A 69425-nucleotide genomic window follows, 5' to 3' on the forward strand; every position below is an offset into this window, starting at 1 on the left:
TGCTAACTTAGACCCAGTTGGGTCTAAATTAGCAAAGTGCACCTTTTCAGTTGGACCAAAATACTCATTCTTTTTAATTAATTAACCAAATTACCATCAATGGACGCGGATCCAGTGTCGCGCGCGTACCGCAGGACCATGGTTACAGGCCGTTGATTTCCATCAGACAGCCAAGATCTGATCTCATCAAGACTGTCTGATCAATCAGACATCCCAGATCATCCGAATCCATCAGATTCCAGCGCGTGCACCACACTGGATTACACCCTGGAGAGAAGAATCTACTTTTTAAAAGCAGGACACGTGTCGCTGTCTGATTGGCTGGGCGTGATTTTTTTCCATTTAATACTTTGAACTCAATTATTTCGTTGTAAATTAATTTTTTTTTTTATACCAAAATTCATAATTTTTTTTCCTCTACAAATAGAGACTTGGTTCGTTTGATTTGGACACAGAAAAAAAAACCCAATTTTTCACTACCTTAATCTCATTTTTCACTATTTTACATCAACTCACTGAAACCATTCTACCAGGAAAATGGTTTCAGATTACAACTCTCTAAAACCATTGTACCAGATAAATGGTTTCAGAAGCAAACACAATTAATAAATTACTCACTGAAACCATTCTACCAGTAAAATAGTTTCAGAGTACAACTATGTGCAACCATTCTACAAGCTAAATGGTTTCAGAAGCAAATAACTAATAATCAACTTACTGAAACCATTCTACCAGCAAAATGGTTTCAGATTACAACTCTCTGAAACCATTGTACCAGATAAATGGTTTCAGAAGCAAACACAATTAATAAATTACTCATTGAAACCATTCTACCAGTAAAATGGTTTCAGAATACAACTATGTGCAACCATTCTACCAGTAAAATGGTTTCAGAAGCAAACATTAGTTTTTAATTACCGTTTTATCTCATTTAATTAACTAAAAATAGTTTCAGGTCTCCAAAAATTTCATAAAATATACCAAAAGTTCCAGAATATTATCTACTATTTTCCTGGTATAATGGTTTCAGTGAGTTGGTTGAGTGGTGCGTGTTAAATTACAACACACAAGTAACGTATTTAGTAGACAAAAAATGAGATTAAGGTAGTGAAAAATTGCATTTTTTTTTCGGTGTCCAAATCAAACGAACCAAGTCTCTATTTGTAGAAAAAAAAAATTATGAATTTTGGTATAAAAAAAAATAAAAAATTAATTTACAACGAAATAATTGAGTTCAAAGTATTAAATGAACAAAAATCACGTCCAGCCAACCATTGTGTGACACGTGTCCTACTTTTAAAAAGCAAATTTTTCTCTCTCCAGGGTGTAATCCAGTGTGGCGCACGCGCTAGAATCTGATGGATCAGGATGATCTGGGCTGTCAGATTGATCAGACAGTCTTGATGAGATCAGATCTTGGCTGTCTGATGGAAATCAACGGTCTGTAACCATGGTCCTTCGGTACGCGCGCGACACTGGATCCGCGTCTATTAATGGGTATTTTGGTTAATTAATTAAAAAGAATGGGTATTTTGGTCCAATTGAAAAGGTGCACCTTGCTAACTTAGACCTAACTAGGGTCTAAGTTAGAAAACCCCCTATATATATATATATATACATATGCCGTTATGCTTATACCTAATAGAAAGTTTGAGCAATCTAAATAATTTCTTATGCTTATACATTATTGCATATGTGGCTAATCTCACGAGCCGAGCATTAGATAAACAGTGTGACTTATAAAGCGGATTAAAAATGGCACTAAGTGACAATATGTCAATGCTTTTTATAGCTAGGTAGTTGATCAAATTATGCACTCACATAACTTAACCTCCGCATTTTGCTAACTACTATAACCAATTTTTTCTTTGAAGCTCATAAAACTACCACAACTTGTTATCTCTATATCCAAGTTGTTAAGATTGTATATTGTTCTTTTCTATAATCAAGGAAAGAACACTTAAAATTTTAGGAAATGATTCAAGGCAGTCAGTCTGAGTGTAGTTAGGCTGCTGTCAACTGGTCTGAACTGTTTGGTCAAAATCAAACGGTTCATCTTAATGCGGTTTTAGTTTTTTAAATATAAATATTTAAATTTTAAAATCTAAATCATTCAATTTTAATCGGACGGTTGTAATCTATCTGACTGTATGTAGCTACAGTCATTGATTGTACTGATCCATATCCAAAACTTTATGTCAGATGGAAAATTATCAAGGCACTAATCTTAGAGGCGCAGTGGTGAAAAAACAAAATTAAAATTTAATCACAACATGTGAGACATAGGCATTGTGGTGGTTATAAGTTCCTCTCATAGTTGCTCATTTGTGTTGTTGAATACAACCCTGTCTGCTAATTATTAATCCCTCATTGAGTATCATATTTGAACTCTATTATTAAATATGTATATACATTAGAAATGAGAAAAACCGTTTTAGTCGTTGAAATTGAAATTCGTGTCATATTAATTTTTGAATGTATTAAAATTGTAAATACATCTCCAATATCTCGTTTGATAGTAATTTTAAAGTTTAAATTGACCGACAAAGAATACATTTGAGAACTAAATTGACTATCTAAAAATATATTCAAGGACTAAAATAACTAATAAAAGAGAAGTTTATGGATCTGTTTGCAATTTGATACATTCAAAGACTAGTGTGATAGCGAATTACACAATCGATGACTAAAAATAGTGCTTTTCCCATTAAAAATGTAATGATGAACACTCTTGTATCCAACATACATTGTTATGTATCAATACCCCGGGAGAGGGATCCTCTCCGGTCACTTTTTTCTTAAGTGAAATCATCACCTTCCATTTAATTGTGAATAGTAACTCACATAATAAAATATATTAAATCAATGGTGGATCATGGCACTGCATTCTCTCATGTGTTTTTTTCATGGGAGACAATCCATTCCCCATACACAAAATTTAATGTTATTATTAGAATCGAGAGTTGGACCTAACTCAACCATACAAAATCGATTTGTATAATAATGATTGTCTCTACTTTATAAACATATATTCAGGTTATCTCGTAAGCGATGTGGAATTTCTCTCGACAATTATGTCATATTTTTACATTAATTTATATTTAAAAAATATGTTTTAAACTAATCTTGTATATGAATTACTTGTGGATACCAAAAAATTTACCATGATATATTATGCAAAAATTAGTGAGTTTGTATCTGCATTTGTATTTTGTTCACTGTTTGAGTGGCCTCAAATTTGTAGATGGAACAATCTAGTGCTTTAAAGTTAAGAAATAACAAATTAATACTTTAAATTAAGGAAAGTAAATCAATTTAGGTCATCCACCAGAATATCTCTTTTGTAAGGATTGACAGAAATATTGATTTTAATAGTCTCTTGATGCATCAGGACAAACACAAAACGTTTAAAATTGAAATGTTAAATTCAAACCAAGATATTGGCTCAAGTGGTTAATGAGCTTCTCTTAGGATGAATTATTTGGAAGAACTCGATTTCGCTTTCCGATGAAAACAATTTTTAGTTATTTCAGAAATGTCCCTCGAATCAGATTAAACTGATGGTAAAAGAAAAAAAAATCTTATACGACTGAAGTTCATAATTCTAATAGATTCTAAAATAATATTTATTAATTTTTAGACCTATCAAAATGTTCAACACAAACCTGATTAAACTTTTGTCCCCATATAAACTCCTCAATCAACCAAATAATCACCATTAATTAGTACTATATGGGGCCTCAAAATCTCTTTATATATATCAACTATGTAGTCACAATACTTTCATAAGCACCAACTCTGCCTCTAATTTTCTATATTCTCTCTGTCTCACCCTGCATTTTAAGCGGAGTCACTATGGTTTCTACAACTACAATGCCATCATCACTCTCATTTTTGGTCCACATGGTTCCTCTCTTTTCTCTTTTACTCTCATTCATGATTTGCAGTAGTAGTAATGCTCAAGGTTTACCTTCACCAGGGTACTACCTTAGTTCCAAAGTAAGCACTATTAACTTTGATCAAGGATTTAGAAACCTTTGGGGACCTCAGCATGAAAAACTAGACCAAGGATCAGTATCAATCTGGCTTGACTCTAACTCAGGTATATGAAATTTCAGCTCCCAAATTCACTTAAATTAAGTGTCATACATAGCCATTATTGACTGAAAAAAATGATTCTTGAAATTAAGTGTCACATGTGCACATAGATTTTTTTTAGTTTTAACACTCTAGTTCTTAGGCGATGGGCTCCAGTAATTCAGAGTTCGGTCACGAGGTAAGTAAAGTCTGATTAAGAATTGTTCCCACAAAAAAATCGAACTAGGATTCTTCCGAACAATTCGTTCTAAAGGGAACTCATTAACCACTTGTGTCTAACATCTATATCAGTGTATTATAGAATTTTATTACAATATTAAGCTCTTTGTACTATCAATACTCCCCTGAATTTTAGATGTGCCAAATATGATTGCGCGTAGAGAATGTATAGGCCTACCTACCATATGCTTAAATTCCACTTTTTAATTAGAAAGTGACGGGAGCGGGGATCGAACTCTAGACCACTTAGTCATAGAAGCTCTATACCATGTTAAATAACTGATTATCCCAAAAGTCAATGGTTTTATATTATTTATAACAATCCTGCATCTAATTCGAGGAAATAGTCTTTGCAGCTGCACTGAACTTTTTGGGGTGTTTTTTTGAAATATAGGAAGTGGATTCAAGTCGCATCACTCTTATAAATCTGGATACTTTGGTGTTGCGGTTAAGCTTCAACCGGGTTATACCGCAGGAGTCATTACATCTTTCTATGTGAGAATTACCTTTAAATTGAATTAATGTTGAAAATTGACTATATATAACTGTTTTTCCTATATCTTGAATTAATGTTGAATATTGACTATATATAACATTGTTAGTGTTGATATTAATTTTTCATTTGGGAATTGTAGCTTTCAAACAATCAAGACTACCCAGGAAATCATGATGAAATAGACATTGAATTCCTAGGTACAACACAAGATAAGCCATATGTGTTGCAAACAAATGTGTACATCAAAGGAAGTGGAGATGGGAAGATTATAGGAAGAGAGATGAAATTTCATCTTTGGTTTGATCCAACTCAAGATTTTCACAACTATGCCATCTTGTGGAAACCCAGTGAGATCATGTAATATTTTCATGCCCTATATCACAATGTTTTAAAAACTAGACCGATCAGAAATGGTTCAATTGATTCAATTATATACGTTAAGATAACGATATTTTAATAAGACTACAATTAGAATATTGATAAGTTTATAGTGTATAAGTGAGACAAATTTTACATCATACACAAACTTGTTTTAACCGGTTTAACTGGTTCAACTGATCGGCTCGGTCTGATTTTTTAAAACTTTGTTAAACCAGGATCCTCACAAGTAGTTTATCCTCAAATCTTTATTTGTTTGTTAATATTCATATGCTTAATAAGAATCAACAAATCAACAACCATATTTAGCCCAATTAGTCAATTCACTATTTGGTTAAAATATTTTATTGCAAAAGTGTTCATTTTCTCATACTCTACTACTATTAGGTGTAAAGAAATGGGGTCCTAGAAAATATTCTTATTGAAAAGATCATTTCTATTTCTATACAATAGTGACATGTGGTCCCTTTTATAATATATAGTATACTCATAGTAGTAATTAACATTATAATATATGATTTATCTTATAATTAATATAGAAAACAATTTGCAGTTTTTTAGTGGATGATGTTCCAATAAGAAGGTATCCTAGGAAGAGTGATTCAACATTCCCTTCAAGACCAATGTATGTGTACGGTTCAATATGGGATGCATCTCCATGGGCTACAGAGAATGGAAAATACAAAGCAGATTATAATTATCAACCCTTCATTGGTAAATACAAAAATTTCAAATTACAATGTTGTACCATTGATTCCACCTCCTCCTCGTGTCGGCCACCTTCTGTTTCGCCTTCCGGATATGGCGGCAAGCTCAGCCCTCAACAAAATACTGCAATGCAATGGGTCCAAAATAATTACTTGGTATATAATTATTGTCACGATCCTCAGAGAGACCATACACTTACTCCAGAATGCTGAAATTTGGTTAAGTTCGGTTCGATTCAATTTGGTTAATGTTTTAAAGTTACATTGTACACTTGAATTTAAATGCATAAACAAAACATATTGTAGTAATTCATGGAGTGGATTTTGAGATGGTCCCACATGCTAGTGAAAAGTCACTAATTACATGAGTAGTGAGCATCCAACCCCTACAAGAAAAAGAAATGATTGGGATGTTTGTGTGTAATACTATTATAACTTTAGTACTATTGCTGATGAAATGAAAAATCTATTTGGATGCTCTTTTCTAAGACTACTAACAATGGTTTCAACACCAAAAAATATTCAACACCCACTTTTTCACTCCACATCATTTTCTCTTTCTTCCACCTAATCATTCAACACACATTCAACTTTTACCCTCTCCAATAGTTTTTATATTCAACACCATACCCCACCACTTTCTCTACCCCACCACTTTCTATTTCATATTCTTATTTAAATTTTAATTTTTGTTTTTATGATTAAATAACATTATAATTATCGATTAAAATTAAAATAATACACTTAACAAAATTTATTTAAATATTTTTTTTTATTTTCTTAATTTAAAATGCAATACATCATACAAATAACGTAATTAATACGATACAAATTAACTTAAAATGCAATCGGCATGTAACCATTAAACGGGGGTGTTTGAGATGGATTTCTCAGCATAGTTCCATAATATGGATGAAAGTTTGGAACAAAGGATGATTGATTGAAATTTGGTGTTAAACCAAAATTAGGTGTGTTTTGAGGATGTTGATTGAAAAATTGATTTAAATTTTGATAATTGTTGGGATTTTGATAATTGTTGGGGTTTTGATAATTGTTGGAGTTTTGATAATTGTTGGGATTTTGAGAATTGTTGGGATAATTAGAAGAATTGTTGGGATTCATTTCACTAAAAAAAGATTAAAACTTTAAAAGAAAGACTAATTAGAAAGTTAATAATAGATTAAGATAGTGAAAAATTTGGTTTTTTTTTCTGTGTCCAAATGAAATGAACCAAGTCTCTATTTGTAGAGAAAAAAAAATCACGAATTTTGGTATAAAAATTAAAAATTAAAAAATTAATTTTCAATGAAATAATTGAGTTCAAAGGATAAAAATCATAAAAATCCACCGGACCAATCAGCAGCAGTCACGTGGCCTGCTTTATCCAAACAAAGTTTCTCTCTCTGCGTCCAATGCTTCTTCACGCGGTTTGTTGGCGCATGTGCCACACGCGCCTGTCTGGGCAAATGGAAGCGCGCCAGCTGTCCCCCCGTGTCAGTTTCAACTGAGTTGAATATATTCATCTCCTCTTTCATCCGGCTCAGATTCAACATGGCTGCTCCAATGGTTTCAACACACATTATGCAGTTGAATATACATTCAACACCACCATTGCACATAGTCTAATAATGGTTAAGGTGTTATTATAAAATGAGAAAAGATTGTTCCCTTGAAAGTAAGCCGTTTAAAGGAACCTTCTGATTGGACTTTTTGTTGATGAATTGGATCTCATAAATTGTCGGTAACAATTCTGTGTTACATGATTTTCTATACAAATGTTTTACTGTATTAGCACATCACAATAAATTGTGTGTGATTTTACAAGTACTTATAATAAAAGTCAAATGTTATGATGACTACGTAAAAACTATATATTTACACTGACAGTATATGTGCATTAAATTTGAGTTAGAGATGTGCTCTTATCTTGGACTTAGTTATATTTTCACAATTTGCTAAATAGAGTTATGGCAATGAGTTTCTATCCTATTGAAATTTGTTTGGGATTTTTAAATTGAAAATAGGAGAAGCAGGACATTGACATTCCAATTGATAGAGGCAAATAGATGGTAGCTAGGCACTAGGCAAAGATGCTTCATTATACTCTATAGGTCCACAAAATGCATTTTTTCCGGCCATGAAGTGTATTTGATATTATTTCAAACTATTGCATAATATGCGTCAAAAAAAAACCTATTGCATAATAGTAATTTGCATGGTTTACAACAAAGTCCTAGATGAAAGCTATGAAATAATGTGAACTCGTTTTATTCTCCTTAAATCATAGATTGGTATAGACAATATCATACATTGAATTTCTACTTGATCTTGTGATTGACATGAAACTTCACCTGTCTTGTCGGGGTGCTTGTCTAGTTGTGACATTGTCAAATGCAAATGTCCCGTGAATGAATTTAGGATCCGGATGCACACGTAGGGGGAGAGCTATGCATACAATCATCCAATCATCCCTCACTTCTATTTACTCTAATTGGAAATTGGATTGGGTGCATTATTTGTGAGCGGCTGCGCATCGTGAATAAGATTAGACAATTCATATTTTGAGAGATGGTCTTCATCTTGTAGATTGTTTGACTGCATCAGAAACTTTTTTATATGCAAATCAGAAACTTATTCGACAGTAGTGAGTTACAAATAATAAATTTGGCGATTTACTCATATTTAAATGCATTCAAGTTAAAAAAGTTCAATTCTACTAAAAAAACATCTAAAATAGAATGGATCAAACAGTCACCTCTAAAAATTGTATTACTACTTTTTCTATTCCACAATGAATGACTCTATTAACGGTTTCATATACATTATGTCAATGTATAAATTTTGACCGTCAATATCTTTAATAGTATATAATAGTAAAAATTATTTAAAAAACTTTTTTTAAAAAAATTCATCAAAATAAATTGAACATCATTTTATGAATAAATAATGTACATAATCAAATCGGTTCGGGCAAACCCAAATTTTAAAGGTTACAACTTATGAACAAAAAAAAGAAATCTCTTTTTGTCATTTTACCGATTACTTGTGCGCCCTATGCATTTCATTTTTTAAACTTAAGTAGAAGACGTTATAAAAATGAGAATTTCTGAAAAATGTCGTCCGTTACTTAAATAGTGGATGTTGTAAAAGGTATGATGTTTTTGGGGTGCCCGCTACTAAGTACTCCTTCCATCCCAAATTGAGTGACACGGTTGATTGTTTCACGCATGTCAATTTTGATGATTAATATTTTTAATTATATTATAGTAAAAATTATAAAAATTTGATATTTTAAAAATATTAATCGAGACGAATCCAAAAACATCTTATATGTTAATATTTATTTTTATATATTAATAGAAAAATATGATCAAAATAACACATGTGAATGGTGCAATATATTCTAACTGCGTCACTCAATTTGGGACGCAGGAGTAGACAGACCGGGATATTTTGATAAATTCATCTGAAAAAAATAGTTTATCAACCATTGAACAGAGCAACAAACTTTTGCAATCGACAGTTACTAACCACTCTCTTCTTGATTCCGAACAAACAATGAGCTTCCGTCTCTTAACCAAAGCATGGCGTCAACAGACCCAATCCATAAACCGCACCGCGTTTTCTTCCATACTTTCCCGCTCTTTTTCTCGCCAATCTCAACGGTTCGTAATTCCTCAAACATTCAATTCCTAAATTATTTTATCACTGCTTCCAATTTCAATAATCGATCTAACACTATTAAACAGACCTTCATTCGCCATTGCTTTCGACATCGACGGCGTCATTCTCCTCGGTAATACTCCCGTCGGCGGTTCTCCGGCTGCACTGAGAAAATTATATGACGCCGAAGGTAAACAAGAAGAAAAAAAAAACTATCAGTATCAATTTTTGCTATTTTTTTATTTACGATCACTGACTCATGAGTTTTTTTATCTGTTTATTTTGTTAGGTAGATTGAAAATTCCTTACGTTTTTCTCACCAATGGTGAGTTTTTACTCTTATTGTTATTATGATATGAAATGTTGCTTTCCGTGCAATTAGGTTTAGATGGATATGAGTAATTATGAAATTTTTTCTATTTGGATGAATGTGGTTTAGTTCAATTGATGATTCATCTGCATAGCTAGCATTAGCTGAAAAAATTGTTTTGAAATGATACAGGTGGTGGCATTCCAGAAGCTAAAAGAGCTTCTGAACTGAGTGAACTGTTGGGTTTAAATGTCTCACCTTCACAGGTATGTGTTGGAAGATTTTTGCTTTATCTACTTAGGGTCTGTTTGGTTTGGATTGACTTATTTGAGTTTATTTTATCTCCTGGCATTTTTGTGAACTGTTTAGCAGAGCAGGTTATGACATTTTTCATAAGCTTTTTTCAGCTTATTTTTATAAATTCAACAAGACAGTTTATAAAAATAGCTTATTAGCATATACAAAAAAAAAAAATTAATTTGATTTTATCTAATGCTATAAAAATAGCTTATGTAAGCTTATCCATAAGCTGTAAATTAGTTGTTTAACCAAACAGGGCCTTATTAATAAAGAACGCATTGATGAAAACATGAAATTATCTTAAAGATATAAACAACATCCGATATTCATTTAGTATTACTACTAATTAGAAGGATTGGTAGGACTTAGAGCATCTTCAATGGGGATTCTATAGTGGTTATAGTCTCATACTCTTATGAAACGGCTCATTGGAACAATCTGAACTGAAGTGGTAATCTGAACTGAAGTTTGCAAACATTTTAGTATGGCATTATACACAAACAATTAATTTATTGTGGTATAGTGAGTTACTTAAATATTGCTTCAATTTAACTATTGAAACAAAATATGGTTGAATTGTTTATGTATGGTGCTTGAGTGTGACATAGTGTAGCCATATATGGTAACGGTTATGCAATCCAAAGTAAGTTTTTTAAAATTTTGTCATTGAAGATGCTCTTAAGAAGATTTAAAATTATAGATTTTTGAAATGTGTACCTGTCATATCTGGTTCTGTTTTCTGTCTGTTGCTGCCTGCCTGTCTTTCTCAAAAGTCACAACCAGAGACTACTTTTTCACATTGTCCTAAATTCATTTTAAGAAATTGATGAGGTTCTTCCCTTAATGGAACATGTTCATTATGCAGGTTTTGCAGGGCCATTCACCATTTAGACAATTGGCCAATAGGTATATGTGTGCTTCTTATCTGATCTGAAACTAGCAAGGGTAATATGCACATGTCCGTTCCATTGCATTGTATTTATCATGTATAAGTTTATTTTACAGATTTCAGGATAAACTAGTTGTTGCTGTGGGAAAAGGGGAGCCAGCTTCAGTGATGTCTGAATATGGTTTTAAGTAAGGTTTTAACTTTTAAGATAATTGGCTTGTCTGGTATTTTATTATTTTTTATTGAACAATTAATTTAATGCCATCTTTAATGTCTTCTTATTTCGTTCTTCTTGTTTTTTGTGTTCAGAAATGTTATCTCAATTGATGAATATGCATCGTGCTTTGAAAACATTGATCCATTGGCACCTTACAAGAAATGGACAACCAAGCTGGATGCTACCAAGAATCCAAAGTTTGATCAGAGTGGGCCACGAGTTGATGTCTTCTCCGAAAGGGTTCAAGCAGCATTCATAGTTAGTGATCCTGTTGATTGGAGCAGGGACATACAGGTAACAGATTATAATGATCTTATGACTATTATGTATCAACCGACTTTCCGTCTTCTTTCCTGCATAGGTTTTTGAGGGATATATTATGCAGGATTGAAAGTTCTATGGCTTTTTGTATACATGGTTGTCAAATTGTCATAAAATCATATCAGTTTACGACACTAGGTATTAGACTAAAGCCAATTTGGTTACATTGTTTGTGTGTAAACTCCTATAGAATTATGAGTTTGAGGACAATTGAACAAGTCTACAAATAATGGTTACTTTTCACTAGTTATGCCCAACATATAAATTGTTTAGTGTTTTTATAAAATCCAAAAGGCAGCAGCTGAATGAGAAGGCTCCATAGTGTGCAAAATATTAGCCTCTGGATGTAGCATTTGACTCCATGGATGCATCTATTGAGATTGTGCACATGTGTTGTGAATGGTAATGCTAAGTCTTTAAGCAGAAATTAATGGAGGAAAATGAAATTCAAATAAATGAATGTATCATTTTTCTCTAAGAATTAACATTACCATTCACAGCACCCTTTGGGATGTTTGATAGAGAAAAATGAACCTCTGTTAGACTATTTCTATGTTTAGGTTTTTGTATACTAGACATTATATTTCTATGTTTGGGTTTTTGTATATTAGACACTGTCACTTAACATGGAAATTAAAGGGAAAAAACAGAGAAGAAGAGACACGGAAAAGGAAATGGCACAATATTCTACAAGGATCCAAAATGGAGGACTGAAACATGCAAGTTAGTTTGACGGTTGAGACTTTCAAGCTGCTACCCACTTCACTCGATTTAGTTTAATCATATTTGAATTCTAACCTGGCTTCTGTTTCGTAGAACTGAAAAAATATTAAAAACATTATCTGCTTTGGGTTTTCTAGAAGTTTTTAGATTTTTGTTTTATGAATCAAATCATTGCATTGGATCAAAGAACTGACCAAGACTTCTTATTCAGGTTCTCTGTGACATCTTGAAAACAGGAGGGCTTCCTGGAAGAAATGTTGGAATGCAACCACATTTATATTTTGCAAATGATGACCTTGAGTACCAGGTTGGTCGATGTTTTCTACAGATAAGCCTTTTGATATAGATTATATGGATCCCTTTTAAAAAATTATACTATACTCACTGACAAGGTTCCACAAAAGGTAGACTAAATTTCCTTCTGAGCGTCTGGGCATGGGAGCTTTCAGGATTGCATTAGAATCCATTTTCAATCGGTAAGAATGAATATTATCTTGTTAATGGGTGCTCTCTACTTTAGTTCCTTTAAATTGAATACTATATATCAGAAAATACATAGGAGAATGTTAACATGTGCATATATGGCACATATTAAGGTAGTAAAAATAGAAATTATGCCTTAGAATTTGTGCATTTTAACTTTTCAAGCATTAAATGTCTTGTATCATTAAATGTTAAATTTCTATATTAAGATACCTTATCATGTGCCCTATATGCACATGTTAACAAGACCCAAATACATATTACGCAATGATAGACTATGTGGGTGGGAATATTGTTCTATTTACTTGGATTTTGACAAATTCAATATTATATAGTATACAGTATATATATAGTATTATAGATTAGCTTGCCTCAACATATATTATATATTATACGACTATTGTCCTCACAACATATATATGAGTATTGCCTCTATAAATCAAAATTTCTAGATCCGTCACCACATATATGTGTAAACATTAGAAATTGTTTTATCATATTCAAAAGTGCAGATAAATTATTTAGTAGCATGATGATGCTGCTGATTTAATTCTTTTTTTTTTTTTTTGGTATAAGATTTAATTCATATTTAGGATTCCAAGAACATGCATTTATAAACAAACACTGTATCTGCAGCTCTCACCCTCATTCCTTGGAGTACACATGTTTTGGCAAACCACATCCATCTGTATTCAACAATGCAGAAATTGTGTTACAGCAACTTGTACCACAACACTATGAAGATTTCAATGATATAGATCATAAAAACGCTCAACGTTTTCAAACACTTTACATGATTGGAGATAATCCTGCAGTTGACATCAGAGGTGCACGACAGGTATATCTGTTGGAGTTGGAATTCACAAGTACTATGGTAGGATCAATTTTTTGCTGACAAATTTTACTAACGAAAATGTTGCATTTCAGACTGGCCATCCTTGGTTTTCTATTCTTACGAGAACTGGTGTTTTCAAGGGGAAGGAAAATCATGAAAAATTTCCAGCAGATCTGGTAAATCCTTTTGTCACACTGTAGACAATTTTTGTAGATACATGTACCTTTTTTACTCTCTATTAGTTATAAGAAAGAAATCTTTGGAATGTGTCATTGGTAGTTGGAGATGTAAGATATAGAAATGCTTTTTTTTTCTTCCACTGTTAGTGCCACAAATGGGAAGTGGGAACTAGTGGTTGTCTGATCAAAACATAAATGGATTAGCGATCTTTGATAAACAATATTCTTATTCTATCATTTTTTGTTTTATTTTAGGTCTTGTCATTATTTAACTTTTGAAAAAAGGATAGAGGACCCATGATTATGACACTATTGACCTGTTTAAAGGATATGTGGCCATGGTTATAACACAGCTTTAGTTGACTTGTACAAAGCTAATTTTGTTTGAAATTTGTGGGAAGTTGTAATCAAGACACCACCATATATTGTGCCGTGTTACGATTTAATTTTTGAGACTAAATGTTTACGGTGTTTGCCTCTGGGTGATTATAATTCAACTTTTCTTCTGCAGGTTGTTAACACTGTGGAAGAAGCTGTTGACTTCATCTTGGCAAAGGAATGTGCTGATTCTTTGTAGAGAAGATATTCCATAGTTAAAAATGTAATTTTGTGATAAGCAAAAACATGTAATAATTTATGGCTTAATCCAGCCAGAATCCATTCATTTGACACACGTATAGTTGATTATTCCCCATTCACTCGTGTTTGCTTTGCTTATAGCTTTTATTAGGCAGCTTAATTTAGCTACACAAGCTGTAATTTTATTTCGACTGAGAAAAAGATCAAATGAAATTGTGTAAGTAACGTCGGTTTACAAAAAATAAAACTCTATTTTATAAGAAAAAACAGAGAAAAAACTTGTAAAAAATAAAAACTTAGAAAGAGGATATTCTTCACAAAAATTGTCAAAAAATAGCATGTATAGCTTTTATTTGGTGTAATGTAAGACATGCATCATTGACAGAAGTTATTTCGAATAGTACAATTGAATGTTGATTACCTTTCTCTCAAATACATTTCTAATTGTTTTGAGAAGTTATTTCGAATAATTTATACCTATTTTACAGTATTCGTTTACCATACACGAGATTCCTACAATATGTGTACTAAATGGCGAGATAGAAATGCCAGATATAATACAAAACTCCTTCCTCGCATAAAGGAATGTCAAGTTATCAACCACAAGCCTTAAACCCAATCCCACGTTTCAATTTAGAATTTGATCACTTGCTTTGGTTGGCTCCCAAGTTTTCCTAGAGCTTTGTCCAATGCTGTGTTGAAATCGGTAAAGGGAGTCAATTCCATCCTGCAAAAAAAGGGTGGCAAGTTATAATTTTATGAGCAACTGGTTGTTCGGAATGAATATATTTTTTATCCTATGATAGGAATCAGGCATACTTGTATTTTAACTTCCCTTCATGTACAAGACCCAAAAGCCTGTCTATCATTTCCCTGCCCTCTTGAGCTTTATCTGTGCTCAACCAATTCTGCAACCAGAAACCTCTCAAGGAAAGTTCCTGCAAATATGTGATTTCAAACTATGGTTACAAATAATAAACCAGAGCAATGATACTTCTAGTAAAAATATAAGTACATGTTATTGAAGGGATATGCCACAAATAAGTCATGATATTTGTTTTGGATGTCCAAAAGTGCCCAATTTCGGCCAACAAGGGGTGGCCATAGTGGCTAGTAGCTTGACTCTTTAACCATATGCAAGGTTCGAATCCTGGTGATGGAAATAGAACTATATTTGTTGGGAGAGGAGTTGCCCTTTCCCCTTAACTGGTACTCTACATACTCAGGATTAGTTTTGCTGTTACCAACTAGGACGATACCCTAAATCCACTCCCGCATTAAAAAAAGAGCCCAGTTTTGTTCCTCAGCACAAACCAGCTGCACTGAACTTGATCCACTGTGAAGACAGGGCTGAGTAAAGCAACATGCTTCAGACTCAAAAGTTACACATCTCATACAACAATTTCATAATCCTCGCTAGTTCCTGCCCATAAGCTTTCTGCATTTCACGGCAGTTGAAAAACTTGGCCTCAAGCAATAGAGTTGTGACTCCCAAACACCCAAACTTAAAATATACATGGGCCTCCTGGACCTCGGGTACTAATTTTTTATATACCCTTACAAGTTCTAGCTGATTGGATTATTGTAGTGCCTTTGCAAATACTCATTTGTGTCCCCACCATACTCGGCCTCCCAAGTTCAGCACTTTCACAGAGGATATAATAGATCAATTTTAAGGGAGTTGTAATCAATTATCTTAACAACTTAGTAACTTGAAACCTATTTAATCTTTAATTACTTCCAAGTTTCAACTAATAGTACAGTATTTGAAGATGCAAACTCCTCAGTAGGATAGCCACAAAATTTACTGCCAATTCTAACCTGATTTGACTTAATATACCCGTGATGGATTATCTCCATGCTTCATGTAAATCATTGTTAAAACCAAGATAAATTGCGATTTTAATTAAAAAAAACAGTGCTACATAGTATAGACTAAAGAAATCAATTATGAGAGGGAAGAAAAAAATCACAAGTTACAGCCTAACCTTAAATATGAAGGCTGAAGTTGATACAGTGACAGGTTTTTTAGACATTCCACCATATGTCACCATAGTTCCTCCCTGTCTGCAAGACACAAACATATTTAAATGTTCATAATAATGATATTTAGTAACAGAGAGAAGTTTCCATTATTAAGGTCTTTATGGAATATCTCATGTCATACCTTAAAAATTTGAGAACCAGAGAAGCAGAATTGCCACCAACGCAGTTAAATCCCAGTGCAGGTTCAGGTATACCTCCCTACCATGTCAATTGATCATTCAATTTTAGTATAGGAGATATGACAACCCTTAAAACAATCTTTTCGTTTGTCATGTTTGATAGCATCTCAGGAACACAACTAGACAAATGTAAAATTTCAAACAATAATGACAGAAACATATCCATATCACTTCCGATATGCTTAAACAAGGATGATAACAAACATTCATCTGAAAATTCGACATTCATCTCATAGCATAAGTCATAACAAGAACAATAAATCCAAGGTGTACCAGGAGACTCTTGACATTCTTCACTTCCAATTCACTTTCCGTGAAAACTTCATCAGCGCCCAAATCCTTAAGTCTTTCTTTTACTTCGTCAACCCCAGGCCTGCAGCAGCAAAAGGATTAGCAGTGGAAAAAGTAAGTTTCATGACAAACATCTTCAGCCCAATGGTATAGAAAATGGGAACAAGAGAAATGCAAAGAACCTTAAAAAGAGCACCTGTCCCGTATAATATTAATGTTGTGAATGCCACGAGATTTTGCAAGCTGAATGACACACTGGCCAACCATGCTGGTAGCACCATTTTGCACAATAGCATCTCCTGTTAAAAATTTACATACATAACATAAGCTTAAACAAATCAACTCGTGAACCAACTAAAGAAACAAGTATTGCAGCTAAAGGGACAGTGCCTGAGTTCAAAGTAACGCAGTCTTCGAGCATGAGAAGAGCAGTGAGAGGATTAACAGTAATTGTAGCAGCATATTCCATAGGCACACCCTTGTTTACTTTGTGCCACACATTCTGATCCTTCACGATGTACGTCTGCCACGTTCCTGTAAAACAAAATCAAATTTTCTTTTTTCTTTTTAATCTATAAATGACAAGTGAAACACTAATTTGGTCTAATTTAGTTCCTAAAATTGGACGACTATTATCAATATCAGTATTCTAAAATGATACATGGAATTACAAAATATTCTCAATCACAATTTCATGTTCACAATTTAGCCTTAAAACTAAAGAAATTTCAAAATGGTCCCTAGATTTAAAAATTCTCAATCACATTATGTTTTGCAAGACATTTTCAAGCACTAAATTGACTAATTGCATTGACTAATTCAAAAAATACTAATGTCTAATATGTTCCATGATTTTGTTTTTAAGTACTATTTTGAAATATATTGATAATTTCATTGACTAAATTAAAGGTATTTAGTGCACAACATCACATGCACAATATATATGCAGGGTCGTGAGTTCGATGCCCCAGACATTTCACTTATTCACCTTAAGCCACTACACTAATAGAAGAAAAACATAAAATAAAATAAATGTATTTATCAATAAATAATACAGTGAATTTGATTTTGTAAAGTAATAATAATTAATGAAAATAAGAAATTTTAGAAGGTACCAAAAGAAGGTGGAGAAGGAATAACCCAATCACCGGGAGAGAAAGCAGTTACGGCGGCGCCAACAGAGTGAACCTCTCCAACACCTTCATAACCACCAACAGCTGGTGGTTCTGGTCTGACGGGATATACACCTTGTATCCTATTGATATCGGAAGGGTTTATTGGAGCTGCCAGCATCTTGACGCATACGTCATTCTCTTTCACTTTCACACCTGGAATGTCCACCAATTTCGTCACCGCGTCGGGTTGGCCGTGTGACTCGTATATGATTGCTTTTGACGGCGGTGACACGGCGGAGGAGAATGCTTGTGTGATTTTGAGTCTACTATGAAATGAGGTTAAGTTGTTGAAATTTAAGTTGAAGAGTAATGGAGGGGTTTTGTGATTCAGTGATCGCAACATTTTGATTACTCTGTTTCTCTGATTTTGAGCTTATGTTCCTTTCTTCCTATTCTCTCTGTTTCTGCTTGTGCGCTATGACTCACTCTACTGTACCACTCTCACATCAACAACAGACGACGTCGTTTCAAAGGATTTTTTTTTTCTCAAATATCAATATCTCTCAAATTTGGTCGCTAAAAATATATGGTTCCTAAATTTTATTTTACTTTTTTTTTTCAAGGAAAATTTGAGACCAGGCAATGATGTCGTAGTCTAAAGTTGAGAAGATCTTATAGCTCTTATTGGTGCAACGTGTTATCATCATCGGAGCAAAATATGTATGTGTTGCATAAGTATTACATGGTTATTGTAGAAACCTTTTGTTAATGATGGACCTGTTTGTTATAAAATTATTTTAAAATAGATTCTTATAGTGTTAAATAATTTCGTGTAATAAAGTTTTACAAAGAAATTTTTTATAAAAGCTTCAAATGAAAATTTTGTTTGAATAGTTATTCTTAAAATGTTATTTTAGGTATTTGATCATTTTATTGAAACTTTTTTTCGATATCAAAATTTCAAAAAAATCATTTAATTTTGAAGCTATTTCAAATAGATTTTCATAAAAATCATTTTTGAAATACAACTTTTTGAAAAAATTGTGATTTTGACTATGTTTTGATCTTCAATAATGTGTGTTTATGTTATATAATGTCAAATTAGTGTTTCAATTTAGAAAAAACTAATATAAAAAAACTTGTAATATTTTGAAAAACGATTTTAAAAAATCTATTTTAAAAAATACAAAGAAAAAATTCATTTTTAAAAATCTAAAACAAACAGGTTATATGTATGATACCCAAAGTGGTATCACCATTAAAGATGCTCTAATGGATCTCTCTAATTATTGTTGATTTAATGTTTATGATTCTTTTTTCCATAGACAAAATAACAAACGGTACTTTTTTTTGTTATTGTTGGTTTAATGTTTATGATTCTTTTTTTCATAGACAAAGTAACAAACGGTACTTAAAACATATAATTGAAAGATTCCGAGCAAAAATATTTATCCTAACAATATTCACATTGTCCATTTGAATTATATCTTATCTTTTAAAAGAAAGTTATATGAATATGATAAAATAAGCTTATAATTAAAACATAAAATAGTAGATATAGGTGATGAAAACATACAACACTTATTGAATTGAATTTTGGCGTTGCTGCTGGTGCTGGATGGTAGGCAACATATCTAGATTTGTTTTTCCTTTTTTGGATTGGAAATACACTAATCTAATTTAAAGCTGCATGTCGGTGGGCACCAAATTTGGTTGAAGCATATAGTGGGAAAGTTAATAAGACGTGTGATCACCTACTTCAACTTTCAAGACAACACTATCACACCTACTTGCTCAATGCTGATGAGCCTAAGCTTCAACTCAAACTTCCTTTCTTGTTCTTGCTAGTACATACTATATGACCCTATATAAAGTTTATTAATGAGTGAACAAAGTCTTCTATAGGCACAAATTCAAATAACATTCGTTAGGCACACTCACATGAAACATATAAAAATAGAGAGAAAATTGTTAAAAATATATACATCGATGTGAATGTGACAATTTTATTTAACTTTTAATTTTTTAGATTTATGTGAGTGTGCCTAAAATTTGTGTCCAAGTACATGTGTCTATAGAAGACTTTCTCCATACATATCTTATCTTATTTAGATTGCATATGTGTTAATATACCACTGAGGTGGATAAATTTGATAGGTTCATAATACTGTTTATTATAAAAAATTATATAAAAATTATTTGTGAATTTATAGAAATTGTACATTGTACATATCTAATTTATTTAGTACAAAATCCTAACATCTAAACAAAAATAAAAGGAAAGTCAAACCCTAGCCTGTAAAGAAAAAGTGGTAACCTATTTTCATATAGAGTTTGATTTAGTACTTATTTAGATCAACTATCATGTAGTCATGTATGAAAAAAACTTGAGAGGATTATGTATATGATTTCATCACTAAAATGCATTGGGAGCTCGGTGTATTTTTATAGTGAAATCATTCCCATAACTTTTTCAAAATATTTTTACACATAAGAGAATTTAAATTTGAGGTACGACAAAAGCATAATTAAGTGATTATTCCATAAGTTATTATTCCAAAGTAAACTAAAAAAAGTCGGATATCTTGAAAATACGAAGGTGAAAATTGTGATGTCCAATATACAGTGCCGGCTACTAGCATGTGCGGGGTGTGCTACGTAGCCGGGCCTCAGTTTTATCGGGGCCTCAACAAAAATTTATAAGAACTCAATATTTTTTTAACCTGTCTTTGTTAAAAAATAATTTCAAAGGCCCAACTAAAATGGCTAAGCTTCCGGAAAAAACATAAAGTGAACAAAAAAAATACAATATGAAGATTTGTTTCGATGAATTTACTTCAAAAACTGCTATAGAAGTTAAGTGTTGCGTTTACGTAGTTAATATGAATATTTTGTATGTTAGTTATAAGGATGACAATTTTTTTATGTCATTAATGTTATTTACAATTTAAATAAAAATTATTTTTTTTAAATTTTTGGCATTTTTTTATTAAGGCTTCTATTCTTAATATTCAGAGTCGGGCCTCCAAATTGTCGGGACCGGCCCTGCCAATATACCTTATATATTAGCAAATACAGTACATCATTTATTAAATCTGGTCCTTTTGATGGACAATGGACCTGTTTTAAATCAAACATGGTTTCCCTAACCTCTAACTTTTAGTTGGTCCAACACTGTGAGTTAATCCATGCTCTTCAGAAATGTGGAATCATTAGTTTTCACTTTTTATTTCTGATCAAGTAAGTTTTAAAAATAAATTTAGGGTGATGAGATTATACTCTAATTTAGGGTTATATGATATTATATGATTTCGTTAGTTGTGGATTCTTGTGGTACTTGATAGCGTGGATCCCATGATTCACATATCAAGCATTGTCCTCTTCCTAGTGTCTCATTCTCCCGCCCCAAAGTACGTTACTCAATTTCATTGACATTTTTTTAATGGCTTATTGACTTTCTATTAAATAATTTGGTGTCCTAACAAGCGTGCAAAGTACTGGTATAGCTACTTGTTAGGAGAATGTTAACTTGTGCCCTTAAGACATATGTTAAGAAAGTAAAAATAGAAATTATTAAATGGTAATTTATGTATTTTGACTTTTAAAGCATTAAATTTCTTGTAATTTCTATTTTAATATATCTTAACATGTGCCCTAAGGGCACATGTTAACAAGACCCTACTTATTAAAACAACATATTTCTATTTTTAAATTTGTCTCCTCCTTATTGTCCGTAGAGGGTTTCAAATTCAATGACACTCTCTTTAAAGATTATATTTTGAAAAATATTTTGAAAAAATTAAATATTAATACGAACGTAAGAGAAATTAAATTTGAGACCCTCATTAATCTTATATTTAAAAAATATTTTGAAAATAAATATAATCTTATATTTAAAACAAAAATAATATAATTTTAAAACATGATTATTTTTTATTTTTTTGACAATAACATGATTATTTTCTTGTACACAAAAATGAATATTTTCTTTGGAGAACACATGAGAAACCAAGAAAAACTGGTACATTGAATGTTCTCATTAATTAATTAATAATGTTTAAAAATAAAAATAAAAAACAGTATTCTGTTTTGAAGAGTAAAAAGTCATATCCATAGTAATTTTGCATTTATGATTTACGTTTCCCAGTCAAAAATGGCAAACAGTGCATGCATTGGTGACACGAATTCACGATATCTAACCCAAACTTTTACCTAACCATTTAATTTTTCTTAATGACAATTGCACCCTTCCCTCCCTCTCACCGCGTTCAATTCAACCAACACAATAAATAAATAATCACACTCCACTGTTTTCATACTCGTTATGTTTGGATTGGTGATAAAGGATGGAATGAAGTGGTAACTAACAAAATTTCATTGTTTGGATTTGCAAAAAATGAATGGAGTGAAATGGAACACAAGGGAATTCATTCCATCTCATACCATCCAATCTTCTAATTTTGTTTCCCCTCCAAATTGGGGTGTACGCAATGGAATGAATATTTATAAAATATATTCAAACAATGGAATGATATCTTTACTCCATTCCGCTCCGTTCCACTTCATTCCATTATGTTTTATTCCGCTTCATTCCATTTTGTACCACCAATTCAAACATAGTCTTAGTCTTTACTATTTTAAAAATTCTTCAAATTTTTACGCATAATGATTTTTTTTTTTTACCAAAGATAACTTAAAAACATGGACATAATATTAATTTGTACATAAAATTAAGGCACTTTGGATGATTAAAAATACATTTATTTGTCTCTTAGAAACTTGCTCTTATTGCGGCCAGCAACCTATGAATTTTTTGAATGTTTCTTTGAGCTAACAAGATTTAAAATGAACAGATTATTAATTTACATAAAAACATTATTTTTTTTGTATTTTTTCTTTCTATATAGTATTATCAAGACAATGCAACAGGTGAACTATCTTCCTCGTTTCGCTCCCTTAGTTTTGTTTTTTTTTTTTAAAAAAAAAACAAACTTTTTTTTTTGTTTCTATAATCACACGTAATTTAGAATGTAATTAAGGAGAACAGCATTTCCTTTTTTTTTTTTTGATACATGCATTTCCTATATCTATCTTTGTCCTTACATATAAAACATTATTAAGAAATTTTCTTCTTCGTTTTATAGGATTCTCTTTAAATCTTTTAAGCACATTCATCATTTATTTACCAACATGCTCTTAAATATTTTTCCCCCTTTTTTCTACTGTTTATAATAAACACTCTGTTTGGTAAAAATAGTGGATAACTCATAAGCTAGCTTTTAACTTATAGCGAATAAGTTAGCTGATTGAATTTGTAGTGTTACAAAAAATTAGACTAAGGCGCTATGTTTGGTAATACCAATAAGCTATTTATAGCTTTTAGCTTATAAGCTAATTCAACCGTAATTTATCAAATACAACAAATTCAATCTGTTAGTTTATTCGCTATAAGCTAAAAGCTAGCTTATAAACTCATCCGCTGCGAGTTCATCTGCTATAAGCTAGCTTATCAGTTATCCGCTATTTTTTACTCTTTTCGTCCCAAAATATAAAAGCTATTTTGACTAATGCACGTATGTCAATGCACAATTTTGATCACTAATATCTTTAATTCTCTATTAGTAAAAATTATAAAAAACCGGATATTTTGAAAATACTCATCAAAACAAATCAAACAAGATCTTATATGCTAATATTTATATCTATATATTATAAAAAAAAAATATGGTCAAAGCAAGATAAATAAATAATATCATTTAGTCAAAATAACTATTATAAAATGGGACGAAAGAAGTACTATTAAAGATAGAGGTAGTATAAAAAATGAATATAGACTAGTAGAACAAAATACTACTACTATAGTAACAGTGATTGAGTGTTGCCAAGCTCACGTGTAACCTTCCTTTTGAAATGGGTCATACTGTTCCAATCACCAAGCTGGAACGCGTAGATCACCGTTAAAATAAGAGCCACGTGTGTAACAACGGGCCCCGTACAATGCATCATCGTTTTTGTCTCCATTTTCTTTCTTCTAGACGTTGACATTCTCTTTTTCATTTAACTAACGTTTTTTTCAATCGAACGGTGAGAAAGACGCGTGTGTTCTTGATTGGTGCGTCACCGATGCATGGTTTCCAAAGACAAAGATCTGTTTTGCGAAACAGCTTCTTCACCAGTCACCACTTCTATTCAAAACTTGCCACATCACTATATCATCATTATTAAATCCGGTGAGTTTAACATTGGATTCACAAGAGGATGTAGCATGGATGTTTTGCAAGAGATGAACGAAGCTAAGCATAGAGGCTTTGAACGAGTTCAATTTGAAAGTGACTTTTAAGTGTTGGTTGAGGCAATTTGTAGCCTAGAGAGACGGAAGCGGCAAATCGCTTCTACCGAGTTCCACAACAGTTAGCTTAGTAGCTTAACTCTTTATATTGGTGTGACGCTGCTGGATGGTTCTAATCAATAGAACGGGAAGAGGAGTCAGACGAGGCAACTCAGAGTTTCTTTTCAATCGTTGATGATATTATTATTGTTATGTTATCTTGTGCAAACTTTGAAGTTAAGTTTATTATGAGACAAATGAATTTGATTGCTCATACGCTAGCAATTCTTGAACTAGTTTCCATAAATTTGAGATTATTTCTTCATGTATTGAACTTTTGGTAATTAATAAAATGCATTAGGTTTGTTTTGATAATTTTTTTTATTAATTTAACAATAAAATAAAGGGTCTTGTTATAAGTCCAAAAATTATATTAAAAAAAAAGTAATACTTTTTTTGGATACAAAAAAGTAATATTTTAATTTTTGCAAAGTTAAATGTACGAATTTCTATTAATATTGCCTTACGAGACATGTTAGCTTTCTCCTAAAATAAAATTGTTTATCAAAATGTTCTTACTAATAATAATTAATAAAAAAATATTTTTGAGAAAGGTAAATGCTTCTTAAGTAAATAATATAGTTAAAAAATAAAGTAATAAGATCTTATTCCATTCTTCTCATATTATAAGAACGCTTAACAAAAATCAGATATTAAGAAAAGTTGTGATATTTAAGCTGAATTGCAAAATGATGGTTGATGATGTAGGAAATACACAATCAAAAACAAAATATTTCTGTGTATGATTCACTAGACGTTAAAGCAAACGGAAGGGCTCGTGCACTTACAAGATCATCTCTCTCCCATGCTCTTTGCGCTACTTTTATGCTATTTAGAGTTGTATGCCTTTAGGTTGCATGCGTAAAAAAAATTGTTTGAAATGTGTGTCGGTATTATATACTACCCTTTTTAATAAATGTATTTAATGTTGATTTTTCATTCCAATTCTAATTGGTGTTATTAATAAGTAATATTCGAAAAAAGAATCGCGTTTAAAAATTTGTAATAAGTTTTATGTTTAACGACAATTTTTTTTTATCTATACTATATATCTATATACATGAGTTTTGATGTGGACTTTTCATAATACCAACAATACCCTTGATTTTTTTAGTAGCAAAAAAAATATTTTATTAACAAATTAATCATAACATAAGACACATCTTTTTTTTAGCAGATTTTTTTTTGGACATAAGTTAGACATAAGCAGACGCGGAACGCGCTTGCTTGACCTGCTAATAATAATAATAATAATCTATACGATAATAAAGGGAAAACTTGAAATTTGATGTAGCCTCTTTTGTTATTTCCAATACCATATATAAAGAAAATATATGAATTTTGGTGTAAACTTTTAATAATACCAACAATACCTTGATGTTTTTAGTAGCAACAAAAAATTTTTATTAACAAACTCATCGTAACATAAGACATATATTTTTTTCAGCAACTTTTTTTTTACATAAGTTAGACACAGCAGACGCGGAACGCGCTTGACTGGACCGCTATTAATTATAAAAGAGTTTTATAATGAATATGAAAGATATATGAATAACAATATTATCTCGGTTACTATTATAAACAAATTTGACTTTTTTTGATATATTGAAAAAGTAATATATTTTAAACGAAAAAAAAAGTAATGTATTTTGTTAACAATATGGTCTATATTCATCGTTTTTTCAATGTACCAAAAAACTAAATTTATTTACGTATTATATTTTACCCAAAGGAGATACTCCTTCTTATTTTTTTTTACATAACTACATACTCCTATAAATTAGAACAAATGATTTTTGTAAAAAAATAAAATAAAAAATCTAGAAGGGAAAGTTATTATTAGAGTGAAACACCAAAACTGAACTAACCAAACAGTTCATAAACGAAAATATTTTCCAAAATTACACAACTACCCTCAACTAATTAACGTGTCTTATTTTAATTGGTTAAAACACAAAACACACTCACATAGTCAACAATACAATTCATCTACACCTTGGACAAACCCAGAGACAGAATATATTAAAGCAACCAAATAACCAAAACTGCAACAACATAGGAACACTTCTGTCTTTCTCTTTCTATTTCTATTTTTTCAATTTCATTTTCTCTTTACTTTCTCTCTCTCTCAAACAATCAAAACAATTAAACAAACACGGTTCTGTAACAGACACAGTTTCTCTTTATTTTATTTTATTTTGAGGGTCTCTTTTTTGTGGGACTCTCTCTGGGTTTTGAGACAACAACATCATCGAAGAACAAAAACAACATGAGTTGTTTTCGTTGTGTAGGAAAATCACGCGAAAAGATCGAAAGCAAGAACAATTCTAGCTATATAGAGAAGAAGCAGAGTACTATCAGTTCAGCTGGTAAATTTTTTTTTTTCTTTCAATCAATGGATCTTCGTTCATTATTAGTTTTTCATGCATTTTATTTTCTGGGTAATCTTTACTTTTTGAAAAAAATGAATTTTTTTTATGTGGGTGTGTCTTAGATTGATCAAAGATTGCTTTTTTATTTGGTGGGGTTTGTTCTCCATTATGTAAATTGTTGAGTGTTGAAGCTTTATATTCTGTTCTTGATTTATATTGGAATTAATGTTATTGTTATTGAAATTTTGAAGCTTAAATTTTGATTATTTATTTATATTCCATTTCTGGGTTTTTTTTTTTTTTTTTTTTAATTTTTTTTTTTATAAATATTATTGGTTGTTTGCATGGTTGGAATGGCTCCATCAAATCAAAGTGGGGCTTGTCATTTTGAGATTTTATCAGCTTTTGAATTTTGATGATTTTATGGTTTTTTTTTTGTCTTGTTGGATTGATTGATATATGAGCCATTTTGTTTGAATTCTATCCCTCACGTGTTCTTTGTTTTGTATGGATTTTTTTGTTTGTTTTTGTAGATAAGGTCAAAATTGATATGCATTTGAATTTGAGTGTGAATGATAAAAGTGAAGATGATTCGAAACACGATCAACTTTCGTTGGACGTGAAGAATTTGAATTTGAATGACGAGGTTTCAACTGATGGAAAAGTTGCAAAGACATTTACTTTTGATGAGCTTGCAGCTGCAACAGGAAATTTTAGGGTTGATACCTTTGTTGGTGAAGGAGGGTTTGGCAAGGTTTATAAGGGATACATTGAGAAAATTAATCAGGTTCGTTAAATCATAGAACTCTTGTAATGCCATAATAAACCATTGAAGGTTTCATGTTAATTTGCACATTTTAATGTTTGTTGAGGCATTTTATTTGTTTGTGTAGGTTGTTGCAATAAAGCAACTTGACCCGAACGGGCTTCAAGGAATAAGGGAATTCGTTGTTGAAGTGTTAACACTTAGTTTGGCAGACCACGAAAACCTTGTCAAGTTATTAGGGTTTTGTGCCGAGGGAGAGCAGAGGCTACTGGTTTATGAGTACATGCCATTGGGATCTTTGGAGAATCATTTGCATGGTATGTTATATCGTTATCTTAATTTCCTAGTTTGTTGTTTCTCTTTATATAAAATAGAGTGCAAGTTTGGATTGGCGATGAAGTTAGCGAAATCATGGCGGCATTTTGATTCTGCTAAAAGCTCAAATATGTAATTTTGCTAAAACCGCACTATCATACCGTGATTCTATCAAATTTGCTGTCAATCTGAACATGCACAAATATATTGGTAGAAAGTATTCTTTGTTGTCATAGCTTATGTTTTTTTATCTTGTTTGTTATGTTAGACCTTTCGCCCAGGAAAAAACGGCTGGATTGGAATACAAGAATGAAAATAGCTGCTGGTGCAGCTAGAGGTTTGGAGTATTTGCATACCAAAATGAAGCCACCTGTCATATACCGCGACCTCAAATGCTCCAACATTTTGTTAGGCGATGATTATCATCCCAAGTTATCTGATTTTGGCTTGGCGAAAGTAGGTCCAATTGGTGATAAGACTCATGTTTCGACAAGAGTTATGGGCACATATGGGTACTGTGCTCCAGATTACGCAATGACGGGTCAATTGACATTCAAGTCTGACATTTACAGCTTTGGTGTTGTTCTTTTGGAGCTCATCACAGGCAGGAAGGCCATCGATCATAGGAAACCTCATAAAGAACAAAATCTTGTCGCATGGGTATGTCAGTTATCTTTTACCTTAGTCTATTGCTGAAAATCACATCTTTTGTTTATACTTGTTCTTTACAAGGATAGTTGATCTTGCATGTTGTAAAAAGTATTGAAATTGTTAAGCTAGAAGTTTTGTGAAGCTATCCTATACTTTATCTGCACGTGCAAATTTTCCATCGGCTAAAATAGAAATTAAGTAATTATCCATTAGTCTCTATACCGTTATTAAAGACATTAATTCATCGAGTGTCCTACATATCCCTTTTAGCATTGAACACATTATGTTTCAATATATAGTTTGATGACGATGATGATGATGAAGCGAAGCGTATATTTTGAAGGTTGCTGATTCATTGTCACATTGTTATTTTGTTTGAAAAAACTGATCTTTTTCAGCGGTAAAATCCTTACCTTATGCATGTATATTTGTTTGCAGGCAAGGCCTTTATTCAGAGACCGAAGAAGATTCTCAGAGATGGTTGATCCATTGCTTGAAGGTCAATATCCAGTAAGAGGTTTGTACCAATCTCTTGCTATTGCTGCTATGTGTGTGCAAGAACAGCCTAATATGCGACCGGTTACATCTGATGTGGTCACGGCTCTAAATTACCTTGCTTCACAAAAATATGATCCTCAAATTCATCCGATACAAAGATCTAGAAAACGTTCATCTTCCCCAGGAAAGAGTGAAGGTCATAGACGTGTTACTAGTAATGACTCGGAGACGTCAGACAGATCGAAAGATTAGAAAAAGTGGAGTAGTGTTCCGAGCCATTTACATTGAAATGTGCCTAGTTATCAGATTTTGTTTCATAGGAGATATCAGGTTCCTCTGAAAATCTCAACTATTGCACAAAGAAAATTTGTTCTTTTTAGTTCCCCCCATCCTCTTTGTACATTTGAGATTACTCTTTTGCATTAAAGATGCTTCTCATTAGGATATTCTTGTTTTGTCTCATTTCTTAGTTTTTAGCTTCTGCCATAAGAAATTACTTTCTGATCTTGATATAAACTGGAGTTCATTAGCCATCGATACGTATATAGACTCCATCCTAACTTTAAACGAATCGATGTTATTGCGAGTTGTTGCAATGTTGTCAAATAGCGGCTATAATGCTATAGTTTAGCGCAATTTGAATAGCTTGCCATTAAATTGGCATTGTTCCACAATTAGCTATTTAGAATATGAAGTATTGTAATAGTGGCGCTATATTGTTGTAGCATAGCAAAATTTGAACAAACCGCTATTTTTCACGATCTGCATTCGACAATATCAAGCTGTCAATTACAAATATTCCTTGTGGTGGTTGAAATCATGGGATAGGATAGAAATGAATATGAACCGTAAATAATCACTTAAAAAAGAAATGAATGTTCTTGTAGTGTATGATTTGCTTCTAAATGTGATGTGTGTTTCATTCTTTTTTTTCTTCTTCACATTGTTGTTGGTTACCTATTGTTGGAACTTGGAAGTGATGTGTTTCATTGTCTTATTTGTACTCTAATATAATTTCGTTGTTTATTTTATAAAATTATGGTAAAGTGGCAAAAAAATGAAAATAGTTTTTTTTTTTGGCTTTCACCACCAGTTTAATCTGGTCCGGGGGACCGTTCTGACATCAAGTGGTTCCAGCCCCCTCCCGATCGCAGTTACGGGGAATCGAGAAAATAGTTTTATATGGACATAAAAAATCATTTATAATATTAGTTATTATGTAATAATGTGAATATATTGCAACTTAACTCCAACTTTTTTCTCTCTCAAATAATAAGAAGTAGGGAAAAAAATGCGGAGATTGGTTAAGTGCTTGAGGGGTTCAAATCTAGAAGTGAACTTTGCTTAGGAGTGAAGGTATTTAATTTAATTAAATACAATATAAAAAGGTCACATGTTTTAAATTAAAAAAAGATTAATTATTTGCAAATTATCTTTTTTACAATACTTGGTATCCGACTCAAAGATCGATTAATTCAAGAGACACCCGATTAAAAAATATCTGAGAGACACCAATCTCACCATCTGTTGGTGGGGGTACATTTAAAGCTAGAGCCTCACTCTGTGACTCAGTATCTGACTCAAGGATCGATTAATCGGAGAGACACCAATTCCACCATAAACTAGTCGGGGTCCAACAACAAACAAGACATTCTTTCTCCAATTATATCCAATTAAAAACACCAAAATAATTTGAATTTGAAGCCTTGAGAAGAAAACATTCCAAAGTTCCAAGCCATTGTGAACCATTAATTAGTGTTGTCACATTGGGAAACAATAATGAAGACATGTTTCATTACATACATTCCAAGTCATCATCTACCATACAAATTTCCAAGTAGTATGTTTTGTTTAATTTACATAAATGAGAAAACCAAACAAAACATTAGCATGTGATATTCTTCTAGGGTGTTTCTCATGCAACTATATTGAAAATATATCTTGAAACTTCATTTCTAAATTGATAAGAAACAAGAACAAAAAGTGATGGTCCAAGAAGAGAAAGAATATGCACCATATATGTGAATGTGATCACAGCTACAATTCAGTAACTTCACCCTCTTGACAAGTGCCTACTGATAAGAATAGAGTTGTGGGCTTACGAGATGGCAAAACTCTACAACAATCTCTCCTTGGTGACTGCAAAATAAGTCAAAAAAATCACTTAATAAAATCATCCATTTCAATCAAGGATATCTTATAACATGTTAAGCTAATTTTTTTGTTGCAAAAGTGAGTTTTCATAATGATGGAATGAATATATTTTTTGTGTTTGGCTTGGCTATGTGTCTTAGTAAGTACTTTATAACATAATCAAGTGATTTTGATAAACAACTTATAGCATTTTCTGAAGTTATCATGAAGAATTTACAAAATTAATTTGAAAACAACTTATAGGCATGTCATAAGTTGTTTCCATAAACTATTCCAAACAGTCACACAAGTACTTATGTCCGTAAATAAGCTTACATAAATCAATCCAAACACCTCCTTAGTGCATTTTAGTTAAAGTCGATTTGTCTGAATAGCTACGAAGCACGGACACAGATATTGACATGTTGACGCCAATAATAATTTGAGAAAATGATATAATTAAATATAATCAGAAGTGTCGGGGTCGGACACCCGATAACTGAGACACGCCTAATCCGAAAAATGTCCGTGCTTCATAGCTGAATAGTATTAAAGTTTCATCCGAAGGTAGAACAATCCATAGTCATACTTTTATGTATCGAACTCTAAATTAATAACAGTCATACACTTTTATGTATCAAACTCTAAATTAATAACGTCTCTTTCTCTTAAGAATCAAGAGTAAAAATGAACATGAAAAATATGAGCAACCGTACCTTTTTCCAGCGCAAAGGATCGCGACTTTTTGTGACAACAATGGAAGTAATTTTCTCCGGCGAATTCATTTTCCAACGGCAAAAAGGATTCTTAAATTTGTCGCGAGTATAAACACCAACAATTTTTTTACTAGCTGAATCATAATGAGTTTTACTCATGTAGTAAACAAAAGGCTTTTGACAAGGATGTTTAGCAACAGGTCTTGTGTTGAATGCATAAGCAGTATAATCAGCTCTTCTATACCAATTCAAAAAAGTTCTTGATGGCATCTCTAATTCTCTAGGAGACAAAACTCCTCTCAGAATTTGAACCATGAATCCCCATGAAACTGAAATTGACCAATACCTGGTTTTGTCATAGCATATTGATTGTTGCATTATGCTTGCTGAATCTTGGTTTATAGATTCCATCAAGTGTTTAAGAGATTGTACTCTTGACATTCTTGGGAATATTGGTTGTACTACATCAAGGTGGTGTAGGGATACTAGTGGTGCCACTGGATGTGCTCCTAGAAGGCCTAATAGATCTCCATATACATCATACTGCATAAGAAAATTCAAGATAATTAAAACTACAAAGTAATCTCAATCTCAATAAGTATAATAATGATTCAATTGTTTATACTATTGAAATGTGGTTCTACTAGACCTAATGAGTTGATCAAAGAATCAATTAAACTTTGACAAATTGTATGTGTTAGAATAGTAACTTTGGTTTAAAAGTAATCATATATGAAAATCACAAACAAAGAATACACGAGATTTGATCACCGCATTCAACTAATTAAGCCTACGTCTCCAACTGCTGAGCGGCTAAAGTACATTTCTATTAATCATAAGGTTTACAAATACATCATGTGTTTAAATATTACCGTCCAGTTTACAAGATTACCTCTGAACTTAACTTCACGACCTCCCTACTTATCATTAAATTATGATCCATATGCAACACATGCACGTGCATATGATAGAGCTGTCAAATAGACTGACCTGATTTACTCTGGGCTTGCTTTTTACGGTTCAACCTCATACTAAAATGTGGGCTAATGGGTTGGCCCATCGTGCCTGACCTATTTTGACAGCTCTATTTATCATATTATGAAATGATATTCAATCTATGGCATATATTTTATTCACATTGTCCATCAAAAAATACCATAACAAACAAAATCTCTAATAATTTACCTGGTGAAATCCAGCTTCTCTTGTGAGTGGCACTCCTAACTCAGCCATACAAGCTTGAATCCTATCATCACTACCATACAAAGCAGGGTACCTCTGAATACAACGATCTTGCATCTTAGCTAACTCCAAAGCCAATGGATAACTTATAGCAAATCCACCACCACCATATGCCATAGCATATGAAAAATGAATATTCTGAACATGACTTTCAGAAGAACTACCAACATAATAAAAATGTCTATGATCATACTTTGAAAGAATTCTAACAACATTATCAACAACAAAAACAGTATCATCATCTCCCATAACAAACCATCTCACATCTTTCATTCCAAGTTTCAATGTTTCTGTCACAACTCTTGATATCCTCAATGCTGATCTTTGTCCTTGTCGATTCGTATATCGAAATCTAGAAGTATCACCCGAGATTCGTATCTCAGGTAACCCTTCGTTCGCTCGAGTACTAACTCGTTGATCTAACCAAACAACACCTCTAGTTTGTTTTGGTCTCCACCATATTTTAATGTATTCTTTTCTTGTATTCCATAAATTTGATGAAGCAGCTATCCCAAAACAAATATGTTTCAGCTCAGTTTCTTCTCTTTGAGCCATTTGTTGAGGCGTTAACCTAACAACAATAGGTAATTTGTTTTCTTGTTCTTGTTCTTCACCTTCTCCTTCTGGTTCCGGTTCTTCTTCTTGTTCTTGATCTTGCTCTTGTTCGGTTTCATCTTCGGTTTGTTCTTTATTTTCTATTGGTAAAACTTTGTGTTCAATGTTTCTATCAGAAGTTGAAGAAATATTGTAACTAGTAATGTGAACATGTTCTTGTGGTGTGTCATCTAAAGTTGTTGTTGTTGGTTGACAATCTTGTTGATCATTGAAAAGAAGAATGTTGGAAGAATAAAGAACATATAAAACAATTGTGATTAAGACTAACCAAGTTGTTATGCTTCTTGAGCCTGTATGGATCATGCGTTGATTAGAAGGATAGTGCATTTGTGTTTTTGTTTTGTTTTGTTAATTAAAGATGAAATTTTTTGTTTGTTTTTTTGGTATTCAAATTTGGTTTAAGATTAATTGTTGCATTACACTAATTTGTGTTCTTGGTGGTGGAAATGATTGTTGTTGTAGCTGAGAATTGTTCGGATCACAGAAACATAGATTAGAGAGTGTGTTAATGTTAATTACTATTTTGTTTGGTGTATGTGAGTGAAGTTTGTTATGGTAATTAGCGAAGTTGAATGCGGTTTAAATGGATGTTATGTTGACAATTATTGTCTCACTAGAGGACGTAATATCAATGATTTTGCTATATTTTATTTAGGCTTAATTAATTAGCTTCTCATATTACTTTTTTTTTTCACGATCAGATCCGGCTTAATTGATCGCCTAATCTGATTCGGGATCAGTTATAGTATCAAGTGATTTTAGCCCCTTTCCGATCGCAGTTGCGGATAATCGAACCATAGTCCTCCCTACCAAATTCAGCGTCAATCATTATCGAACTAACTAACTAACGATTGATGCATCTCATATTACTTTAGGAATGACTGATTATTCCTCTAAATCGATACGAGTATTTTCAGCGTGCTTTTGTAAAAAATCACCAATTCTAAAATTACCCTAAGATGAACACACATTTAACTATGGAGATAGTAGGGCTATTGAAAAAATATATTTTGTTTGTAATGTAATATGGATTAATTCTAAGTCATCTTCAACATAACAATTTCATGCTCCGCAGTCACGACTTTAGGATTCTCTCCATCCTAAATTTGGTTCATTCATGTGTCTTTTTTTTTTTTGAGAGGATGTCAGGAGATTTTCATTGTTCAAGCATTGTCCACCGCAGATCACTCCTCGCCCTCTTCAAGTATTTGGGACATTGGTTTAATCAGATGAAAGTGTTTTTCAAAATTTTCTAACTAGTTTGAGAATGTAATTTTATCTGAATTTAGTTCCAATATATAAAATGTAACTATCAATTTTGTCCCCACAAAATATGAGAGTACCATTTTAGTTATGCATAGCCTATGTCTGGCCAATCATTCCTCTCACATCTTGCATTCACGCCTTCGTTTGACTGCTACTGGGGGATGAAGTTCTAGATACGTTAGTCTTAGCGGATTGTTGGCTCCACATGTTATCTCCTTCTACGTCATGATGTTATCGTCGCCATATTCAAAATATAACTTAGTCATCTCTGTCTCACTGCGGATAGAGTTCAACAAACTTGAGAATTTTATGATTGAAAAATACTTTTAAGTATTAAATTTCAAGAATATTGTAGTTTCTAACATGGATCATCTCTACAACAAGTGGTCTATCGTGAGACATTATTTAAAAAATATTTAAAATTTCAACAATAATATACATTGTTGTTTAAAAATATTAATGATCATCTTTATTTTTACTATTGCAATAATTACTTAGTTGATATTTGTTCAAGTAAAACGATAAACTTAGAGATTTTCTTTTGTCATCCTACCTACTTCTTGCACGTCATACACATTTCTATTTTTATCCTTCCACTACTTAAGTAAAGGATGCTATAAAAATGAAATTTTTTGGAGAAATTTTGTAAATGTCATCCGCTACTTAAGTAGCAGAAGTTATAAAAAAAAATTAGTATGTCTTTGGGGGTATCCGCTACCTAAATAACGGATAAATGTATTTTGGTAAATTCGTAGAGCGCGCGAGAAAATGGATAGGTGCAAAAGAAATTCTCATAAACTTAAACTTCTTATTGGGGCTAAAAGTAGAACTAAAGAACGGTCCGACCCGATCTACCCAAAAACGACCCGACTTGCGCCGGTTTAAGCACACGCATAACTATATAACGAACATATATCTCTTCCTATAACTGTTCGTGTGAATCGATAAATTAGGGATGCAGATTAACTGCATCCATCTCTCCCTATCTCTCTCTACAAGTGTTTTTTTAAAAATAATTTTTGGGACAAAACAATCAAAGGGTGAATAATGAATGGAAAATAAATCCAATAGTCGGTGGGGCTTTGACTGCACTGACTGCACCCGTTTTATGAATGCACTGAATCCTGGTCCATAAATTAGGGACAAATGACTAAGGATCGAAAAAATTGAAATTTCTATACTCTATAAATCACATGAATTCTATGTGCAAATTGTCCAAAATACAATAACATCTCTTGTCCAATCAAACATGTACAATTCAAAATTTTATCCAATACTTTAAAATAAATAACCTGTTACGTAGTATAAAAACAAATAATAAACAAACAACCCTTTATGTATTAAATTTATGAAGATGGATGTGTTTCTTAAAAACCGTACAAATCTTCAGCGGAATAATGTTCGATAATCTAAATTCCGACTACGAAATAAGTAAAATCCGACCAAAAATTATTTTAATCAGAAATTGAACTCCTTAGGATCTAATTTCTTCTCTCGATTCCTTTTCTCCTCTGTGCCAACTCACGCTGCCGCCACCGGCAGCAAAAGTTGTGCCGTCTCCACCACCACGTCACCAATTATTATCATCCTTTTGTGGGCTTAAACTCCTTATTGGGCCCAGAAGTAGAATTTTAAGCTGCCCCGCTCCGAACCGGCCCAAAAAAGATCCGACTTGAACCGGTTTACCCATAACCATAAAACGAATACAACATAGAACAAAGAAACCCTTACTCTTCTAAAACCCTTTCTTCTTCAACCACTTTTCTTCATTCTCTCAACAATGTCACCAAGTTTCATCTTCGATCCTCCCAGTGACGAAGAAATCGAAGAATTATCCGAACACGAATCAGACGAAGAAGAATCAGAACAAGAATCACAATCAGAATCAGAAGGACGAGAATCAGAATCAGAATCAGAAGATGAACGCATAGAGGAATCGCGAGTTTCCAAGAAGAATACAGTGTCTCCATGGGACTTCACAAAATACTCTGAATCAGTTGTTGAAGAACACGCTCGCAGAAGTACAACTTCAGTAGACGATAAAATCTATGCCGTCAGAAAACGTTCAGCGCCGGTTGTTCCTTTGCCTGACTCTGACGATGATAGTGGCTCTGACGCCGAAGCCGATAAACATGTAATCATAGGTTTTTTGTTTTTGTTATTCATAATGGTTAAAGTGTTCATTGCTTCAATTTGGTCATGCTTGAATTAACTTATAGCACTAGCGAAAATGTTTGGGAGAGCTTATGATATCAGCTTATGACATATCTATAAGCTCCCTATGATAGGTTATGAAATTAGCTTATAGGGTATGAAATTAGCTTATAGCTTATCAGCTTATGATAGGTTATGAAATTAGCTTATAGCTTATCAGCTTATAACACTTAATTTAGCTGTTATCCAAATAGGGCCATATTGTTTACATGTTTCGGAAGTTGCTTTTTGAATCATGGTAGAAGTTAAAAAAATAATATATTGGGTTTGGTTAGGATGATTATAGAAGAAGTGCACATTTTATCTTATTTTTAGAAGTTGTTTTCCGATTGGTGGTAGAAAGTTGTGCTTATTTGTTTCGAAAATTGATATATATATATATTTTTTTTTGTGGGATTGGGTTTGTTTAGGAAGATTATAGATCAGAAGAAGAAGATGAAGACGAGGGTAATGCTGGCGACAAAAAGTCCTTTTTTGCTCCTTCTGATGGAACATCTTTCAGTGCTGATTCGTTCTTGCAACTCAATTTGTCTCGTCCTTTACTCAGGGCTTGTGAGGCCTTGACTTTTACTAAACCAACACCAATTCAGGTTTTTTCTTTGCTTTGTTTTTTTATTTTTATTTTGATTAGATTTGATTCTTACCATTATTGGTTATGTAATTCCATACACGAGCCTTTGTCTTGAAAAATTTACTTTGCTTCGCCTTTTGAATCTTAGCATTGTTGGAATTGGTTACACAGTTTCATGCTCTGTAGAACAGTTCAGATTGAAAAATTACTTGTTTTTTGTATTTTGAATCTTGATTTTAGGCGGCTTGCATACCATTAGCATTGACTGGTCGTGATATATGTGGAAGTGCCATTACTGGATCGGGAAAGGTAGTCTTTCTGTTACATTTATTTTAGTGATGTATAAATTTGTGATACCATGCTTCTGTGTTTTGGTGCCTGATCTTTATACAAAAATGTTTCTTTTAACGCCCTTTGTTCGTATCCTGCTATCATGCAGACTGCTGCATTTGCACTACCTACTTTAGAGAGGTTGCTGTACCGTCCCAAACGCATGAATGCAATAAGGGTCCTTATTCTTACTCCAACCAGAGAGTTGGCAGCCCAGTAAGTATCCATATAATTGTTTATTATCATTTTTGGATCACATTTATCGTATAATAAAGGCATTCCAGATATTAAGGTGTGCCAGGAGGGTTAGTGGCATATAGATATTGAAATATAATGTGAATTTTCTTTCCTTTTACTTTGCTATGTATATGGATGAACATGTAGAACGGATTTCTATGGCTTTGCATTCATGTTTTTCAGTGCTACACTCTCAAAAGCCTGAGCTTCAATGAATATACATAGCTCAGGTCATGGCTATGCAATGAATGTAGATAGTTTTTGTTTTTGGGTTTTAGCATGGTGCTTTTTTTCTTTACTCTGTTCTGTTTTTAAATTAATGAATAGCGTTTTTTTTAATTGGCGTAGATTTTTGAAGTACTTCTTTTGTGGTGATTCATGCAAACAATTTTCTAATTATATGTTTATTCCTAATTATTTTTGGCAGAGTTCTCAGTATGATTGAGCAGCTTGCTCGTTTTACTGATATAAGGGGGTGCCTGGCTGTTGGTGGTATGCCAATAAAGGTTAGGTTACTGTTTCAATTTCATGATGCCTTATTTAAGATATTTTTATGAGCCAGAATAGAGATATGTGCTTCTTGTGATTCTTTCAGTATAGTGTTTGAGTTCCAAGGATCCTCTGCTGCCTTCTATCTTTTATGCAGTTCCATCTATATATTTCCAGCCTATTTGCCATGCAATAATCCTTTCTATTTATTTGTGCTTTAAAAGTGGCTATTTCTCATCCTAGGAGCAAGAGGCTGCCTTGAGAACAATGCCAGACATTGTTGTGGCTACTCCAGGGCGCATGATAGATCATTTACGCAATTCTATGTCAGTGGATTTGGATGATCTTTCTGTTTTGATCCTTGATGAAGCAGATCGTCTTTTGGAGCTGGGGTTTAGTGCTGAAATTCAGGAAATTGTGAGTGTTTGTAACCCTATAATGAAAAAATCATTGTCGTTACATATGCTATTTCACAATTTATCTTTGACATTTTTTTGGAATAAAATGTGAAACACATTTGATTGTTTAACAGGTTCGATTGTGTCCCAAAAAAAGGCAGACCATGCTTTTTTCAGCAACCATGACTGAGGAGGTTAATGATCTTATTAAACTTTCCCTATCAAAACCCCTACGTCTTTCTGCTGATCCATCTGCAAAACGGCCAACATCCTTGACTGAGGAGTAATTTCTTCACTTTTCCTCTGTATTTTCTGATTTAATCATTCATCTCATGTTATGATATTAAGATATATGTTGTATCATAAATGACAAAATCACAAATTATGGTGGTACGAACATGAAGGCTTTTTGAGCTTGAAAAATAGAAGAGTGTTCTGAATCCTGATGCATGTGCAGAGCTTTTTTTTTTCTTCCAAAAACCATAGCTCTGCAAAACTATTAAGTTAAGCTTTTTTGTAGTTTGCATGCTTTAGCATCTAGCAATATCCCTTGAGCCTTGTTATTGCTATTACTTTTTCAGGGTGGTTAGATTAAGAAACATGCGTGAATCGAATCCGGAAGCAGTTCTTCTTGCAATGTGCTCCAAAACTTTCACTTCAAAAGTTATCATTTTCAGGTTTCATTTCATAATTATTTACTATGCTTACATGCACAACTTGTGATAGTTGATTTCTTGTGTTGTTAGTGAAATCTTTTGTATAGCTAGCTATTTGATGAATATGATGGTAGTAGCAGCTATGTGGTTGGTTTTACTATGATCCCCTGTGTTAATGTTCATTATGAATTGGTCATCATATTGATAGTTGTAGATTACTAGTTTGTTATGCGGAACCTTTTCTATAATCTTAATAAACTGAATGTCTTTAGTCTTTATTTGAGATTTTCAATTTACATTTTTATTAGCACTGCTTTTGAATTTTTAAATTCTTTTTCACTGTTCTGCTACCTCTAATTACTTAATATATTTTCTCATCTTGATATGCAGTGGAACCAAGCAAACTGCACATAGGTTGAGGATTATATTTGGATTAGCTGGATTGAAAGTTGCTGAGTTTCATGGAAATCTTACTCAGGCCCAACGTCTTGATGTACGTTGATTGTTTTGATTTGCATGTTTTAACTCTTTGTTCTGCTAAGAGGAATTACAGCATTGAATGCTATTGTGGCAATATTTGCTCACTTCTGGTTATTTGTATAGGCTTTGAACCAATTCAGGATGCAGCAAGTGGATTTTTTGATTGCAACTGATGTGGCTGCTCGTGTAAGAATTTATTCTAGGAGAATTGAAGTTTATTTATTCTTTTATTACTTTGCATATAGTAGTAATATTATTATCTCTTATCATATACTCCCAAATCCCAACACAGGATAATGATAGTGAAACTAGGTTATCGTAAGAGATACATAAATTTATTAACGACGTGTTTGATTCATACAAATAGAGGCGTTTAAATGAAGAGAGAGGAGAGTAAAGATTGTATTAGATGGTGTTTACGTGAGAGAACAGAGGGATTTTAATTTAATGGAGGTAAATGATAAATTACTTTTTACACCCTTATAATAATATATCATGTGAAATTTAATATAAAGGATATTTTAGTCAATCACCTAAAATCTTTTATCACCACTTCTTCACAAAACACTACCCAAGTTTATGGCTATTAGCATTTTCTTCTGCCATTTTGGATATCTATATATTATATTAGTGTATCATAAATCTTAAATAGTTGTGCGACCACTCATCCTAACCCTAATTGTATTAACCAATCATTGCCTTTAAATCCTTTCCCTAATTCCACCATTTAAAACTAAACAGCTCCCTCTCACGTGAGTTAGATTGTAAGTGGAGTGCTTAAATGCTTAAATTCATAGTGTAAATGCAAGAACCCACTATGATGGAGTATTACAATGCTTTCATATTTCCAAAGCCAATAAAATTGCTCTAAGCGTAATGCCTCTCAATAAATGCTTACGGTTCATCATTCTTCACCTTTAATATTATATGTAGGTTCATCAATCTTTTATATTCTTCCCATTACTTAGGAATGGGTTGAAGATACTGTTAACCGATGATGATGAAGATACAAACGTAACTTTAAAGGTGGTGTATATAGAAGTATTTCGAAATGTATAGACATATTCATATCGATCTATGTTGTATTTAGATAAGTTTTATTGTTTATATTATTTTAATAATATCTATTGTTTCAATTATTGATTTACTATTTATACAAATAATATTTTGACGTTACATTATAAAACAGCGCATAAGACCCGTGCGTCGTACGGGTAGGTGTCTAGTATATATTTGACAGTCACTTAATTTTACTTATAGGGGCTTGACATTATTGGTGTTCAAACAGTTATCAATTTTGCATGTCCACGCGATCTCACCAGGTATACTCTATGAACCATATCGGTGATAACTGAAAACTCTGCTCTTGATAACTAATATTTTGACATATTAGCAGTTTTGTACTTTTGTTGCACAGCCTACAGTTTGTCACTTCTCTGAATTGTTAATAGGTCGCAATGTCTTTGTACATGACATGATAGATAACATTATCTCACCTTAAGTATAATCTCATTCTCTCTGGGCTAATGACTTTCATATCTTTATCAATTCTGAAGCTATGTTCATCGAGTGGGTCGTACTGCAAGAGCTGGAAGAGCAGGAGCTGCTATTACATTTGTTACCGAACGTGACCGATCACTTTTGAAAGCTATTGTGAGTACCCTTTAGAAAATTTCTGTCTTTGTTTCCAGCATTCTTTTTACAGTGGCTATGTCTACATATTTTAATTTTTCCTATAGAGAAATAACCATTCATTGTATATCTACTTATTTTAGTTTTCCCATGGTCTGGATTATATGGACCTTTAATGTTGACCACTCCATATAATATGCAGGGAAAATCCATTATTTATAATTCTTTTCATGGATAGTTGCATGTTTATCCTGCTAGCAATTTGGTTTCTCTGTTAAGGGAGATAACATAAAATAAGAAAAAGAACTTTGACGCATTAATCTGGCCACTATATAATCTTTCTTGTGAATATTGATTTTCAATTAATTAGATAAAGAGGGCTGGTTCAAAGCTGAGAAAACGCACTGTTGCTGAGCAATCTATATTAAAATGGTCTAAAACAATTGAGCAAATGGAGGATCAGATTTCTGAAGTACTTGAAGAAGAGAGGTTCTGATTACACTTAATTGTTAAGGTTTCATTGTTGTTTCTTTTTCTTATAAATTTTTACTTTCAATTTCTTCAGGGAAGAAAGGATCCTAAGGAAAGCTGAAATGGAGGCCACAAAGGTATCAGTTACTTCGGCTTTACTCATCTCCGTTTCCAATTACTTAGAATATTGTCTTAACAGTACTCTACCGTATTCTGTAAATTTGATTACTTTCATTTTCTCATCAATAAAATCACACTTTTATATGATATATATATTTTAGGCTGAAAACATGATTAAACACAGGGGAGATATCTACTCCCGCCCGAAAAGAACCTGGTTTGTTACAGAGAAGGAGAAGAAGCTTTCGGCAAAAGCAGCAAAGGTACAAATATTGTTTTATTTTGTTGATACGCCTCTAAATGCAGGCATTGATTCTCCCACTTTACAGTGGATCACTATTGATTTCTAAGAACAATCTGATTAGGGATCAGTTGTGTCCATACAGTGACTTAGTCTTTTACACACACACACACACAAAGATTAGGGTTAGTGTTAATTAAATTGATTCAATTCTAACCACAGTATGCTATCCTATAATGCATATACATGATATGATACCGTCAATACCTCCTAAGTATTATGCATGTGAAAAAGGCTGGCTATTTCCCTTCTATGTTCTGCAAATCTTCAGCAGTGAAGGTGGCATGCTGCTAGCCGAACTAGTGATTAGCCGACATATTTTTGGATCCAATTCTGCTATTGATTGGTAAAATGCAGCCTGGTGTTGATAAGAAATGAAATGACTGTTAACAGGCATCCTTGGATAAGGAAGACGGTCCTTCTCATAAGGTGGTTAGTGCCCAGCAAGCTGAAGACCTAAAATTGAAGGAAAAGAGGAAGCGGGAACGAGAGGTAAGAAGTGTTTCCCAATCTTGTTGTGCATACAGATCAGTTTTTGTTACATATAAAATGTACATAAAGTTGCATGTACTCTTTGTTTATTTGATGGAAATATCTTTGATGCAGAAAAATATGCCTAGAAAGAAGCGCAGAAAGTTGGAAGCAGCTAGAGAGATGTTGGAGGATGACGAGCAAGATGACAAACCAAGAGTAAGCACTCCTTTTACCTGTTAACTTTCTCTATATGGTTAAGGTTGGGATGTATTTCTTATTCCTCATTTTCTGTTCCACTGAAATTGAAATGCATAAAATTACAGGGTAAGGGGACAGATAATGAAAAGGCTGGATTGACACTTGCTGATCTTGCTTACCGACGTGCAAAAGCAGTAAAGGCCACCAAGAGGGCACTAGACTCTGGCAAGATTGTGAAGAAGCCTCAAAAGAAGTCTAATAAATCTAATCCTTCGCGAAAGCCTTCCTCTTCAAGGACAGAAGACATGCGGGAGCAATTCCAAAATGACATGAAGGATAAAAAGCCAAAACAGAAAGGTTCTGGAATAGGAAAGAAGGCAAAGAAATCATTCAAAAGCAAGTCAAGGTATCGATTAAAAAATCTATATCATTTTTTAAACTATTGTCTGATCATTTTAGGCATCGATAGAAATATTAATTTCATTGTTGATCGACTCATGAAAATGTCTTCTGTTTCTGTTCTGTGATTGATCATTGATGTGGAGTTGTGGACTGAGGCTTTTTTGAGGGCAACTTGACAAATAATGATATAATCCTTTTCATTTTCTTCGTGATAAAAAATGTCGATAAATATGTTTACTTGGGATCTTCCTCTAAATAGAAAGTAGAACATATCAGTTAATAAATTTGTGATATTTCATTTTTTTTTCTAGTGTAAAAAAATAGTTTATCATTTAATGCACTTCTATAACTCTCCCTTGTATGCATATATGCCTATAGTAACTATGATGTTCATAGTTGTAGTTTCCTTTGTTTTGGGTTTTATTTTTGTTCACCATGGAAATATACATTCAACCAAAATAAACAGTTCGATTTTGCTTGTTTGTATATACTACCTAGGAGATGCTACTCCGTTTTCCTTTAATCAATATAAATAAAATATTTTACATTTATTACAAACTCCTTTTCTCAAATGTAATATAGCTCCAGTACTAAGATTTTGCATGTATAAAGGCTCAATTATATCATCACTTCACAAAATTTGGCTGTTTATTCTATAATTATACACCTAAAACCTTAGTAATAAAGTTCTACTCACTCCACTTGTTTATGCAATGCTAATTAATTAATTAACAAAATATTATTCAAATTCCCTTTCAGGTACAAGAGGAAGTAGTCTGAGGCTAACAATCCTTGTCATAGATATATGCATGGAAAGTCAGGAAACTTGCAATGGAAAGTCAGGGATCAGATCTTGTCAATTGCTTATGCCAGATCCATTTTGGTCACACTTGTATTTGCACCTGATGCCTCCTGTTTAAGATGTGTACTCAATGAAGAGGGTGGTGCACTGCCAATGTTTTTTTTTATTATTATTATATTGTATAACCTTAGCTTGATTCTTGTCAGAATTACATTTATAGCAAATCAATTTTGTAATCCTAGTATGTGATTTTGAGTTCCAAATGTTATCAATAGTAGAAAAATATTTATGAAAGAAGCTCATAATTTTGTTGCTGTTGACTGTTGAGTCTGCTGAACATCTGTTAAGACACCCATCTTTATGCAATGATTTGAGCTGCTGTGTTGGCCTGTTATTGATATTTAAGTGGCTAATTTGTCAATAAAACTAATAAAATAGCTAATATTTAATTTAGATCGTTAACCCTTCTACCAAATACATACAATCAAAAAAATACATACAATCAAACCATCAATGTGGCGCCCACGAAAAAAGGATGTAAATTGCCTGTTGGAGCAGGATCACACAGTTTGCTATAGTTTTTAATATCAGTCATTAAATTTAGATCAACAATTTAGATTAAATATACAGTTAAATGATTTTATTCTATGATTCAGATTGGATGACCCATAGTTGTAACTGCGTAGCAAATCTATTTCCTAAAAATAATAAGGGACTATATTATAAAATTCATTAAACAAGATCCGTTATAAAATTCAATGTGGCGCCCACAAAAGAATAAGCGTCTAGATTATTTAAAAAGTATCATATCATATTTTTCAATTTTGTGCGAGTGATCAAATTTTATGGATAATTTTATAACTTTGGTCTCCATAATATCACTAAAACCAAAAAATGACCATGTTACATGTAATGAAAGCATAAATGATCTTTACCTTATTTCAGACAAAATCATTATACTTTTGACTCAACTAATTTATAATTTCTTTGTTTTTGTTTCTGCTATTCTGTACTATAATTAACATATTATGAGTGATTTGTGAACGGTTGATATTTGAGAAGCAAAGAACCACTCCTTTTAGCACTTGCTGCCACATTAACATTAAATCATTAATATTACAATTTTAATTAGGAAAACGTCAAATCTCCATTTTCAAACTTTCTTATAGAAAAATTATACACACATCACACATGTATACATAATTAAAATTGATGATAATTTGTGGTCATCATGTATTAGTAGTATTAAGTAGGCCAACACAATTTTTTTCCTTTTGTTGGTGTTCTTGCTTTCCAACTCACATCCATATTTTCTCCCTTACACAACAAATCATCATCGAAGTTTGGAGCGCAACCGGAAAGTCACTCATCTTAGTACTGCTCTCAGTCAAACACGTTTAACTGCGAAGTTTGAACTTAAGGGTTAGGAAGCATATTATAGCAACTTTGAAGGTAAGAGATTATATTTTGAATCTATAATACTGAATTTTATAGATTCAGAACCTTGGAAAATGACGAGGGAATAAGTTCAGAAGCCATGTGAACAACAGCACACATGGGAACCAAAAACTTTTTTTTACAATGATTTAGATTCTCACCACTTTTTCTCTTGCCATTTCTAGAAAAAAAAAAAAAGATAAACTTTTTAATCATTTTATTATAAAGTTTGTTGTTTCAGAAACCATAACTACAAGCAGAATATACATCACAAAGTTCCACAGCAGAGAGTACTCATCAGCTTGAGGTATTTTAATTTCTAGCATAATACTCTTCCATTTTTAAAATTATATATCAATTAAGATTCTTTATAAAATAGAATTTATAATCACCTAGCTGAATAGGAAATATATATAAGTTTTGTATGAATTCCATTCTATGATTCTTTGTGTCAATCATCTTCACTTTCACTTTCCTACAGTAAGAAACATTCTTAATTCTAATTCTAATTATTACAGAAAAAAAAAATTCTTTTCCAATTATTATAATTATCACAGAATTTTTTCTTCTTACATGTTCTATTGGGAGTAATTAATTTGCATGGGCCTGAAATAGCCTTCACATAACTGGAATTGTTTGCATTAATTGAAAATGTTAAATTGATGATGTCTACACAAGGTCCCAACTCTCAGAAATAATAATAATAAATAAATAAAAAATTGAAGATCCCCATTTCAATTATTTTATCAAACATCATTATCATTTGACAAATCACTTAAAAATGTGAGGCCCTGAATATGTTGCACTAATCCAATTGATAAATAAGGAACATAAATTAGCCAAAATAGCATATTTGAAATTAATGACACAATAAACCACACACAGCTCCATATATCACTTTTTGCGGAAATATTTTACAATATACCAATATCAAATTTATTCTGATTTGATGTAACAAGTATAATAATTTCAGAATTTGGTCCAATTGGTCCAATGTATTCAAAAAACTGTTTAATTTTCACTTTTTACACCATTGTAAAACAAAAAATTTACATTATATTTATATATGTAGAGCCAAAATTTGAACGTCAGACTCCTTACGATTAGCAACAACAACACATTTCTTTAGCATATTATGTATGTGTGTGATTTTAAAAATATTATAAAATCCTCGATTGCGACCTTAACCGCAACCGCTATTTAAATGCTGCATTTTATTGACAACAGAGAATCTAATTCCAACAAATTTGTAACAACATTAACTAACTAATTCTCATGTATTTCATTGTGTTGTAGCAACAACTATTTAGTTATGAATCTTCTGAAGAAATCTCCATCATCATCTTCATCAACATCATCATCAACAACAACAACAACGAGACCATCGTTTCCGAGGGATCCGCGCGGATCCCTCGAAGTATTCAATCCAACAAGCAACTCAAACTCACCAGTACGTTCTCCGTCCAACCTCAAAACTTGGACAGAAACCGAAGAACCACCAATAAGCGAATTCTCCGATGAAGTCACCATCACCAATACTTCATGGATGGCAATCAAGGAAGAAGAAAGTACCGGCAACGCCGCGCAGAGAGCAGCAGAGTGGGGGTTGGTACTAACAACAGATGCTGAGACTGGGAAACCACAAGGAGTGGCAGTTCGAAACTCCGGCGATGATGAACCTGGTGGAAAATTTGCTTCTAAAAGAAACTCCGGTAGAGCTTCCGGTGACTCTTCCGACGGTGGTGATGCACGTGGCGGGATACCGAGAGTTTCGGAGGATTTGAAAGATGCTTTATCGGCTTTTCAACAAACTTTTGTGGTTTCGGATGCTACCAAACCCGATTACCCGATTATGTATGCAAGTGCGGGTTTTTTCAAAATGACGGGTTATACTTCAAAAGAAGTCATAGGAAGAAACTGGTATGCATCTTAATTAAAATTACTATTTTACTATTTATATGTTAATCAAATGTTGTAAAATGCTTTATAAACACATTATTCAATACTTGATTTAATTAACCACTTCCATAAACAAAATCATTAATTAACTATTGTAAAATTATGGTTAATTAGTTTAATCTGCTGTGCAGTTTAGTCATAGTTCAACCGATAATGTTGATATTGTTAAATTAGATATATTTACAATTGAATACTATGTTATTCTAATCTATTGCAACTATAATTCATGGAATGATCGTTTTTAACCGTAACATTGATTTTTTTTACTGTGAATTGGGTGGGTCCAGTCGGTTTTTACAGGGTGCAGATACAGATCCGAATGACGTGGCAAAAATAAGGGAAGCATTGGAAACTGGGAAAAGCTATTGTGGAAGGTTACTAAATTACAAGAAGGATGGAACTGCCTTTTGGAACCTTCTTACTATTTCACCCATCAAGGACAATGATGGCAATGTGCTCAAGTTAATTGGGTAATTAGTAACTAAATTTTATTCTTATATATAGATATTTGATTTAAATATATGGTCTATGTTTTTTTTAAACCGTCAAAATAATTAGTTGTTAATGTTGGTATTCTTTTTCACTGAAGCTTGAACCAAACATTTTTACACCTTTTAACTTATTTTATTTACTTAATGGAGATGGTTGGGGGACGAATTTGGATTATGTGCAGTTGACTGCATGTAGTCAGTAAATTTGAATCGTTTGATCAAGAACAGATTATTTGGATTTTAAGATCAAAATTTGATCTTAAAATTTAGATTGTCTGATCTTGATCAAACCATTTACATGTGACCAACTGCACTACTATCGGCATATTTTTGACAGCACTTAACCCCTATCCGTTGGGGGACCAAAATGGACCATGTATATATTAGCATAATGTCACACGAGGTGTGTGTTTGTCTGTTGCAAAATTAAGATAGAAAGTGTGGGGGCATATGGCAAGAAGAGAGATAGATATGCATGCATTTCACTATGATAAGGACCACACTCTATGTATCATTTTCTTTAAATTTAGAAAGTGCCAAAGACGGCTATGTTTAACTGTTTATGTCTATTCTAATTTTGTTTTCACACTTGTGATTCTTGCTTTTGGTTGGTGAATTAAGGTGCTTCTTTCTTACCATTGCCAAGTGTGCATAATTTTTCAACTAAAAATCATTAAATGTTTGAGATTACATGTTTAATATCATAGTAAATTTGTTAGAATATGATGATTCATTGTGATTTTGTAAATTTACTGTGATACTAAACATGTGTGTAATTCAAGATATTTGACTCAATTGATTAATAAACTTTTTCTAGAACAAATTGTTTAGAAGAACTTGAATTCTATTTTTGGTAAGAATTTTTTCTTAACAAATTTTAGTTACCGGACGGCCAAACACTAAATTAACGGACCTCTTCTTTAAATATCGGAGGGTTAATACCAAAATAAAAACAAAATAAAACATGTGTGTAATGCCAAACAATGATGTGAAAGTAGAAAAGATATTTTGAGTAGTGGTGAATATGAGATCTTTTGATATTTTGGAACAAATGGACCTCCTTTTCTTTTTTAAGTGTATTTGTATGATGTTTTCCCTTTCCACCTTCCGTGAATTTTTTATCCCCTTTGAATTTCCAATTTTGTTCTTGAAAAAATTTCGGTTCGTAAAAACCGAAGTTTTTTTTTGCCTTGAAAATAAATTTCGGTTTATAAAAACCGAAATTTACTCTGAATTTGCACTAGTAAAAATTCGGTTTCTGCGAACCGAATTTTTCTGCAAGGGCAAAATTGGAATATTAAGGGGTATAAAAGATTCCCGGGAGGTGGGAAGAGAAAACATCTATTTGTATAGTGTAAACTTTTGGGTTTGGAGTGTGGATAAAGATTCGAGCATTTGAATTGATTGAATGTATGTGGACCTAATTGATGTGTAATGAAAAGAAAGAAAATTAATAAAGTGGGATGCTTTTGATATCCAATGTGTTTTGTTTGTGTTGTGACAGAATGTTGGTGGAGGTAAACAAACATACAGAGGGGTCCAAAGAGAAGAAGCTACGTCCAAATGGGTTGCCTGAATCTTTGATTCGATATGATGGTATGGTATTATAAAAATAAAATAAAAAAAAGCTACTTATAGTTTTAAGAGAGCTTTCATAAACAATGGCCAAATTTATTTTTCATGGAGAAGATAAGTTATAAAAACCTAGACCAAGCATAATTTTTTTTATGCACCGTTTAAATATTAAAAATGAACCTTTAATAAAAAAAATAAATGTTTTAAAAAAAACTATCCTCTATTTAAATTAACATAAAAAATTTGATATCTTAACATAAAAAATAATTATCAGTATATAACATTAAAAATAATTATCATTGTATATAACATTAAAAATAGATATCTTAATCAAAGATTAAATTTGATGCAAAAATTGAAATGATTTAGTGATTGAGTTTTATATGTAATAGTTTCAATTCTAATTTTTTCAAAAAATTTATCGGTTTTAATTTAATTTAAAATGACTAGAACTAAAATTATGAAAAAAAAAAATGGCATTGTAATTAAGGATTTGAACCATGGACTTTGCATACAAAAAAAAAATCATAGCGTACAACTAATCATGCACATTTGATATTTTACCAATATTAAAAATATATAACTATTATTATAGGGCTCAAAATTTTAATTCCCGATACTATCGCACAACCAGCACATGGGTGTGGGCCGGACCTAATTAGAAACCAACTTGGCAACAATTACACTTACCGTGAATATGACATATCCAACATATTTGTAGGTCTACAACTAAGTTTTAAACGAGGCTCTTTTAAGTTTTATGTACGTTAGAGAGAGATTAATTTAATTTTTTTTTATAATAGATTGATTTCAAATTTTGAACTTTAGAAAAAATAGTAATGTATTATTTTAATTATTAATTATTATTAACAGTATGGTGATAAATTCATTTAATAACCTAAAACCATCCCCTCTCCAATGAACGATGGAGAAAGAACTTACAAAGAAGAGAGAATTTTTCCCTTAATGAATAACATATTTGAGATTGTAAATATTTTTTTGAGATCTAGAAAAGTACCGCATTAGTAATTACTTTTGTTTTAGTCGAGTCAAGTGATAAGTGAGGTGATACATTTGCTTGGCCACAAGCATTTATGCACAAGATTTAGTGGCATACACACAAGGGAGAGCATCAAAGACCTTTTAAAAAGTGTCGACCTTTGTATATTATACTAAGAATTATTCTTAAATGGTCGCTTCATCAAATATAATTCTTTTAGTTACACTCATAAAATTTGAATTTTTTATTTTATTCTTTTAATTATTTTATAAATAGTAAAAAATTGTGTGAGTGTGGCTATATGGTCACGTGACTATAAAAGTCTTGCTCACATTATAGACTGTCGTTAAATATTCATGAACTAATTATTTGAAGTTACGTCATTTTTTTCATATCTAATTATTTTTAAAATAATTTAAAATTTTAGAATAATATTGTTTTTTTTTTTGTACGAAGAATAATATTGTTTTATATCATAGATAAATAAGAATTCTCCCTGAGTATCAATTCAATAACATAAACACCCAATACACTACCCAAATGATAAGGTATCTAGTTCAATATCAATTTGACAATAGAAGTCTAATTAAGTATTTGGGTCATCCCATTGCTTACAAAAAAAAAGTATTTGGGTCATCCCAATGATATAAGGCTAGTTATTGTTCCAAAGGACCAAAAATATAGAAGTTGTCACCTTCTAATTGTTGGTATACTTATAAATTTTCTAATTGACAAGTTTGGTATACTTCGATTTTTAGTGGTAAAAAAATTTAGATCTCTTACATAAGTAGTATGCTCTTACGTGGAGAAAAGTTAGTCGTGTTGGAACAACTAGTAACAAAAGAGTAATAACGAATAAACCCAAAGAATAATGAACACAAGAAGTTTGATAACGAAATTCTCCAAGTGGTAAATACGTCTTCAACCGTAGAATTCGTTTCGCTCCGCTAGCTCAGCTGCAGGGCTGCCCCCAGCCTCTTCCTGATGCATATGAACCATTCTCAACAAGTCGAGAGGGGATAACTAACTCTATATTCTTAATAGATTTTCAATGGAGATTAATCACTGCTATTGCTAAATGCGGTAGCGGTGGAAAAACCTTAACATGATAGCAAGAAAAAGAAGTATAATTAACAAGGCAACGGATAACTATTGAACATTGCTTCACATACAAGTTTCAAACTAATTTTGCAACCTTACCATGCAATAATAAAATGTTATAATAGTTTTGTTCAACAACACTAACATATCTTGTGTATTGCAGCTCGCCAGAAAGAGAAAGCTACATCTTCTGTATCTGAGTTACTACAAGCCATGAAACGTCCTCGTGCATTAAGTGAATCCGGACACCGTCCTTTTATCAGAAAATCAGGAGGAGGTTCTGAAGAAGACGAAGAAGTAGATAAAGCAGAACACAAATCAAGGAGAAATTCTGATAGTGTAGCTTCTTTTAGACTAAAATCACAAAGAAAAAGTAGAAGTTCAATGGAACGAATCAGTGAGCTACCTGAAAATCAACACAAAAACTCTCATCACCGTTCTTTCATGAGGTAATTGATATATATATATATATATATATATATATATATATATATATATATATATATATATATATATATATAGTTGTGGTAGAGCCATACAAACAATAAATTTTCAATTTATATGTGATATTATCTTTCTATGGTTCAGGTTCACGAGGAAAAGTCAGTCCATCGATGCAAACATCGATAGTAAAGAAATTGTATATGAAAGCTCTGAGAGTGACGATGATGAGAGGTCTGATAGTTTTGAATTTGATGACAAAGAAAAGCTGAGGGAAAAGCGAAAAGGTCTTGATCTTGCTACTACACTTGAGCGTATTGAGAAAAACTTTGTCATTACCGATCCAAGGCTTCCCGACAATCCCATAGTAAGATCTTTTGAATAGTTTGTATTGTAACTTAACTCTTTTAAAGTGAGCAATTCACGTTATAGAGTAATTTTGTATGCATGCAACATTACCGATCGATTTTATCATTACATATTTACATTACTTACTTTATCTTACATACTTTAGTAGGTCAATTTTGGTTTCTTGTGCAGGAAGTAAATATTTAACTAGGAAATTAATGTTTGTATTTGGTTTTACTTTTGTTAGATCTTTGCATCTGATAGCTTCTTAGAACTTACGGAATATAGTCGTGAAGAAATCTTGGGAAGAAATTGCAGGTATATTTTAAGTTGAATGCCATTTTGATAAGTGCGATTTGCAGTATAAAAAAATAAGTATTTCGAGCATCTACCTACAGGGACTCGGTGCGATATTAAAAATAGTTTTTAATTTTATAATCTTAAAATGTACGGTACTTATTTTACATGCTAATTGGCTAAATAGGTTTCTGCAAGGACCAGAAACTGATCCAGCAACTGTGAAAAAAATTAGAGAAGCAATTGACAACCAAACAGAAGTTACTGTGCAACTGATCAATTACACAAGGACTGGTATAAGCTATTTGATTTTTATAGAAAAAATCACTTTCATAGAATTATATGCAAGTTCTCAAGAAGTTACATTTATTATTTCACTTGTTATTTAAGATATTTAATTCCAATTTTCAGGGAAAAAATTCTGGAACTTGTTTCATTTGCAACCTATGCGTGATCATAAGGTACGACTTATGATAGTCCTTTCAAGAAGATGTTACATCTTTCAATATCTTGCAATACAAGTTTTGTTTTGGATATTACATAAAACTAATTTTTGCTTTGTTTGGTTAAATAGGGAGAAGTGCAATATTTTATTGGTGTTCAACTTGATGGTAGTCAACATGTAGAGCCTCTTCATAACTGCATTAAAGAAGATACTGCAAAGGAGGGAGAAGAATTGGTTTGTTTTCTATTAAAGTGCTTCCTTAGTTTAACATACATTGAAATCTCAAGTTATTGCTAGTTTGCTACATCATGGGTTAAATAGTGTTTATCCGGGTTTCCATGTCTAGGACTTTGCGTGTAATTTCTTAGTTTTCTTTTCTTTTGGGCTTTGCCCCCTTCATGTACCAAAAAAATAAATAAATAGTGTTTATCCCCCCTGTAATGTTAGCGAATTTTGGTTTACTCCCTATAGTATATATTTTTTCGATTACCACCCCCATAATGTCAAGATTATTATGTCCTTTTAGCTCCTCATTGAATATGTTGGCTTAAGATTCCGTCATTTTGCCCCCTGTAATATTAGCGAATTTTGGTTTACCCCCTCACTAAGCATGACATGTCATCATTTATGAGGAATCTTAAACTAGCATATTCCATGAGAGGCTAAAAGGACGGAATCTTGAGGGGGGGTAATCGGAAAAAAATTATTACAGGGCGCTTACCCTTACTTATTTCTAGTTCTTTCTTCTTTTTTTTCTTTACGTATAATATTTGTTGGCATTGTCTAAGTAGGAAAGTTTGTTCAATTTATTAAGCTCAATTTGTATTTTTCATGTTCTAACAAATTCATATGACATTCACACGCATAGGTAAAAAAAACTGCAGAAAATGTTGGTGAGGCAGTGAGAGAACTTCCAGATGCTAATCAGGTAATAAGGAGTAATGGTTAGTCTTTTGTCTTCTAAAATTCAATTGACTTCTCCATTGTGACATCATTTTTTTTATGATCTTCAGAAACCAGATGATTTATGGATGAATCATTCCAAAGTGGTTCACCCTAAACCTCATAGGAAGGACGATGTTCCTTGGAAAGCAATCCAAAAGGTATTATTTTCGCATCTTAGAATCTATCATGTTTTTTTTAAAAAATTTCTTATTATTTATTGCTAACCGAGTAAACATCTAAGAATTTATTTTACATTATGGTTTTGCAGATTACAGAAAGTGGCGAACAGATAAGCCTAAAGCACTTTAGGCCGATTAAACCTTTGGGATCTGGAGACACCGGAAGGTTTTTTTCTTTGTTTTCCTCTCCCTAGTTCTCATTTCCACTTCAGTTATCATTTATCAACTTCTTGACCGGTAGCATGGGATACTTCTTCGGGGATTGATATTATATGTTATTGTCTTGCAGCGTGCATCTGGTGGAGCTTGAGGGAACTGGTCAGTACTTTGCCATGAAGGCTATGGATAAGGGTGTTATGCTCAATCGCAATAAGGTTCTGAATTTGATAATTTGAAGTTATAGATTCAACCCTTAAATCATATTACATTATGTTGATGATGATGTATATAACCACAGGTGCATAGAGCTTGCACTGAGAGAGAAATTCTTGACATGTTGGACCACCCTTTTCTACCTGCATTATATGCTTCCTTTCAGGTTTGAAACTCAAATATTATTTTTAAATAAGTTGAATTTTTCATATTAATCTAAACTTGAATGATTTTGCAGACGAAAACACATGTTTGTTTGATAACCGATTACTATCCTGGTGGAGAACTATTCCTGCTTCTTGACCAACAACCAACAAAGGTTCTCAAGGAAGATGCTGTCAGGTATATATATTATGCTAATGCACAAAGAATTTATGTAAGTATATACATCAAAAGTTAAAAAACATTGGCGCGCATTAAGATTTTCCATAATGCTATTAAAGAAAACGGTCGTTCTTTAACTAATTATTCTATTTCATGTGTTTCTCCACTTTTCTTTAATTGACATTAAGTTCTTGATATTCATAGATTTTATGCTGCTGAGGTACTAATTGCATTGGAGTACCTTCATTGTCAAGGTACACTCTTATTCATAATGACATTATGTTAAAATCAATGTTGTTACCTTCTCTTCTAATTTATGAAATTGACTTATAACTTGGGAATTTGCAGGCATAATTTATCGGGATTTGAAGCCAGAAAACGTGTTGATCCAAAGCAACGGGCATGTGTCTCTAACAGATTTTGATTTGTCATGTTTAACATCTTGCAAGCCACAGGTATCTTAGGCAATAATTTCAAATAATGACATTATGTTAAAATCAATGTTGTCACTGAACAGTTTCACTTTGCAGCTTATTCTTCCAACTACAGAGGAAAAGAAGAAGAGGAAGAAAAAGAAGAAGAATGGACAACAAAAAAGTCCACAGGTTCCTATGTTTATGGCCGAACCAATGAGAGCGTCTAATTCTTTTGTTGGCACGGAAGAGTACATAGCTCCGGTTTGTATTTCTGCATATGCATGATTCAGATACTTATCCTTGGCCGAATTTACCAACTAATATACAAAAAAAATGTTCCAATTTTCAAATATAGATTAAAAATTTGTAAAAATTATCATATTGGTTTATTCAAACTTGTTCGAAAATGTATTCATTTTTTTAGAATTTGCTGTAACTGACAACTCTCAACTTATACAGGAAATTATAACTGGTTCAGGTCATACTAGTGCTGTAGATTGGTGGGCTCTAGGTAACTCTTAATTCTCAACATTAAAAATAGGCCAAATGCATCCACAGATCCTTTAAGTTTCGCGTTTGTAACCTTAAAAATAACATGAATGTTTGAAGCATATTAATTAGTACATCACATTGTTTGACTTCAATTGATGCTCTCTTTTAGGTATTCTTCTATATGAAATGCTTTATGGATATACACCATTTAGAGGAAAGACAAGACAAAAGACATTTGCAAATATTCTTCATAAAGATCTTAAATTTCCCAAAAGCAAACCGGTGAGATTGTTTTTCTAACTATAACTTATCATGCATCTGTTGCCTACAAGTTTCTTTGCAGCTTAATGGTTTTCCATTGTGGTCTTATTTACACACCCTTTGAAAAAAAATTATTCAAACTAACATGATAAGTCCATGCAACTTTATATTAAGAAAAATGCTATCGATGATTTTCAACAATTTTGAAGGGAAAAAATAGCATATCTCAATGTACGATGTTTACCGCATAGCTCTACATTCCTATGTCTTGCGTCATAGTTCTATAAGCTATCAGTTATCACTAGTTTTTCAGCTATCAGTTAGCTTTTCAGCTATAAACTAACTTATAGCTTAATTTTATCAAACAGAGCCTTTGCGAACACAAATTAGTGTTATATATAGTATTGTTTTAATATGTAACAAATGTTGATGCAGGTAAGTCCCCAGGCAAGGCAACTAATTTACCAGTTGTTGCATAGAGATCCCAAAAATAGATTGGGTTCACTTGAAGGAGCAAATGAAATTAAGAGTCATCTATTCTTCAAGAATGTCAATTGGGCTCTAATTCGTTGCATGGTAACACAATATTAAATTTTAGTAGAAATATATGGATTCCTTATTGATACTATAATTTACTCTAATTTTATGGTCAATTCTTTGATTAATGTAATTCATTCTTATCTTAACAGAAACCTCCTGAGCTTGATGCTCCTATCTTACTGGAAAATGATGAAAATAGAGAAGCCAGAAATATTGACCCCGGCCTAGATGATTTACAAAAAAATATTTTCTGAAAGGTCTTTCTTCATCCATCTATATTTTTTGTGGTAATACTTATATTATTATAGTGACTAATTCTTAATTAATTAATTAATATATGTATTATCTTGTGGAATGTAGGGTTAAAGTATGAAAGAATGGCATTCAAGAAACACATGAAGAGTGTTTGCGATTTTGGAATGTAGGGTATCATTGTGTAAAATTTGATCATGGTCAATGTAATTTATGAAATGGAGATACAATCTTTTTGTAGTTTATGACCATAGTGCACTTAGTAGTCTAGTGTAGAAGTTTTTGTACATTTTTAGAAATAATATTAAGTCAATTAAAATATAAAAGAATAAATATGCATTGTTGCATTCTTTTCTTTTTTACATAACAAAAATGCTTGCAATGTGATATGTTAATTAATGTGAGTTTAAGTACTTCATTTGTTTTTAAGAAGTTGGTTTTTATAAGCTCATTTGACAACTATACTTATCTGTTGCCATTTACATTCATGGAGAAGACAAATGATTCATAATGGCTCATTCTTCAAAATTGATATGGACCAAATTACAAACTTTGAAAATTTAAGGATCAATTTGTAAAATAAAAAAATAAATAGGATTAATGTGTAAATTTTTTAAATATATAAGGATCAATATGAGATTCACATTGTATAAAGTAAAGAAGAAATTTATATTCTTAGTTCTTACCTTTTAAGTGGTATTTAAAATTTTTTAAATTTAGTTTTGATAAAATATTTCATAATATCCCTTTAATTTTATTATCCAAATTCCAAACAATAGAATTTTCACAAAATGATTTAAAATACCCTAACATATTCCTTCATCCAACCACACTATTAGTTCTAGGTTTTATGAGATGTGCTACCAACCGAATAAAAAATAGAATGTGGTTGTCAAAATGTGTGTTCATATAATTTTTCTCTATATATAGAGTGGGACTGATGAGGACACATGAAGCATAACAATAAAAGGCAAGGAAACATAAAGGATACTCAAGGTCCTAGAACTCCAATGACAAGAGCAAGGTATAAGAAGACAAAATAGGTTCTAAATTATTTGATAGGCACTTTATTTGAAGTAGATACAAGTCTCGAAGAATGGAAGTCAAAAATACTAATTGTTTAATCCAAATAGAAGGAATAAAGAAATGAAGATCGCATAGTTTTAAGATGGTTTCTCTTCCTCCGCCCCCAATCGATTAATTCAAATATAAGGAATTAAAGAATGAAAATTGCATAGTTTTAAGATGGTTTCTCTTCTCCCCGGAAGTAAAGTAAAAAAAATCCGGAAAATGCAACCCGAAGTTTTTCTCGAGTGTAGAAAATGGAATTTTCTAAGTGAGAAGAGAAACGTGGGAGTGTGTGGGGGGTGGGGGGGGGGGGGACCATTTAGTTTTAATTATAGTAATGGGCTGAGCCAGTAATTTTATTTGGACTTAATTATAAGGCACTTGAGTTGGGCCGGTTTAAGAGAACTTGAAAGGTGATGCCCACTATAAAAGGCAAACTCTACTATCTTTTGGAAAAAAATCACTTTGAACTTATTAAGGGTGTTGATCTTGTGTCGTCTTTTCTAGGATATGCTCCCCCTTAAGTGGAAGTTTTCTTCATCCTACACTTGTACCGCCGTAAGCCACACTGCTCCACGGGACTCGCCGCCTAACCACCTTTGTCAGGAAGACTTTCGATACAATGAGTCAGTTCAACCTTTCGTCGAACAATCGGCTCTGATACCACTGTTGGGTCATCACGAGGGGGCAGCCAGGGGATCATCCACATTGGGCTCAAGAACAACTCTACAAGCAGTTAAACACCACACTTTAACCCAAAACCTTAAGGTGTTAGGTTTATGGGTACTCTCACTTATAAAGTGTTCAACCTCCACTTTTCTAAGCAATGTGGGACTTGGCTATTCACACTTGCCACGACAAAAAGTGGGGTTGATTTCTATTTAAACAAAATTAAGCATTGATTTCATATTTATTACATGTGGGTTAACAAATTATATCAGATTGATGTAGCCTAGTGGCAAATGCATCAAATAATTCTCAAAGGTCAAGAAAGTGGATCAAATGTTGAATCAAATGAAGATAAATAATCTATGCTGATAAAAGATGAAACCAACACTAATGTCATCAGATTCATCAAGTTCGGCTAATTCTGATGAAAATGGTAGAAAACGTAAAAGAAAATAAAGCTATATATTGTATGGTAAGGCTCTTGCATAGACAAACCTTTTGATTCAGAATCCATACAAGTCTATGGTGCACGAGCAGCACGAGTGAAACAAGTCTTTCTATCTGCTCGGATGTTGAGTTTGTTTTGAATATAGTTTTTATGCTTATGTTGATTTTAAAAGACTTTGTGAGATTGTATTGATTTTATCATTTTATGAGATTTTAGAAGACTTTTTTGAAATACTTTTTACAATCAAGATTCAAGATTCTTAACACAAGAATTTGTGAGACTTTATAACACGAATTTTTGAGATTTCAAAATACTATAAACTTTAATTTTAAAATTTAATAACTCAATAAATTCAATACAAATTTCTTCTAAAATAATAATGAATGAATCAATGAAAATGAATAATTCTTTAAAAAAATCAACTATATCAAATAAATGAATATTTTAAACAAAAAAAAAATGTAAAAAGAAAAAAGAAAGAATAAAAAAGAGGCTTATAAAAACAATTGCAGAATAAACGTTGTAATGAATCAACTTTTATAAGGTTGCAAAATCATAAAAAACTCTATAAAAACAACTGCGAATCATAAAAAAAAAAAATAAGGCTGGGTTGTAGAATATTTTTTTTTTGCAAAAAGTTGCAAAATTATGTTACAGAATTTTTCAAAGTGGCATATATAATTATTGAAATGAAACATATATAGTTTGTTTGTATACGATGAACAATTTCAAACTGGAATTGTATATGATAGCCATTCAAGACGACGATTGAAAAATATAGGATGTAGTAAAAGAAAGAACGTGAACTACAATTTTGCAAGGAAAAAAAAAAGTCTTTGGAAGAAAAGAAAAGTATTTATATTTTCAAACAAAAAGTCCATCAAAATCCATCTTAAAAAGAATCCATCAAAATCTATAGACTTTTGAATACCAATAGACATTTTAAAAGTGCTAAGAAATCTCGATTGAATACCACAAAATTTATTTAACTTTTGTAAAAATTATGATTGAATACCACAAGATTTTTTTAAGATAAAAAAGTCTTTTAAAATTTCTTGAAATCTCACTCCAATACATCCCGTAACTTGTAAGTTTTCAACCAAAAAAATTCTAGAGTTGTTCATGACAAAGAGTTCTATTTCAGAGATATTTTTTAGAAATGTTTTTATGAATTTTCTACTTCTTTTTTTCCGTCAAGTTTCATTTTTTTTTTAATCTTCTAGTCTTATTTAGTGATGAGCGGTATGAATATTATGTTAGAGATGTAAGTTTGATTCTTAGTTCCATTATATATTTATATGATAATTTATTATTATTTATTTTTTTAAAAAAATTATTTCCTCTTATTTTAATAATTTATGTTTACAAAAATTTTGATATTCAAATAAAGAAATAAGTCATACTCATTTCAAATAAATGATGTTATATAACAAAAAAAATATATATTATCTTCGTAATATTTTAAAAATATAATTCTATAAATTGATATGCATTTACAGATAATTAATGATAAATGAGTAAAAAAATAGTGTTTCTTCGGGTACAAGCAATGAAATTATATTTTGTTTACTAAATACTCCCTCCATTTCAAATTACTTGATTTTTTAAAAATTTTATTTTTTTTCAAATTACTTGTCTTTTTGATAATTTATGTTATATTTTGTCTATTATACCCTCCTTATTTTAAATCTTTTTATTTTACTAAACTTCTTTGTATAATTTGTTTTTTAAAAAAATTGATACATAACATATTAAATTTATTGGAAAGGAAAGTGTGTGCAAAAAAAAAATATTGGTGAATTAAAATAAGGGTATAATAGAAAAATAAGGTGCAAAAATACATTTTCTTAATTTTTTTTTCTTCTAAAAAGTCAAGTAATTTGAAACGGATGGAGTAATTAATAAAAAATAGTTATAGATCATGCAATGGTCAAATTAGGTCTTATATTTCATGATCTAATATATACTCCCCCATTCTTAAATATAAGATCCAATTTGACCATTACACCTACACCCATGCACAATTTTGATCACTAATATTTTTAATTGTCTATTAGTAAAATTATAAAAATTTAATATTTTGTAAATACTCATAAAAACAAATTAAACAAAATTTTTTTTGACTAAAAATTAAATAAAATCTTATATACTTATATTTATATCTATATATTATTAAAAAAATACGATAAAAACTAGAAAAATGTACATTTTAGTCAAACCAGCTCTTAGTAGTACTAGTACTTAGGGGAAATGAAAAAAAAACCTTAACTAGTTAAGCCATGGTACTTTGCTACCGACCGGATCACTCAGTACAACAAAACATCATGAAATTTCATTCATAGTAATCTTCCATTCTGTTTCAGTTTCACCTATTTATCAACTTCACTAAATAGATTCCTTCAAAAAAAAAAAAACTTCACAAAATAGATTAAAAAGGAAATAAATAAACAATGTCCAAACGACGTCGTTTGCTAAGCAGTATCCACTATCCACTCTCTAACGGTTAATAATCAAAATCCAACAGTCATAAATAAATACAACTAATAAATCCAACGGTCATAAACAAACATCACTAATAACGAGTCAAACGGTTTAACTCGTTTAATAACTCAGTAATAGACTCGTTCTCACTCACCTTCTATCTCTCTCTCTCTTTCGTCTTCTCTCTAAAAAACACACACAAACCCTTTTTTTCTCTCTGCATAATATTAACAACATTGCGTAGTTTCGTTTCAATTCATCCCTGTTATTTGCGGTGACCCTTTTTCGTCTTTTCACACTCTCCTTTTTCTCAAATCAAATCCCACGGTCCATCTCTTCCCACGTCACCTTCGTCTTCTTCATACCCTCTCCACCTTCCTTTTCATTCTCAACCCTTTTCTTTTCACTATATAATAACCACTTTTAGGGTTTCGTTACATCACAACAATTTCACTCCGCCACTTTCTTCAACCTTCCATCAAATTCGCTACTTCCTCATATTCCTCTTTCAATTTCATCATCGTTGTTTCATCTCTCGATAATAATTCAGGTATTTCTCATTCGAATCGAATCTCTCTGCGTTTGTTTCAATTCTTTTCGTGTTTTTTTTTCCCCAATTTTAAGTTTTTTGAAATTTTGGTTTTTGATATGTGTTTAATTGTTATTGTTACTATTATTGCTGTTTAGATTGGTTAGGTTTTTTTTTTTGATTTGTGGTATTGTTTTTGTTAGGGTTTGGATTGAGATCTGTTTGTTTGGGGTTTGGATTTTTTGAATTGAGTATCCAAACGCGCTTTTTGGCGGCAGTTTGGTGTTGTTATGTATGATGGCAATTGAGAAGAACAGTTTTAAGGTGTCAAAGGTTGATTCTGAGTGTTCGCCGATGAGTAGAGAAACGACTATGTCTAGTGGTGAGGAGGATGATGTTCAGCGGCGTAACTCTGTGGCGGAATCGGAGGATGATGATGATGAGTTTGATGATGCTGATTCTGGGGCAGGGTCTGATGATTTTGATTTGCTTGAATTGGGTGAGACTGGGGCTGAGTTTTGTCAGATTGGGAATCAGACTTGTAGCATTCCGTTGGAACTGTATGATCTTTCTGGGCTTGAAGATATACTTTCGGTGGATGTGTGGAATGAATGTTTGAGTGAAGAGGAGAGGTTTGAACTTGCTAAGTATCTTCCTGATATGGATCAAGAGACTTTTGTTCTAACCTTGAAAGAGCTTTTTACTGGTTGTAACTTTCAGTTTGGGAGTCCTGTTAAGAAGTTATTTGATATGCTGAAGGGTGGTCTGTGTGAGCCAAGAGTTGCCCTTTACAGGGAGGGATTGAATTTTGTTCAGAAGCGGCAACATTATCATTTGTTGAAGAAGCATCACAACAGCATGATTAGCAATCTTTGTCAGATAAGAGATGCTTGGCTCAACTGCAGAGGATATAGTATTGAAGAAAGGCTCCGTGTCCTGAATATTATGAGCAGTCAAAAGAGTTTGATGTGTGAGAAGATGGATGATGTGGAGGCTGATTCTTCAGATGAAGAGTCCGGTGAAGGTATGTGGAGTAAGAAGAACAAAGATAAGAAAAATGCCCAGAAATTTGCTCGATTTCCTTTTCATGGTGCGGGTTCAGGTTTAGAATTCCGTCCACGAGAACAATCAGCAGTTTTGGAACAAGAGAAGTCTAACAAGCAAAACCCTAAAGGTATACTCAAGTTGGCTGGTTCGAAGACTCATTCAGCAAAGGACCCAACAGGTCACTCGTCCTCTGTCTACCATGGTTTGGATATGAACCACAGGCTTAATGGTTCAGCTTCTGCTCGTTCTCAACATAATAAGTCAACTGGATATGATTTGGGGTCAATCCGCAGGATGGGGGATCAATTGTGGAATGGCGACAATGAGGAGGAAATGCCATTTGGATTAAATGTCCATCGAGATCGTAATGCATTCCATAGCAGCCTGATGGACAAGTCTAGTGCTCTGAGAGTGGGAAAGAGGCATGACCTTCTGAGAGGTGATGAAATAGCGGGTGAAAATTTGATGGGTCTGTCTATGTCTTCAAAGACTGATCTGCGTGGATACACAAGAAATCCAAACCAATCCTCTGATTTGCAGTTGTTCACAGCAAAGCCACCTTCTAAGAGAGGTTCCCTCGATTTTCCTAGACAGGGCAAGTATACTGAAAATGTTCAACAATTTCTAGGTAGTGACCAGCCGAAGTCAAGATCAAAGGGTTCAAAGTTATTACATAAAGGTGATATGATTGACTCACCATATCATGGTGATCTTTTTTACAACAAAACACCAGCACAGGAATTTGGTATGGATTCATTATTTAAATATGATTGGAATCCAAAAAGCAAGAAACGAAAAGCAGAGAGAGAGTCTCCTGATCTCAGTTATACAGCTTATATGTCTTCCTCGCCACAGGTCAGTGATAGACTTCTTTCCTCCGACTTCAGAACAAAATCATTGCAAGACAAGATGAGAGGCAGTTTTATACAGAATGGAGGAAAAGATACAAAGTCTTTCAGGGGTAGTCATATGCTCGTAAGAAGTGAAGAGACTGAATCAGATTCATCAGAACAGTTGGATGATGATGAGGATAATAATCCTTTTTTGCAGAGCAAGTTTACTTACCCAATTGGTACAGGTGCTGGTTCTCTCAACAAATCATTGAAGTCTCGTATAGATCCTAATAAGGCCAAATTTGGTAGGGCAGATATGAAGGCACATGTTATAACACAGTCCAGAAAGAAAGGTGGTGTTGCAGAGCAGGGGAACATGCATGGTGCAGAGAATTACCTTTCAAAAAATACAAAGCAGAAGAGTAAAATATTCAACGGTGGTCCTTTGCATAACCCTGCTGGTAAATTCATTGAAGAGAGCTATCCCTCAGTATCTGGTATGTTAAATGGTGTTCATGATGATTGGAGGCAGCTATACAAAAGCAAGAATGATCGAATACGAGGGGAACCTGTTGAAAGGTTTGACATGCCCTCTTCAACTGCATATGCTGCTGAGCATAAGAAGAAAGGGAGAATTTCCCTTGATCATTCCCTTATGAAGTCAAAATATTTACATGATTATGGTAATGATGAGGATGACTCACTTGAGAATCGGTTGCTAGGGGATGAAAATGGAGTTGGACAGAGCAAATTTTGGAGAAAAGGGCAGAAAAATGTTGCATATATGGATGAGCATAATGAAAGATCTGAAGTACCATTACTTGGTTGTAACTCAGCAATGAAGAAGCGAAAAATGAAGTCTGGTGCAGCAGATTTTGGTGAAAGAGATGAAGATGCCAATCTTCTGTCAAGCATTCCTCCGAAAACAGATGAGTTGCCTTCTTTTTCTATGAAAAGAAAGTCAAAGAAAAAGCCAGGAGCTGAGATTGTTATTTCTGAAATGGAAAATTCTGAACTGCTTGTTACTGATACGGTGACAGCAGAAGTGGAACCGGAAGCCAAGCCACAGAAAAAGCCATTCGTTTTGATCACACCTACTGTTCATACTGAATTTTCATTTTCTATTATGCATCTTCTTTCAGCAGTCCGCATGGCAATGCTTAGTCCACCAGCACAAGAAAGTATGGAGGTGGGGAAGCCTGTAGAACAGCAGAACAAAATGCAGGAAGACAATGCCAATGGTGTCATTTCTAGTGATAAAGTGGCTGCTGATGGTGAACCATCTGCCCAACTGAATACGCCTTCTCTTACTGTTCAGGAGATTGTCAATCGTGTGAGATCAAACCCTGGCGATCCCTGTATTCTTGAGACACAAGAGCCATTGCAGGATTTGGTCAGAGGTGTTCTAAAGATAATTTCTTCCAAAACGGCACCTTTAGGAGCAAAGGGTTGGAAGGTACTAGCAGTTTATGAAAGATCTACCAGAAGTTGGTCTTGGACTGGCCCAGCCTTACAACCTAATTCATCTGACCTTGATCCCGTTGAGGCAGTGGCATCTCCTGAAGCTTGGGGCCTTCCTCATAAGATGCTTGTCAAGTTGGTCGATTCCTTTGCCAATTGGTTGAAATGTGGTCAGGATACTCTAAAACAAATAGGAAGTCTCCCGGAACCACCCTTGGCATTGATGCAAGCTAACCTTGATGAGAAGGAAAGGTTTAGGGACCTGAGGGCCCAAAAGAGTCTTAACACCATAAGCCCAAGTTCAGAAGAAGTGAGGGCTTATTTTCGCAAGGAAGAACTTCTCAGGTACTCAATTCCTGACAGAGCTTTCTCATATACTGCTGCTGATGGTAAGAAGTCTATTGTGGCTCCTTTGAGAAGATGTGGCGGCAAGCCAACATCAAAAGCCAGAGACCATTTTATGTTGAAACGCGATCGCCCACCGCATGTTACAATTCTCTGTCTTGTCAGAGATTCAGCTGCTAGGTTGCCTGGAAGTATTGGTACTAGAGCAGATGTTTGTACATTAATTCGAGATTCTCAATACATTGTTGAAGATGTCTCTGATGCACAAATTAACCAAGTAGTTAGTGGAGCCTTGGATAGATTGCATTATGAACGTGATCCTTGTGTGCAATTTGATGGTGAGAGGAAACTGTGGGTTTATTTACATAGAGAAAGAGAAGAAGAAGATTTCGAGGATGATGGCACGTCATCCACAAAGAAATGGAAGAGACAGAAAAAAGATGCTACTGATCAATCTGATCAGCCAACAGAGCCAACAGTAGCCGTTGCTTGTAACGGTACTGGAGAGCAAAGCGGATTTGATTTGTGCTCTGATCTCAATGTGGATCCACCATGCAACGAGGATGACAAGGGAGCAGTCCAACTTCTGCCTAATGATACAAGGCTGAATGCGGAGGATCATGTTGTTGTGAACCCTGTTTCCGAAGAAGGCAATGTTTGTGAAGACAATTCAATGGCTTGGGAGACTCTTGATTTGAATCCCACTCGAGAGTTATGCCAAGAAAATTCAACAAATGAAGATTTTGGTGATGAATCCTTTGGGCAAGAAAGGCCTGTTGAACTACTAAGTGCAAGCTTATTGTGAAGAAATCTGCAGGTATTGTAGATTTATTCTGATTCCTCTTTGCTGTTTGGTTGCGTGATATATCTATGTACTAACTTCGTCAATAAATATATATATGATCCTCTTGAGAAATTTCCTTGTCCTTTTTTATAGACCCCTTTAAATTTTCAATGGATTCAATTATTTCGCACCAACATTGTCGTGATTACTTCACTTTTTTGTTGTTGCAATCTTCAATAAAGACTGTGAATTTTATTCTGATATATAATTTAATTTATCACTTACGCAAAGACATACATATTTCTGCAGGCTTCAGTACATCCATCCGCATTCAAGAGTTCGTTCAATCACACTGGTTATAGCTGTGCTTGTATATAATGCGGGCGCAGTATCTCTGTATATTGATTTGGTCGGAGAGAATAGGATAGAGAATATGATCTTGTTGAAGATCATGGAAGCTAGTTAGGTTAGCTGAATGTTTTTGTGGCTTTACTTTTCACAAATCATAAATAATAATAACTTTTGGGTCTCATATCAAATGATTTCATTTTGCTTCTTGCGTGAGGGATCAAGAAGCTCAAGTGTTGCTATTGTATTGCATGGCAAAATTCTTATACTATTATTATGTATATACGTTCAATTAAGACATGATGTCAGTAGTACATCCAATAATCTGTTCATCCAAATGAACAGGATAAAATATTAATTGCGACTCAGATGGAAAATAGAAGGCATTTTTTACTCTTTACATGATTGTTATTTTTATGCTTTGGTGATATATGTAATTAAGTGGACTAGGAAATTGTTTTTTGAAATTGTAATTCATTTGGTAATTTCTTTTATTAGGAATTATGATGTGGCACATTAAGTAAACATATGATGTCTCATGGATCTTATATCAATTTGATATCACCAACTAAATTTTTATGAAGTAAAAATCATTTGGATCTAGAGGTGGAGGTTTTGGAGTTGGTATGAAATGTAGTATAAATCTGGTGATGTGTCATTAATTTGGAATTCACCTTGAAGACTACATGTCATTTAACATATTACACCATCACCGCTAATAGTAAAACTAAAAACTAGTACTGATATAGATATTACAGTATGTTCTATGTTCCAACTCTTCCGGACACATGGGTAAGAAATTTAATATAAAATATTGTTTTAAAGGTTGTGCATTTAATTTAATATCAAATTTATATTTTTTAATTTTTTAATATGTGCTGTTAGGATACAAAGTTGCCAAGACCCTAATTTTAAAAGTGAATTTATAAAATTCATAACTTTGGTTTGTACTCTCAATTTGAGAACTAATTTAAGGATTTAGCTTCTTTTTTTTTTTTTGTCAAGTAGCCTAGTGGCTAGAAATTTCACTCATAAGGTGGATAGGTGAGATGATCGGGATTCGAACCCTGATTCCTTGCATATATCCTTTGTCAACCGAGCTAAGCTCACGGGACGATTTAGCTGATTTTCTTATTCATGTTTTTTGAATTCATGTTATTGATTTTCTTAATATGTCACGGGACGATTAAGCTATAGTAAGTTTTAGTTGCGGTATATTTTTGATATATACTCATTTCCAAGTGGGTTTTCTACTTGTCTATAATAAGTTGGTCAAATATATGGTGCATAAGCACAAGACAATTTTTTACCATACACAAATTTAATTTTATTGAGGATTGATCTTGTTCATGATTAAAGATTTGTCGCAGTTGTATCTATTAGACAAAACTATTAATTTAAACTTTTACATCGTAAAAAACTGTTTCATTTGTACATACTGTACTAAACAAAGCATCGTAAGTTTATCAAAAGTACTCATGAGCCCATCACCAGGTCTACAACTTTGTGGTCCATGTGACGTCCAATTCCAAGTGGGGACTACTTGATAGGATCATCGCCCATCACCACCAATGCTTTCTTAACACATTATTCCATTTGTTTTCCACATGATATCATAGTGTTTGTTACAACTTATACAAGCAATTACTGAGTCTGAGAGAGAATATCAGGTCTCAATTGTCGCCTCGCTTGAGGTAAAAAAAAGCTTTTCAATGTAAACCCAAAAATAAGTAGTACTAACTTCCAATTCTAAGCTGCAGCTTTTTGACACA

General features: G+C 32.6%; 8 protein-coding genes across 10 annotated transcripts; 6 read left to right on the plus strand and 2 right to left on the minus strand.

The window, feature by feature from the left end:
* The first annotated feature begins 3781 nt into the window (after window positions 1-3781).
* LOC123897887 (xyloglucan endotransglucosylase/hydrolase protein 31-like) lies at window positions 3782-6386 on the plus strand. The gene is made up of 4 exons (XM_045948699.1): window positions 3782-4102; window positions 4712-4812; window positions 4953-5170; window positions 5745-6386. The coding sequence occupies exons 1-4, from the start codon at window positions 3856-3858 to the stop codon at window positions 6109-6111; spliced, it is 933 nt and encodes a 310-aa protein (XP_045804655.1). The 5' UTR covers window positions 3782-3855; the 3' UTR covers window positions 6112-6386.
* A 2974-nt stretch (window positions 6387-9360) lies between these two features.
* On the plus strand, window positions 9361-14516 carry LOC123898827 (uncharacterized protein YKR070W-like). The gene is made up of 12 exons (XM_045949843.1): window positions 9361-9563; window positions 9648-9751; window positions 9851-9886; window positions 10064-10137; window positions 11037-11077; window positions 11177-11248; window positions 11370-11571; window positions 12533-12628; window positions 12730-12797; window positions 13441-13642; window positions 13732-13815; window positions 14330-14516. Exons 1-12 carry the CDS (start codon window positions 9457-9459, stop codon window positions 14393-14395), a joined length of 1152 nt encoding a protein of 383 aa, XP_045805799.1. The 5' UTR covers window positions 9361-9456; the 3' UTR covers window positions 14396-14516.
* A 272-nt stretch (window positions 14517-14788) lies between these two features.
* On the minus strand, window positions 14789-18578 carry LOC123898828 (enoyl-[acyl-carrier-protein] reductase, mitochondrial-like). The gene is made up of 8 exons (XM_045949844.1): window positions 18029-18578; window positions 17304-17447; window positions 17110-17212; window positions 16896-16995; window positions 16565-16641; window positions 16386-16464; window positions 15217-15335; window positions 14789-15124 (listed from the first exon to the last, which is right to left on the minus strand). Exons 1-8 carry the CDS (start codon window positions 18429-18431, stop codon window positions 15031-15033), a joined length of 1119 nt encoding a protein of 372 aa, XP_045805800.1. The 5' UTR covers window positions 18432-18578; the 3' UTR covers window positions 14789-15030.
* A 7851-nt stretch (window positions 18579-26429) lies between these two features.
* On the plus strand, window positions 26430-29464 carry LOC123899380 (probable serine/threonine-protein kinase PBL5). The gene is made up of 5 exons (XM_045950490.1): window positions 26430-26785; window positions 27322-27575; window positions 27682-27871; window positions 28138-28529; window positions 28959-29464. Exons 1-5 carry the CDS (start codon window positions 26686-26688, stop codon window positions 29268-29270), a joined length of 1248 nt encoding a protein of 415 aa, XP_045806446.1. The 5' UTR covers window positions 26430-26685; the 3' UTR covers window positions 29271-29464.
* Window positions 29465-30746: 1282 nt separating this feature from the next.
* LOC123899395 lies at window positions 30747-34206 on the minus strand. Its single transcript, XM_045950504.1, has 3 exons — window positions 33053-34206; window positions 31868-32410; window positions 30747-31157 (listed from the first exon to the last, which is right to left on the minus strand). The coding sequence occupies exons 1-3, from the start codon at window positions 34049-34051 to the stop codon at window positions 31056-31058; spliced, it is 1644 nt and encodes a 547-aa protein (XP_045806460.1). The 5' UTR covers window positions 34052-34206; the 3' UTR covers window positions 30747-31055.
* A 2508-nt stretch (window positions 34207-36714) lies between these two features.
* On the plus strand, window positions 36715-45085 carry LOC123897667 (DEAD-box ATP-dependent RNA helicase 28-like). Its single transcript, XM_045948388.1, has 19 exons — window positions 36715-37124; window positions 37615-37794; window positions 38016-38084; window positions 38215-38321; window positions 38770-38848; window positions 39075-39248; window positions 39364-39512; window positions 39811-39906; window positions 40276-40378; window positions 40489-40551; window positions 41626-41687; window positions 41922-42018; window positions 42368-42486; window positions 42563-42605; window positions 42750-42851; window positions 43283-43381; window positions 43496-43579; window positions 43687-43967; window positions 44723-45085. The coding sequence occupies exons 1-19, from the start codon at window positions 36771-36773 to the stop codon at window positions 44736-44738; spliced, it is 2277 nt and encodes a 758-aa protein (XP_045804344.1). The 5' UTR covers window positions 36715-36770; the 3' UTR covers window positions 44739-45085.
* Window positions 45086-45703: 618 nt separating this feature from the next.
* Window positions 45704-58013, plus strand: LOC123899331 (phototropin-1-like). Of its 3 annotated transcripts, none has more exons than XM_045950439.1 (25): window positions 45704-46217; window positions 46431-46509; window positions 47499-48122; window positions 48449-48631; window positions 50157-50248; window positions 52492-52777; window positions 52917-53136; window positions 53365-53435; window positions 53602-53708; window positions 53826-53875; window positions 53989-54093; window positions 54728-54787; window positions 54873-54962; window positions 55073-55149; window positions 55273-55357; window positions 55441-55521; window positions 55594-55697; window positions 55884-55933; window positions 56028-56134; window positions 56210-56356; window positions 56555-56606; window positions 56757-56869; window positions 57284-57424; window positions 57538-57645; window positions 57749-58013. In XM_045950439.1, exons 3-24 carry the CDS (start codon window positions 47515-47517, stop codon window positions 57640-57642), a joined length of 2934 nt encoding a protein of 977 aa, XP_045806395.1. In that variant the 5' UTR covers window positions 45704-46217; window positions 46431-46509; window positions 47499-47514; the 3' UTR covers window positions 57643-57645; window positions 57749-58013. The 3 variants fall into 3 exon arrangements, with proteins under 3 accessions (XP_045806395.1, XP_045806396.1, XP_045806397.1); XM_045950440.1 differs by having other exon boundaries at window positions 45710-46217; window positions 46444-46509; XM_045950441.1 differs by lacking the exons at window positions 45704-46217; window positions 46431-46509 and adding an exon at window positions 47031-47339.
* A 4389-nt stretch (window positions 58014-62402) lies between these two features.
* Window positions 62403-68030, plus strand: LOC123895428. Its single transcript, XM_045945781.1, has 3 exons — window positions 62403-62856; window positions 63039-67338; window positions 67615-68030. Exon 2 carries the CDS (start codon window positions 63130-63132, stop codon window positions 67324-67326), a length of 4197 nt encoding a protein of 1398 aa, XP_045801737.1. The 5' UTR covers window positions 62403-62856; window positions 63039-63129; the 3' UTR covers window positions 67327-67338; window positions 67615-68030.
* The last annotated feature ends 1395 nt before the right edge of the window (window positions 68031-69425 follow it).

The sequence above is a fragment of the Trifolium pratense genome, linkage group LG7 (genome assembly GCF_020283565.1).
Source record: "Trifolium pratense cultivar HEN17-A07 linkage group LG7, ARS_RC_1.1, whole genome shotgun sequence".
Classification (NCBI taxonomy): domain Eukaryota; kingdom Viridiplantae; phylum Streptophyta; class Magnoliopsida; order Fabales; family Fabaceae; genus Trifolium; species Trifolium pratense.

What these genes read in the sequence shown, in the direction of transcription:
- LOC123898828 (XM_045949844.1), bottom strand. Translation starts at nt 18,431, where the DNA reads ATGTTGCGATCACTGAATCACAAAACCCCTCCATTACTCTTCAACTTA. An exon ending in TCCTTCTCCACCTTCTTTTG is followed by an intron (nt 17,448 to 18,028) that starts GTACCTTCTAAA and finishes TTTGTTTTACAG; the next exon opens with GAACGTGGCAGACGTACATC. An exon ending in CTGCGTTACTTTGAACTCAG is followed by an intron (nt 17,213 to 17,303) that starts GCACTGTCCCTT and finishes AATTTTTAACAG; the next exon opens with GAGATGCTATTGTGCAAAAT.
- LOC123899331 (XM_045950439.1), top strand. Translation starts at nt 47,515, where the DNA reads ATGAATCTTCTGAAGAAATCTCCATCATCATCTTCATCAACATCATCA. An exon ending in CATCACCGTTCTTTCATGAG is followed by an intron (nt 52,778 to 52,916) that starts GTAATTGATATA and finishes TCTATGGTTCAG; the next exon opens with GTTCACGAGGAAAAGTCAGT. An exon ending in GGATCTGGAGACACCGGAAG is followed by an intron (nt 55,150 to 55,272) that starts GTTTTTTTCTTT and finishes ATTGTCTTGCAG; the next exon opens with CGTGCATCTGGTGGAGCTTG.
- LOC123895428 (XM_045945781.1), top strand. Translation starts at nt 63,130, where the DNA reads ATGATGGCAATTGAGAAGAACAGTTTTAAGGTGTCAAAGGTTGATTCT.
- LOC123899395 (XM_045950504.1), bottom strand. Translation starts at nt 34,051, where the DNA reads ATGCACTATCCTTCTAATCAACGCATGATCCATACAGGCTCAAGAAGC. An exon ending in GAGAAGCTGGATTTCACCAG is followed by an intron (nt 32,411 to 33,052) that starts GTAAATTATTAG and finishes TTTCTTATGCAG; the next exon opens with TATGATGTATATGGAGATCT. An exon ending in ATCCTTTGCGCTGGAAAAAG is followed by an intron (nt 31,158 to 31,867) that starts GTACGGTTGCTC and finishes CTTATTTTGCAG; the next exon opens with TCACCAAGGAGAGATTGTTG.
- LOC123897887 (XM_045948699.1), top strand. Translation starts at nt 3,856, where the DNA reads ATGGTTTCTACAACTACAATGCCATCATCACTCTCATTTTTGGTCCAC. An exon ending in CTGGCTTGACTCTAACTCAG is followed by an intron (nt 4,103 to 4,711) that starts GTATATGAAATT and finishes TTTGAAATATAG; the next exon opens with GAAGTGGATTCAAGTCGCAT. An exon ending in GAGTCATTACATCTTTCTAT is followed by an intron (nt 4,813 to 4,952) that starts GTGAGAATTACC and finishes TGGGAATTGTAG; the next exon opens with CTTTCAAACAATCAAGACTA.
- LOC123899380 (XM_045950490.1), top strand. Translation starts at nt 26,686, where the DNA reads ATGAGTTGTTTTCGTTGTGTAGGAAAATCACGCGAAAAGATCGAAAGC. An exon ending in GAGTACTATCAGTTCAGCTG is followed by an intron (nt 26,786 to 27,321) that starts GTAAATTTTTTT and finishes TTGTTTTTGTAG; the next exon opens with ATAAGGTCAAAATTGATATG. An exon ending in TTTGGAGAATCATTTGCATG is followed by an intron (nt 27,872 to 28,137) that starts GTATGTTATATC and finishes TTGTTATGTTAG; the next exon opens with ACCTTTCGCCCAGGAAAAAA.
- LOC123898827 (XM_045949843.1), top strand. Translation starts at nt 9,457, where the DNA reads ATGAGCTTCCGTCTCTTAACCAAAGCATGGCGTCAACAGACCCAATCC. An exon ending in TTTAGACAATTGGCCAATAG is followed by an intron (nt 11,078 to 11,176) that starts GTATATGTGTGC and finishes TTTATTTTACAG; the next exon opens with ATTTCAGGATAAACTAGTTG. An exon ending in ATGATGACCTTGAGTACCAG is followed by an intron (nt 12,629 to 12,729) that starts GTTGGTCGATGT and finishes CACAAAAGGTAG; the next exon opens with ACTAAATTTCCTTCTGAGCG.
- LOC123897667 (XM_045948388.1), top strand. Translation starts at nt 36,771, where the DNA reads ATGTCACCAAGTTTCATCTTCGATCCTCCCAGTGACGAAGAAATCGAA. An exon ending in CTAAACCAACACCAATTCAG is followed by an intron (nt 37,795 to 38,015) that starts GTTTTTTCTTTG and finishes TCTTGATTTTAG; the next exon opens with GCGGCTTGCATACCATTAGC. An exon ending in CCATTACTGGATCGGGAAAG is followed by an intron (nt 38,085 to 38,214) that starts GTAGTCTTTCTG and finishes GCTATCATGCAG; the next exon opens with ACTGCTGCATTTGCACTACC.